Genomic DNA, 69,952 nt, shown 5'->3' with positions numbered 1-69,952 from the left:
TCTTGAGTGTTCTTGAGTTCTTCAAAGAAACTCATCCTAGGCCGCCACTAAACCACCACTCGACCACCCTCTCGATCCAAAAGTAGAAGTAGTAATAGTTAAGAAGAAATTCTGAGAGAAACCTTTCTCTTTCGAAGCTACCGAAGGCTTACCGTAGGAAGTTACTCCGTCCGACCGCCGAATACCATCCGTAAGCCGTTACTACCGCCTAGAAGAACGGTAAGGAAATCCTTACTTACTTCCTATTTACTTACTTACTCAAGTATAACGTTATTATTTTGAATTGATAAGAAGAACGGCAGAATACCTTTACTCACTTCCCTAAGTTTAAGTAGATTCGAAAGGTAGAACTTATCGTTTGTTAGAAGTATTTGTATTTTGATCTTTAAGATGATTAATGCAAATATGAATTGCTTGTATTACTTGTGGTGTGATTAAGCATAAGTGATTTCTCTCCAAAGGCGTCCGTACATGTGGCGTTGTGCTTTGAATAAAGCATAAGTGATACACTCCAAGGGCGTCCGTACATGTGGCATTATGTTATAAGTAGTGATTGAGCGTGATAAGTAATATAGAATTGGATGATCTTGTTAGAATGATTCATGCTTATTTTTGTCCTACCGCGGAGTCTTTGCATGAAACACGAGAATCGAGAAAGTAGAAACATGGCACCTAGGGTGTGATTAAAGAAAGGAAATGTTTTCCGAGGAAGGAAATATTTTGAAACTACATAATGACCGGTTTTGGGTGGCATTATGTGAGTTGTGTGTGTGCGTGTGTAAAAGTAAGATTTGTGAAAAACCCAATGAGAACCAGGAGCGGCGGAATCATTGTGGGGATACTCGGGAACCCGGAAAGGCGGAACTGAGGGTTTAGTTTTTCGAAAACCCCAAATGGGAACCCGGAGCGGCGGAACCGATGGTTTTGAATTGTGTGCGTTCCCACGGGAACCCGGAGCGGCGGAACCATGGTGAGGTATGGCTTGGTTATCCGCGGTACGGAGCCAATGCAAATGTTTTTGTGTGCCAATGGGAACCCGGGACGGCGGAACCATTGTGAGGATACTCGGGAACCCGGAACGGCGGAACCGAGGTTGGGTGTGTTAAAAACGATTTTTGAAAGGTTGATTTGTAAATGATAAGGTTGACACGGTCTACGACGAGTCGCGTAGGAGAAACATAGAAAATGTTGGACACCAACGCTGATTGATATTCGAATATGGACGTGTCATTGTTAGCTTTGTATATATGTACCATGTGGAAATCGATGTTTCAGTATAACCTGTTGTTTGTAAGTTATGGGTTAGCGGGTATGGGATTATTCTGCTGAGCTTTTGTAGCTCACGGTGTTGCCTTATTGGTGACCCTGACATATTATATCGGTGGCGACGTTGGTATAATGTGTCAGACCTTGTAGATTATCAAGATGAACAGTACATGTTGGAGGCCTTCGGAGCTGAGGAGCTAGCCAGGATGGAAGAGAAGGTGGAGCTGTAGTTAGGAACCCTAGAACACCCTTCATTTGTGTAAATATTGAACTCTTGTGGGAGTTTTGTTGTAATAACGAGCCAGACTCTATTTTGAGGTTTCAATGAAATTGTCTTTTTAACGTACCCAAAATTCGGGGCGTTACAACTTGGTATCAAAGCTTTAGGTTCAAAACCTCGGCCATGGGTAGAATGGGTAGAACCACGAGATAGTTTGACCGTTGCACTAACGTGAATTGAGTTTAAGTTTACCATCCCAAATTGGGTGGAATTCTGTCAAAACAATCTTCGGATTGAAGCAAGGCACGGAAATTGGCAGTACGGCCGAGCTGGGAATTCCCGAACAATTGGATGATGACTTAAATGAAGAATCGAATGTGGGACTTAGAAACTCAAGAGTTTTCTTTAGAGTTAATGAAACTCTGTTACTAATCGAGGATGAAACCTTTCCTTGTAGATGAACCACTTAGTTAACCTATTGGTTAGAGCTCGCCAACTCAAGGACGCCATAGAAGCTATGACAACTCAACTAGTGGAGAATCCCGACTTCAATGCTGCTATACTCGCAGAAAAACGAGATTTCATGAGGGTGCAGCAATATACCCCTATTCCCGTGGAGGAGGACCCCTGGTTTTCGAAAATGTTTCCGATCCTGTCTGCTTTCCATGAGTATTTCGATGTCTTACCCCCGATGGAGAACTTTGAGGTTGGAGTTAAGGAGGAAGAGGTCGATGGTATTAAGGACGCCAATGAGGTGACTAAGGAAGAAAACCTTGCGGATGAAGAGAATCTCGAGGAGGACGAGACCCCAAAGGATCTGTGAAGGCCAAGGATACTACTTAGGCACACCTGGAATAAATCTAGTAACCGTTGTAATCCTTCGGGATGTAGGATGTTAAGGATTAAGATCGTTTTCAACTTGTGTGAGGAAATCTCGTGTCTCTACTTGTTTTATAGTAGAACTCTATGCTTATTATTGTAATTTCTTGCTTATCTATGAAAAACCTGTTTTATTTTTAAAAAGAGTACCGTTGCATACTATTTGTTAAACTACTTTTGACCCTTAGAAGGAAGCGCCTTTTACAAAAGGGAAATCGATTCGGTAGACTAAACCTCCCCCTTTCAATTTCCACTCGTAGATGGTAAACCGACGCAGCGGAATAGGATATGAGACCGGTGACTCCTCTAACCCTAATCCCAACCCCGACCTAGCACAAATCATGCAAGCACTTGTAACCACCTTGAACGCCAACCGCCAAAACCAAAACCACGACGATGGACCCATGACCAGAACCCGAGCAATGAACGAATTCTGTAAACGTCGACCCCCGACTTTCAATGGAGATACCAACCCCATCGTGGCTGAAGCCTGGCTGAAAGAAACCAAGGTGATCCTGGACACCTTGGAGATCACCCGGAACGGAGACCGTGTGGCCTTAGCCACTTACCAGCTGAAGGGAGAAGCCCGCTACTGGTGGGAGTTAATGGAGGCCACCCATGCCATAGCCACCATGACATTTGCCGAGTTTGAAACCCTATTCCTCGACAAATACTTCCCTACTCCCCTTCGCCTAACCAAGGAGCAGGAATTTATGAACCTGAAACAAGGGACGATGACCGTGACCCAGTATGCGGCCAAATTTGAAGAGCTATCCCGTTACGCCCCAACCTTTGTGGCAACCGAAGACAGAAAGGCAAGAAGATTCGAGTGGGGGCTGACTACCGCTCGAAGGGCCGTAGTGACACATGCCTTTACCACCTATAATGGTGTGGTCCAGTGTGCTCTCCGCCTGGAAAGCGAGGAGGCTGACTTCAAAACTCGATGGAGGAAGGCAACGGGCAACGCCGGTGGACCAATCCAAACCCAAACCATCAGCGATAACCGTGGACCCTACTCCACCAATCCCTTTACCCCGTCTCAGAACAATCGACCTTGGAGAACTGCTAACTCTGAAGGTGGCGAACCAAAGAGAGGTGGTAGAGACATAGCGACAGTTCAATGTTTCAACTGCCAGGCTATGGGTCACTATAAGTGCGACTGCCCCCAACTTCAAAGAGGAGCGAATGGAAGCTTTGGAAATCAGGAAGCCCAACAACTTGGACAGACCAGTTTTGTGAAGCAAAACCTTGGAGGCCCGTCGCAGCAGCAGAATGGGCAAAACAAGGGAAATCAGCCCATGGGATTCCAGCAAGGCACTGGAGGGCGTATTTTTGCGCTGCAGACTGATGAACAAGAGCAGGATCCCTCCGTGATCCAAGGTACGCTACTATTATAGTATCTGCATACAAGCCTTGTTAGACTCTGGTGCATCGCATTCCTGCCTGCGTAACTACACTAGCACTAGAAACAGAACCCCTAAGTACGGGTATGAAAGAAACATCACCGTTTGGGGGAAGTATAGCTGTTAGTCTAGTGTGTAGAGAGTGCGAACTAGAGGTAGCCAACTTGCGCCTGATCTGCGATCTTAGAATGATCGGCATGGCAAATTTTGACGTAATCCTGTGGATGGACTGGCGATCTGCACGTCGTGCGGCCAAAGACTGCCATCAGAAGATAGTGACAGCCTATACCCTAGGAAGGACTCGTTTCCTTTTAAGGGGGATAGACAGACGGCGAGTCCAGCGACAAAAAGATCAAAGTGGCAGGATTAACTATTTGGATGGCTCTCTAGTCTCCAATTGGAGGAAGCCAATAGAATGGAAGTGGGATTTCCACACATCGTGTGCGAGTATGCTGATGTTTTCCCTGAAGAACTTCCTAGCTTATCGCCTTAAGGAGAAATAGACTTCTCTATAGAACTTTAACCGGGAATCGCACCAATCGCTATGGCGCTATATCAAATGGCCCCTGCCGAACTAATAGAGCTCAAGACCCAATTGAAGGAACTTTTGGAAACGGGTTTAATATCGTTAGGTGAGGAAGCAAGCTGATTCGACAAGGACGTGCTAAGGAAACATCAGTAGGATATGAGTCTGCATGATGATTTGGTAGAGATTTTGAGTTGGTATTTACGGTGGAGACCTTACCAAAGGCATACGACAAGGCAAGCTGTTCAACGGCAGAAGCAACTTCAACCCCATCTCGTTAAGCAAATGATGAGGCTTAATTCGATTGATGGTGACCTACTCAAATTTTTAAGGGGGATAGTCGACGATCCCGAGACTAGTATAGCGACCTAGTATAATCTGTAGTCGCGCGCCAATTTTGGGGACGAAATTGTTTTACGGGGGATAGATTGTAACGCCCCTGAATTTTGGTCAATAATTTTTTTTTTAAATATTTGAATTTTATTTGAATTACTTATTTTCTCTTGAGTGGCTATATGATTTCTTGTTAATTTTCGTCATAGCTAGATTTTGACCATTGGTTAAACTCTCGACTAGAAATCCTACTTGACCAATTTAGTTAGTTTCCAACCGACTACTTGGAGGAACCGAGCAACCAACTCACATAGTTACTAGATGAACCTTTTGAACCTTTTGCCTTTACCAATTGGTCCATAATTGTTAGGGTAATTTTGTCCATTGGACAATAAGCTTTTCATTATAATATTTGACTAAAAGTACATGTAGTCTTTTCAAAATCTTATTTTAAGTATAAAAGTACTTGTACTTCTTTTATCCATTGGTCTTTACATGCTAGGGAAATTATTATCCATTAGGTAATAGCTCAAATCTTCCAACAAAGTACAAAGTTTGTTTAAAATAATCAAGTATGGATTTCCCATGTGATTTTATGCATTAAAATATTGGGGTATATCTAAACCCTAGATTTCTAAAGTACTTTATTGATTAAACTAGTACTTGTACTCTATTATAAACTAATGGGGAGAGTCCTAGCTTTTTATTTAATTGGGGTACTTGGTACCACACCTATATTTAAATATAGGGCTTTTGTCACATGCTTTAAAGGACTTTGATTATTTTAATATAAAAGTTTCCTTTTAACTTTTGTCCATTGGACAATAAAAGTTAGGGGATTTATTATCCATTGGGTAAAAGGTTAGTCTTCCATCTAGTACAAGGATTGAATAGTCTAGTCTTTTTCCTAATTGCACATGTGATAAAGTACATGTTATTTTATTATAAAAGTACTTAGTAGCCTTTAAAGCCTAAGATTCTTAAAGTACTCTTATATTATTTTATATTGGGGTTTTGTACCCAATTGGATTAATTTATTGGGGAGTTGATCTTCCTAGAGTACATTAGTACACTAGTCTATTTGTTTAATCCAACATGTGCTTATTTATTTGTTAGTAGGAGAAATCTTAGTCTTTAAGTTTCCTTGAGACAAAGTACTAGGTACCTATTATTTTATTTGTGTTCTTAGTAGTATGTATATATAAATATAGTGTACTTGAGAGAGAGAGAGAGAGAGAGAGAGAGAGAGAGAGAGAGAGAGAGAGAGAATGCCGAGAGGGAGAGAGAGAGAGTAGCCGAGAGAGAGGGAGAGAGAGAGAGAGAAGGAAGAAAGAGGAAGATTTGATTGTACCACTCTTGATTCCCATGATCTTCCTATATCTTTCAAAATCCTTGGGAAATATTCTTCCTAGCCAAACTTAACTCCCCAATTGTACTTCTATGATTTGTTTAAAACTAAATCTTGTACCATTGTCTCCTTCTTTCCAAACAGATCTTCCTTAATCATCCTTAGTACAAAACCTAGCCATACAAGCTACCTAAATAGGCCTAAGTCTATTTTGCCTAATGACGACCTATGATGGGCCATTATGACAATCCTAGCCTTTATTAGCCTAAGATTTTGACTACAAAGCTAGACCTAGGTTATAATTACCTAGATTCACCTAGAAAGGCTAAAGATCTTATTTGGGTTTTATAGCCTTATGCCTAAAGATTTGGATTTGACAAAGCATGTCATGCTTTGATGTGAGTTGATGGAGCAAATCCATGGGAGATAGAGAGAGAGAGAGGGCTGGCCATGATGGAGGGAGAGGGAGCCAAGGTTTTGCCTATAAATAGCAAGCCATTCCAAGCATTCAACTCACACCTTCTCATTGCTCCAACTTCTCTCTAGAAAAATCTTGTTCTTTCTTTTGTTCTTCTTTGTTCTTGAGTGTTCTTGAGTTCTTCAAAGAAACTCATCCTAGGCCGCCACTAAACCGCCACTCGACCACCCTCTCGATCCAAAAGTAGTAGTAGTAATAGTCAAGAAGAAGTTTCGAGAGAAACCTTTCTCTTTCGAAGCTACTGAAGGCATACCGTAGGAAGTTACTCCGTCCGACCGCCGAATACCATCCGTAAGCCGTTACTACCGCCTAGAAGAACGGTAAGGAAATCCTTACTTACTTTCTATTTACTTACTTACTCAAGTATAACGTTGTTATTTTGAATTGATAAGAAGAACGGCAGAATACCTTTACTCACTTCCCTAAGTTTAAGTAGATTCAAAAGATAGAACTTATCGTTTGTTAGAAGTATTTGTATTTTGATCTTTAAGATGATTAATGCAAATATGAATTGCTTGTATTACTTGTGGTGTGATTAAGCATAAGTGATTTCACTCCAAAGGCGTCCGTACATGTGGCGTTGTGCTTTGAATAAAGCATAAGTGATACACTCCAAGGGCGTCCGTACATGTGGCGTTATGCTATAAGTAGTGATTGAGCGTGATAAGTAATATAGAATTAGATGATCTTGTTAGAATGATTCATGCTTATTTTTGTCCTACCGCGGAGTCTTTGCATGTAACGAAACACGAGAATCGAGAAAGTAGAAACATGGCACCTAGGGTGTGATTAAAGAAAGGAAATGTTTTCTGAGGAAGGAAATATTTTGAAACTACACAATGACCGGTTTTGGATGGCATTATGTGAGTTGTGCGTGTGCGTGTGTAAAAGTAAGATTTGTGAAAAACCCAATGAGAACCCGGAGCGGCGGAATCATTGTGGGGATACTCGGGAACCTGGAGCGGCGGAACCGAGGGTTTAGTTTTTCGAAAACCCCAAATGGGAACCCGGAGCGGCGGAACCATTGTGGGATACTCGGGAACCCGGAGCGGCGGAACCGATGGTTTTGAATTGTGTGCGTTCCCATGGGAACCCAGAGCGGCGGAACCATGGTGAGGTATGGCTTGGTTATCCGCAGTACGGAGTCAATGCAAATGTTTTTGTGTGCCAATGGGAACCCGGGATGGCTGAACCATTGTGAGGATACTCGGGAACCCGGAACGGCGGAACCGAGGTTGGGTGTGTTAAAAACGATTTTTGAAAGGTTGATTTTTAAATGATAAGGTTGACACGGTCTACGACGAGTCGCGTAGGAGAAACATAGAAAATGTTGGACACCAACGTTGATTGATATTTGAATATGGATGTGTCATTGTTAGCTTTGTATATACGTACCATGTGGAAATCGATGTTTCAGTATAACCTGTTGTTTGTAAGTTATGGGTTAGCGGGTATGGGATTATTCTGCTGAGCTTTTGTAGCTCACGGTGTTGCCTTTTTGGTGACCCTGACATATTATATCGGTGGCGACGCTGGTATAATGTGTCAGACCTTGTAGATTATCAAGATGAACAGTACATGTTGGAGGCCTTCGGAGCTGAGGAGCTAGCCAGGATGGAAGAGAAGGTGGAGCTGTAGTTAGGAACCCTAGAACACCCTTCATTTGTGTAAATATTGAACTCTTGTGGGAGTTTTGTTGTAATAACGAGTCAGATTCTGTTTTGAGGTTTCAATGAAATTGTCTTTTTAACGTACCCAAAATTCGGGGCGTTACAAAGCCAAATCCACTTGCATTGACATGAGGTTTAGGGCTGTCATTTTTTGCGCCAAGAGAGGCGCATGCCAAATGTGAACCAATACAGGATAAAAAAAAAAAAACCCTAGCCTCTCACATATAAGCTTACAGATCTCAACATTCACCGTTTTTGGCTACCAATTTCGGGATCTAATTACCAAAATTTCTAAACAAATACGGGATCTAATTACCAAAATCTCTACAAAAATACAGGATCTAATTACCAAAATCTCTACACAAATACATGTATGTAAATGGGTGGGCTGGGGTGGCGGTGGTGAAGAACAGAGAGAGAGAGAGAGAGAAAGAGAGAGAGAGAGAGAGAGAGAGAGAGAGAAGAACAGAATGAGAGAAGAATAGAGTGAGAGAAGAACAGAGAGAGAATGGCACCTGAGGCGGTGGTGCGGCAGCAGGAGTGGCAGTGTTGCGGTGGTGGCTATGGAGGTGGAGGTGGTGGGAGACGGAAATGGAGTGGCGTGGGAGACGTAAATGGGTGGGCTGGAGGATTTGGCTGGGGGATTAGGGTTTCTATTTGGATGGGTGGGGGAGTTCAAGTGTAATTTTTAGAGGGAAGGATATAATAGGAACATCAAGTATATTTAATGGATTACATGGAGAAAATTTTCTTTTTTAAAATATTAGAAATGGGCTATGTGGAGTAACGGGCTACGGGAGAAATTCGCAGCCCCCTTATTAACCTTTCTATTTACTGTTGGGAGATTATATAATACTCCTATTATTGAGGTAATTAATTTTGTTAGGACCTTGCTTTGGAAATTGACGGAACGCACCAATCGTCCATACCAACGACGTGCGGGGTCTACTCAAATTCCCATACAAATGATCCAATTCGTTCAATAATTCTAAAATAAAAAACCGAACGGAACCATGAAAAATAAACTCCATCCAATATGTTTAGGTACTTAATGCAATCTTTTTATTTTTGAAAAATTAGAAAAAGTAAAAAGATTTGATGACAAATGAGAAGATTGGATTGAGTACCTAAATATATCGGACAAAACTAATTTTGAAGATTTGATCTAATTTTGAACGAGTTCACTTGGTTTTTTATTTTAAAATTATTGAATGACTTGGATCATCTGTGTGGAGTCGTGAATGAGCCCAGTGTGCTGTGGGTAGTTTCTTTAGTTTTCCTGAAATTTATGAAAAGTGTACGCGGCTGATCCACTTCCACTCAACGGTTTACGACGTGTATGCGGCTAATTACACGGCTGATCCATTAATTTGACCTTTCTTTTTGAGAACTGTGTCATAGAGTTTACCCCTATCGGTTGAAGTAATCGGCCCAATTAATCTACCGTCCACTCCAAAATCTTACGCACACCAGACCAAACGCGTCCTCTCTCCCCTAATGATACTCCCTAATTAATTAATTAATTAAGACAACTAAGAGCATTCCCATTATAATAAATAAATGAGTGTGAATAAACAAATTTAATAATGATACTCAAAAAATATTCCATATTGTAAATAAGCAAAATTACAAGTTTTTTAACAAATAACCAAATTCCACTCATTTCATAACCAAACTTAACAATTTTTACCAATAATCAAAATTCAATAACCAAACCCAATAACTAAAAATATCTCACATTAGAATCGTCTCATCCAAACGAATAATTTGGTGTGGTCGGGCACGCGATTGGATCTTTTTTGTGATTGGACAAATGTGCATTGTGTATTATGGGGTTTTTTTTTGTTAGAGATGCAAAAATAATCAATGTAGAGACAGAAATTGTTAAATTTGATTATGAGCAAAATAAATAATCAAATGCTAACATGACATATTTTAGTTATTAATTTTGATTATGCTCTAAGAGTATCCACAATGGAAAAAGCAAAACAAAAAATTGTTAAAGTTAGCAATGTTGGATAAAAAAGTACTCACATTAGAATAACCAAACTTAGCAACCTCTTAACAACTCATCAAATTTTGAACAACTCATCAAATTTTGGCTCTTCAATAATCAAAACTAGCAATATTTTGTCAATAATAAAATTTTATCTCTCAATCAAGTACACCAATATTACACAAAAACCTTATCTCTCTCTCTCAATAATGTTTTCAACAAAATAATTTTAAAAAACTGTAACTTTCAGATTTTTTCAGAAACTTTTTTTTTTACAAAAAATAATTTTTCGAAAATTTTAAAAACTGTAAGTAAATAAAGTGTGTTTTTCAAAAAACTGTTTTTGAAATTTCAAAACTCTTTTATAAAAAACTGTTTTTTACACAAAATCTATTTTTTAAAAATTGTATTTATAGTTTTTAAAATTTAAAAACTATTTGTGTAAATACAATTCTTTCAAAATTGTTTTTACAGTTTTTAAGTGAACAAAGTGTGTGTTTTTTGAAAAACTGTTTTTTGTTTCGAAAAACTATTTTTTTTGAACTGTTTCTAACATAAACAGTTCTTTTTTTCCCCTTCAAAAACAACTTTTTCAAAAAATATGCGTGAAATGAATGGAAAAAGCTTGGAAGGCCATTGGTTTTGATTATGGGCAAAAAATAACCAATGTGAAATTTGATATTACTAATTTTAGCAACCTCTAAATGGATAATCAAAATTTAATGTGACATATTTTGATTATTCACATTTACTTATTTCACTGCTGATGATACAGTAATACTACTGCTAATAATTCCCTGGAAAATGCTACGGACCAGGCTCTCGACCCACGACCAAAAACAGGACGCTGACGTGGACTGGCCCCACGTCAGCTTAAGCCAAAAAAAAAAAAAACAAATTCCTCAATTTTTTGAATCGCCCCCAAATGAAATCCTCCTTCTCGCGCCAAATCATACCGACGCTAACACAGAGAGAGATAGAGAAAGAGAGAGGAGGAGGAGGAGGAGGCCAAACACCAGGGACACCTCCACCACACCAGCGACACCTCCACCACAAGCAACCACCATCTTCACCTTCACCTCCGGTGACCACCACCACCACCGCATCCACCTCCGGCAACCAACCCGTCGCAAAAATGGACGCACCACCTACAACCACCGAGGTCGAATCCACCACCAAGGTCTCTCTCTCTCTCTCGTCTATATATATGTGGGTTGTCGATTCAGTTCATTCTAGCTGGTTCAAACAAGAAATGAATTAGGACTTGTGTGAAATAAGGGATTTTTTGGGTTGAACCCTATCTATGTATTTTTAGTTTCACATTTTATGATTATTAGGGCTCCTTTGATCAGTGATTATTTGATGGTTTCAGTTTTTTATTTTTACATTTGAACTAATTAAGCTTATACCCTCTTATGAACTAACTAATTAAGGCAAGTGTATAAATGATACTATGTATTGATTCCATTCAGTGTCCAATGCTGCGGCACATTAAGGCAAGTGTATAAATGATGCTATGTATTGATTCCATTCAGTGTCCAATGCTGCGGCACATTTATTGGAACGATGGGCATGTTGTTGATGTGGTGTGAAAGCTTTTTTGAGGAATGGCAGTGCTAGTTTTTGTAGTTGTTTCGAAAGTTTCTATGCATTGATCTTCATGGTAGTTTTCGAACTGGATGAATGTCTGTAATTTCAGTTTTCTTTTGTTTCTTCTCAACTTCTCGTTAGAAGTTTTCCCATTCTCTTTCTCCCCCTCCCCTTCCTCGATGTCTCATTATCGAGTTTGTCATTAATAATTTTTTTTCCGTTTAAAAAAAAATGATACTAGGCATTAGTTGTACTCATTTCCTGATTGATATTTATTTGAAGCTATGCTAACATGAATTGATTATTCATATGCATATACTCCACTAGATTGACATTTCTTGATTAAAACAAAGAGATACGTTTTCATGGTATTAGAGCTTAATGTAGCACCGAGTGCGTGCTCGCACCAATTTATATTCTTGATTTCTGTTGTTTTCAAGGTTCTGGGATAGTGGCTTCTACACTTGATATTGGACATGCAATGATATTATGCGTTGCAAAGATAAGCTCATGCCATAATTTTTTATTTTTTAACATGTAGGTGATGTTTCTGTTGCCATCACCATCGTCTGTGCTATCGCTAGAGTCTATTCCGTCAGCAATGCCTCCTCGATCGTCGAATCAAGATGAGATAGATACTAATGAGGAGGAGGAGGTATGGAGTGGACACAATGAAGAAGAAGAGGAGGTATCGAGTGATTCTTCAAAAAAAGTGTATGATGAGATCGGTACTAATGAGAATGGAAAGGAGGCAACAGATAATTTTGAACTTACAGTTGAGCAACCGAAGGTTGGAATGATGTTCGACACTCCAAATGAAGCTTATTTGTATTACTCAAGATATGCTAAAGAAAATGGGTTTGGTGTGGCAAAAAAATGTCACAAAAAGAGAAGAGATGGAACCTTGAGGCATGTAACTTTTGAATGTAGTCGCGATGGAAAGGCGAAGGTGAGAACAACCAATCCGGTCAAACCACGGCCACAAACAAAAATTGAGTGTCCAGCTCGCCTTAATTTTTCTATATGCCCGGATGGAAAGTGGAGGTTAAATCGGGTTGCATTGGAGCACAATCATGAATATAGCCCGGGAAAGTCCAAGTTTTACAAAAGCAATAGGGTTCTTGATGAACATGTGAAAAGAAAGCTCATTTTGAATGACAAAGCCGGGATTCCGTTGCATAAGACTTATGATTCACTTCAGATTCAGGCGGGGGGACATGATAACCTTCCATATTATCAGAAGGATTGCCGAAATCATTTGGATACTGAGCGACGTAAATTACTTGTTGAAAGAGATGCTGAGGCGATGCATACTTATTTCATGAAGATGAAAGCCGATAATTCTGACTTCTTTTTTGCCATGGATTTGGATGATGAGGGTCGACTGAGGAATGTATTCTGGGCTGATGCAAGGAGTAGGGCAACATGCAAGGGGTTTGGTGATGTTGTGACATTTGACACAACATACTTGGTAAACAGGTATGATGTAACGCCCCGAATTTTGGGTACGTTAAGAAGACAATTTATTGATAAAATCTCTAACGCCCTGAATTTTGGGTACGTTAAGAAGACATTTTATTGATAACCTCAAAATAGAGTCTGGCTCTTATTACAACAAATACTCCTACAAGAGTTCAATATTTACAAAAATGAAGGGGGTTCTACGGTTCCTAACTACAGCTCCTCAGCTCCTCCATTCTTGCCAGCTCCTCAGCTCCAAAAGCCTCCACGGTGAATTGCTTATCCTGATTATCTACAAAATCTGACACATTATACCGGTGTCGCCACCCATATAATATGTCAGGGTCACCAAAAGGCAACACCGTGAGCTACAAAGCTCAGCAGAGTAATCCCATACCCGCTAACCCATAACTTAAAACCACAGGAAAATAATAACACATTGATTTCCACATGATACATATATACGCAGCTTAACAATGACACATCCACATTCGTTAATCAACTATCGTTGGTGTCCAAGATTTCAGAGTTTTCTCCTACGCGATTCATCGTAGACCGTGTCAACATTTTCACTTACAAAACAATCTTTCAAAAATCATTTGTTTAACTCACACAATATTGCATTGGCTCCGTACCGCGGATAACCAAGCTACACACCCAACCTCACAATGGTTCCGTTTTTCCCGGATCCCATTGGAACACACACAAAACACACTCCACACAATGGGCTACCACGTCCGGCCACATTGCGGTTTCCAAAACATTTCCTTTCAAACCAAAATTTGTTTTTAACACACCCAACCTCGGTTCCACAGCGCCGGTCTCCCGAGTATCCTCACAATGGTTCCGCCGCGCCGGGTTCCCATTGGCACACAATTGCATTGGCTCCTCTCCGCGGATAACCAAGCCATACCTCACCATGGTTCCGCCGGTCCGGGTTCCCATGGGAACGCACACAACCTCACAATGGTTCCGCTATTCCCGGATTCCCATTGGAACACACACAACCTCACAATGGTTCCGCTATTCCGGATCTCCATTGGAACACACACAACCTCACAATGGTTCCGCTTTTCCCGGATTCCCATTGGAACACACACAACCTCACAATGGTTCCGCTTTCCCGGATTCCCATTGGAACACACACAACCCCACAATGGTTCCGCTTTTCCCTGATTCCCATTGGAACACACACAACCTCACAATGGTTCCGCTATTCCGAATCTCCATTGGAACACACACACACCCAACCTCGCAATGGTTCCGCTTTTTCCGGATTCCCATTGGAACACACACACACCTCACACAATGGGCAAGTCCGGCCACATTGCGGATTCCAAAACTTTTCACTCTTTTCAAATATTTCTTTTATACACGCACATACACAACTCACATAATGCCACTCAAAACCGGTCGTTATGTTGTTTCAAAATATTTTCTCCTCGAAAAACATTTCCTTTCATTAACCACACCCTAGGTGTCATGTTTTTACTTTCTCGGTTCTTGTGTCTCGTTTACATACAAAGACTCCACGGTAGGACAAACGTAAGCAAGAATCATCCTAACAAGATCATCCAATTCCATATTACTCATCACGCTCAATTACTACTTATAGCATAACGCCACATGTACGGACGCCTTTGGAGTGTATCACTTATGCTTTATTCAAAGCACAACGCCACATGTACGGACGTCTTTGGAGTGAAATCACTTATGCTTTATCACATACCACAAGTAATACAAGCAACTCATATACGCATACTCATAACTATCTTAAAGATTAAAATACGAATACTTCTAATCAAACGATAAGTACGTAAATAAAGATAACCTACTTTATACTTAGGAAAGTGAGTAGAGGTATTCTACCTTACTTCTTGGCGGTAGTCGGCTACGGAAGGTTTAGTCGGCTACGGAAAGTACGTCGGTGGTCGGACGGAGTAACTTCCTACGGTGGTCTCCCGTAGCTTCGAAAGAGAAAGGTTTCTCTCGAAACTTCTACTTGACTATTACTACTACTACTTTTGGATCGAGAGGGTGGTCGAGTGGCAGTTTAGTGGCGGCCTAGGTTGAGTTTCTTGAAGAACTCAAGAACAACTCAAGAACAAGAAGAACAAAAGCAAGAACAAAGAAAGAACACTAATTTTCTAGAGAGAGAAGTTGCTAGGTGAAGGTGTGAGTTCAAAGGCATGGGATGGCTTGCTATTTATAGGCAAACTCTTGGGCTCTCCCTCCCTCTCATGGCCGCCCCCCCCCCCCCCCCCCTCTCTCTCTCTACCTCAAATTTTGACACATGGCATGCACTTATGGAAGATCAAAGGCTAAACCCTAGGTTTGCATGGCTAGGTTAGGCTAAATGGTAGGCTTGCATGGCTATTCTTAGTACTTTGGATGGGATTTTTGGAAGATATGTTGGAAAGGAGGAGACAAGGGTACAAGATTTAGTCTTGAACAAATCCTAAAAGTACAAATGGGAGTTAAGTTTGGTTAGGGGAAAGATTCTCCCATGGGATTGAAAGATGTAAGAAAGTCAAGTCAAGGTACAACCCATCTTCCTTTCTCCTTCCTCCTCCTCCTCCTCTCTCTCTCTCTCTCCTCTCTCTCTCTCTCGGCAATCTCTCTCTCCCTCTCCCTCTCTCTCTCTCTCCCTAGTACACTTACACACACACACACACACACATATATATATATATATAAATGCAAGAATAAGTAAGGTACAAGTACAAGATTTTCCCAAATCTAATAACCAAATAAGAATCTTAATTAAACACATGTCTCCAATAAACTAATGGGTATTGTACTCTAGGAAGATCAACTCCCCAATAAATTAATCCAATTGGGTACAAAACCCCAATACAAAATAATAAAAGGGTACTTAGGAGAATATTTAGGCTTTAAAGGCTACAAGGGCTACTAAGTACTTTCAAAATAAAATTTTGGTACTTCATCACATGGGCAATTAGGAAAAATGACTAGTTTATTAAGCCCATGTACTTGGTTGAAAGAATAAGGCCATTACCCAATAGATAATAAATCCCCTAACATTTATTGTCCAATGGTCAATAGCTACTAGGAAACTTTTTTAAAAGTACTTTTTAAAATATTTATAAATGCCTATTCAAGTACTTTGCTCAAAACCCCTTTAATATAAAGAATTGGGTTTCTATTATCCAATGGATAATAGTTTCCCTAACTTTTATTGTCCAAAGGACAAAGAATAACACCAAATTAACAAAAAGAAATAAATAAGTAATTTTCTAGGGTTGAAAAGGTTGACTAGTCACATCAACTTTATTGGAAGGTTCCCTAGTCACATCGGTACTTTATTTGGTCAAAAGACTTTATTACCCAATGGTTACTAACTTCCCTAGCGGTTATTACCCAATGGATAATAATTTCCCTTGCGGTTAATAACCATTGGACAAAAGAGTACAAGTACCATTTATTTTAAAATAAGATTTCGAATGACTACATGTACTTTTATAATAAAAAGTTTATTATCCAATGGACAAAATTTACCCTTGTGGTTATTAACCAATGGATAATGGAGGGGTGGGAGAATCCCCAATAAACAATGCATATAAGTACTAGCACATGTTTTTATAAATCATTAAAATACTATATCTTGTACTTTACCAAAATATTTAAATGGGGGGCCTATTGTCCAATGGACAAAGATTACCCTAACCATTATGGACCAATGGGCAAAGGCAAAAGGTTCAAAAGGTCCAAAAGGTTCATCTAGTAACTAGGTAAGTTGGTTCCTTGGTTCTTCCAAGTAGTCGGTTGGAAATTAACTAAATTGGTCACGTAGGGTTTTTAGTCGAAAGTTTAACCAACGACCGAAATCTAACTACGACGGAATTTAATAAGCAATCATATAGTCACACAAGAGAATAAATAAGTAATTCAAATAAAATTCAAATATTGAACGAAATTTTTATTGACCAAAATTCAGGGTCGTTACATATGACATGCCTTTTGCTCCATTTGTAGGCGTCAATCATCATGGTCAGTCAATATTATTGGGATGTGGACTCATCTCTCATGAAGATACCAAGTCATTCTCGTGGTTATTTAAGACTTGGAAGACATGCATGTGGGATTGTGCTCCCAAAGCGATTATTACCGATCAATGTATGGCTATGAAGAATGCTATAGACGAAGTATTTTCTAACACCCGACACCGGTGGTGCATATGGCACATCTTGAAAAAGGTGCCAGAAAAGTTGGGAAGTTACGATGCGTATAAATCTATTTCACGCACTTTGCACAATGTAGTTTATGATTCACTTACAAAAGAAGAATTTGAGGATGCTTGGGCGGTGTTCATCAAAAAGTACGAACTTCAAAATAATGAATGGTTACATGGGTTGTACTTGGAGAGGAATCGATGGGTGCCGGCTTTTGTAAAAGATGTATTTTGGGCGGGAATGTCATCCACACAAAGGAGTGAAAGTATGAATCATTATTTTGATGGTTACATCAATTCAAAGACAACCTTGAAACAATTTGTGGAGCAATATGAGAATGCATTGGCGAAAAAGGTGGACAATGAAAAGAATGAAGATACGAAAAGTTCACAATCTTACATTCCATGCATAATTGAAGATGAGTTGGAGAAACAGTTTCAAAGTACTTACACAAACGCGAAGGCGAAAGAGTTTCAAGATGAATTTGTCGGGAAACTTGGTTGTTCTTTACAGGAAAGAAAAGTAGGCGATGTTTGGTCGGAATATGAGGTAAAAGAGTGGATTACATTCGGAGAAGGAGAAGAGAAAGGCAGAAAACGTGTGTCATTTACCGTTGATTTTAATGGTGAGACCAATGAAGCCAATTGTAATTGTCGATTGTTTGAGTTTAGAGGTATGGTGTGTAGACATCAATTGATGGTGTTCCATGATAGGGGAGTTCAAAGACTACCTGACAAGTATGTTTTGAGAAGATGGAGAAAATATGTGAAAAGGGTCCACACTAAGATTCGAATCAACTATGCTAATTCATCAACAACAATTGAAGCACGTCGGCATGACAACATGTGCAATCTCTTTAATGAGGTTGCCGATTTGGCGGAAGATTATCAAGAGAAGTATGCTAAGGTGATGGGACGGTTACGCGAGCTAAAAGAAGAGTTGATTGAATCTTCGACTGTTTGTGGAAGTAATATGGGTTTGGGTATCTCTAATGATTCCTTTTCACTTGGAGATGGAGTTTTACCTTCCAAAGAGAGTAGGAACATCCTTGACCCGGTACCTCTTCGTCGAAAAGGAAGACCACCGTCTAAAAGAAAGCAAGGTGTTGTTGAAAAAATTTGTAACAAAAAAAAAACAACAAAAAAATAAGACATTGTCTAATGAAAAAGCGAAGGTATAACTTTTTTTTCATTTGTTGCTTGTTAATATAGACGTACATATTTTGGATGAATGCTTACTAGTTATATTCTTGTACTAATTTCAGGAGGTTGAGGATATTGCAGATGGCCATGTATTTGGGACACAAGAAAATGTCGTAAATGTAAATGTAAGAAACTTTTTTTATTGCTAAGTTCCTTCTATAATCCATTTATTAAGTTTTATGTTTTTTGTTGGGCAGAGTTACCCAAGCTACATGGGGCAATTAATGTGGTCAAACATGATGCCTTACAATATGCAACCAAATATGGCACAAGGCGGAACTATCCTCCCATTTTCTCCAACTTTATGTCCAACCGGAACAAGTTGTGACCAATTTTTCAACAACTTTCCGACTTCACAAAGCAACATGTCAAGTTTACTCAATACTCATGTTTGGAGAGGACAATCAAATATTATGGGTACTCAAGTTTGGGGAGGAGGACAATCAAGTTATTTGGAAAGTCAAGGACAGGGTTGGGGAGGAGCACAACAAAGTGCTACAGAAATGATGAATGCAAGAGATAATGGTGGACAATAGAAAACCTATTTGTGTATCTTGGTGTGTCTTTATTTTGATGAGTATCCTGGGTGTCTCTTTTTTTTGGTGTTACAGCTTAGGGTGGGAGTATGTAGTACGTAGTTGTTGCAGGGGTTAAGAGAGTAAGATTGTTGGATGGTGATGTGATCAAAAAATATGTTCAATCAGTCATTGGTTGCTGCTTCTACATGCTACTCTTAGTTTGATTATGTTGTTGCTAGTTGTAGTGAAGGGAACACATGATTGAAATTAAAAGATTACAGCTTTGGTTCTTCCATATTTTGTTTAATGAAAAAGGTGCCACGTTCAATGTTGGTAGTAATTTTGTATGCATTTTAGTTTTTAGTTTCTGAAAATTAAATTTTCTATCATTTTAGTTTTGAGTTTCAATGTTGGTAACACTTCATGATTAGGTGCTCGAAATTGTGTTTATGGAGTGCAAAAATTGAGTTTCAGTTTTGAGTTTCTAGAGTGATAGAAATTGAGTTTCTGGAATGTTCTTGTGTCGTGTCCATTTCCGTGTCGGACACGGCTCCGTGTCCAAGAGCGTGTCCAAGAGCAGAGACTTTAGTTTTGTTTGCAACAATTGCTAAATTAACAAAAAGAACTTGTTAAGTTAAGACCACTTCAGTTCTTGTTAAGATCAATTGCTATATGCAACATCAAGGAGCAACCTTGTGGAAGCAATGTTATAACTTGCGGACACAAGCTAGGTAGGTCCTGGAATAATTTGGGCAGCACCTCCCCTATTTTTGGACCTAACCCGACGTCTCGCGTCTTATTCAGGGCATTACATTTATCACATAGTCTTCTGGATATAAAAACCATTATAAGGGCATTACATTTATCCTCTCCCTTAAGCTGCAAGCAAAATAAAAGAAAAAGAACTACTGCTACCACCCTCACTATTATCCTCCTTGTCTTCTTCATCATCCTCCTACCACCCTCACTATCATTCTCCAACGAACTATTGGATGCGATAATTACAATTGAAATAGATACAAAATCTGAAGATATATATATCACTAAAGGTCTTCAAGCATATCCCGAGTAAGAACTTCAGCAATCCATAGCAGTAGCATCCAAATCAAAGCAGCATCAAGGGAGAGCATAGAATCCATAAGCTTAACATAACAGAACCAAACTGGCAGCACAAGCACGAAAAATCCATAAGCTTCACGCGGTTTCCAACATAGACAATCCAGAAGCATAGAGCATATAATCCACAGCACCAGGCAGAAAAAGAAAGAGATTGCAGCAAAAATAGTAGCATCGAATCCATAGCAGTAGCAAGAGCGGAGAGAACCAAGAGGTGTTTCTTTCAAGATTGTGATGTCTTGGAATTGCTATATGCTTCCCTGCAATAATAAATGGGCCCAATGAAGAAGTTTCCTTTCAATAGATAATAAAGCATAATGTCAACGAATACAAACTTTTCCTCTTGTTTCTTCTTTTTTCCTTTTTTTTTTGAGGGAGACAGAATAATAGTGCTGCATGAACAACCATTGACGCAATTTATACACAACACTCAGTAGCATATTCAAGGAAAAAAACTAACTTGCTTTGTGACAGAAAAGGCCAAGCATGAAACAAACTAGCAGTAATTGGTCAAAAGTTTGAGATTTGGGTACGATTAAATAGCTCATTGGGATGTCTTTGGGAACCATTGGAAACCTGCATGTCACCTACAAAACATTATTCTTGCACCATATTATGCTTTGCAAAGATTGATTTTCCTAACTTTCAATTGATGCAAGAATTTAAAACTCATGTATTGAGTTTCGAGGGAAGTGGAACAAGTTGGCAACATTAATTAGTGATGATTGAAAGCATTTCAAAAGGAAAACTTCCCTTCTGCAACCAAATTAACCAGTAAGAAAAGCACTCCACTGTCTCCACAAGTTTTTTTTTTCTTTTCAGAGCAGTACCTGCAATATTCAGATAAAAAACAACCAATTTCAAATATTCAAGCTACAAAATTCTAATCGCGTGGTATTTCATGGGAATCAACAATATTGAATGTTATCAATCAGTTCGACAAGCATGGTTTAAAAGCCAAAACCCAACTGAATACAATGATGATGACCAAACCAAAATTTTGCACCTAGAGCCATCAAGGACCATTCACTTCTGACTGTTGAGATGCATATAAGGAAGCAAAAATCTTATAGTTAGGGTTTGAAACAAAAAAATCCCCAATTTAACAAGCCCTAATTTTTTTGGTTTGAACAAGATATAGTTACATGAAAGGCCGTAGTCGACTGAAATTGTAGGTGTCAACGACAACCCACGCACAGAGAGAGAGAGAGAGAGAGAGAGAGAGAGAGAGAGACCTTGGTAGTAGGTAATGGCGTCGGTGCTGGGCTCAAGCGATTTTCGCCGCTGGTGTGGTCGCCGGATCGAAGATGGAGGTGAGGCTGGTGGTCGCCGGTGGTGCAAGTGGGTCTGGTGGTGCAAGTGAGGCTGGCGATCGGGCTCCTCAGTCCTCGTCCTCTCTCTCTTTCGCTCTCTGTTCTCAAGCTCAAGGAGTGGCCAGGTCTAATTTCAATTTGGGGGCGATTCAAAAAAATTGAGGAATTTGTTTTTTTTTTTTTGGCTTAAGCTGACGTGAGGCAGTCCACGTCAGCGTCCTGTTTTTGGTCGTGGGTCGAGAGCCTGGTCCGTAGCATTTTCCTAATTCCCTCTAAACATTTATCTGTGCACGCAAAATCCCCCCACCCTCCCTCAAATTTCCTACAGATACCCCCCCCCCCCCCCCCCTCTCTCTCTCTCTAGATCTCTCATATCCTCTCTCAAATCCCTTCTCCAAACCAATAACCTATGGCTTCCTCCTCCCCAGCAATCCTCCCAATCTCAAACCCCCAAACCACCACCACCACCACCACCAACGCCTCCACCGCCCCCATCGCCACCCCAGCCTTCCGCGCCTTCCTCTCCAACATCACCGACACCGTCCGCCACGGCTTCTCCCAGCGCCGCCCCTGGTACGAACTCGTCGACCGCTCCGCTTTCTCCAAGCCCGACTCCCTCTCCGACGCCACCCACCGCATCCGCAGGAACTACTCCTACTTCCGCGTCAACTACCTCTCCTGTCTCGCCGCCGTCCTCGCCGTCTCCCTCCTCACCAACCCCTTCGCCCTCTTAGCCCTCCTCACCCTCCTCGCCGCCTGGATCTACCTCTACCTATTCCGCCCCTCCGATTCCCCCCTCGTCATTCTCGGCCGCTCCTTCTCCGACACCGAAACCCTAGGCCTCCTTATCCTCTCCAGCGTCGTCGTGGTCTTCCTCACCAGCGTCGGATCCGTACTCATCTCCGCCCTCATGGTTGGAATAGCTATAATTTGCGCTCACGGCGCTTTTAGGGCTCCCGAGGACCTGTTCCTCGACGAGCCGGAAGGTGCTCCTGCCGCCGGATTCCTCTCCTTCCTCTCCGGTCCTGCTGCCTCGAACGCTTCCGCCGTCGCGGCGCGCGGTTAAGAGCTGGGTTGTTTGGGTAAATTCGTAGTCGTATTTGATTGATCCGTTAATGCTGCGGACACATGTGTATGTGCACAGATCTGGACACAGATGTGTTTGGAACCGTACGAAGTGTGTGGGTTCTATACACCGTGCGGGATCCATGGGCATCGGGCGGTTTTGTATACATCTATGTTTGAATCTGTGCACATTCATCCGTGTCTGGCATTACTTTTAATTGATGCATATGTTTTGGTAGGGACTATGATTGAAATTGAAATAATTCGGGATACGTGTAGGTTGGGTATATGGTTTTTCTCTTAGGACGATGCTTTTATCAGTTTATGTTTTGGTAATGGATTACTGAATTTCTTCTTCACTTTGATGTACTGTACTTGAAATAGGGGAAAGTGAGAATCGATGCTGAATTGTTCGTTCGTTTTCCCAAACCCCCCCCATGATGTATCTCATCTTAAAATTTACTGTAGATCTGATTTGCTTTCGTCATTTAGTCCTAATTTAATTGCTCATAATTTGAATAACCTGAGTCACCTCTGCTGAATAGTACATAGGGTTTCCGTTTGCTTAATCTTTTTACCACAGTTGGGCTTCTGCTTCTTAAAATAAGGCCATATTTTTACCCAATAAATAATCCTAGGATACGTACCGCATGGGGGTACACATAGATATTGTAGGGTATGCCATTGTGTCAAGGGATTTCTACACAATAAAAATATGGGGTGTGATACATATTGTTTTTCGAAGGAGACGATACAAATCCTAAAACACGTATCCTGTGTCGTAGTTTATTAACAACTATGCTCCAGTATATTATGACATTGGGGTTTTGAGTCTTGACCTTCTGGTTTTGGCTGATGATGATAACATAGTTTTAGTAAGCCTAGGAATGATGGTTGGAATATGTTTGCTAGTGTACAGCTTGCCTATTTTACGGTATAGTAGTATAGAGTGATATGTTAAGATGGATTAAAGGTGACCGGTGAGACAATAAACGGCAAGGTCCAGTGTTTTAAATGGCGAAAGGCGCACCGAGGTGCAACGATCCCTTGGGGCTTTAGCGCAAGGCGTGGCGCGCGCTTTATTGACGCGAAGCGCAAAAAAAAGCGCGCTTTATTGACGCGAAGTGCAAAAAAAAAAAAAAAAATTCTACGCAAGGCAAATTTTATTAGAACAAGTTTTCAACACAAATAAACACTTGTAAAACTTTCAAATGTCATAAAACATAACATGTCAATGGTTAAACGAAAGTACCAAACACTAAACATAACATATCATCCATGAAAAGCTAACATAATAATGTTTAGCCTTAGAGACATAACAAAAGGATTAAAGACAATAAAATCTAGAGGCATGCATAGGCATTACTAGATTTTTCAGATGTCATCTACAAATAACAAGTACAAATAAATACAACAAACTGAATAAATACTTTAAACAAAACTGGAAACAAAAAAAAAAAAAAAACAGGTGAAAAAAAAAAGCAAAGGGGGGTTCTACTACTGGAAAAAAAAAAGAAAAAAGAAAAGGGGGGTTGTGACTGGAAAAAAGAAAAGAAAAGGGGGGTCCTTGACAATCGGTGAAAATAGAAAGAAAATGAGGAAGAAGAAGGTGAGAGGAGGAGGAGGAGGAGGAAGCAAACGTGAGAGGGTGAGAGGAGGAGGAAGAGGAGGAGGAGGAGGAAGAAGAAGTTGTTACTTGGAGTCGACAATCAGAGAGGGAGAGGGAGACCAGAGAAGAAGAAGCTGGGTCTGATTGTCCGAGACTTTGAATCGTCGAAGAGGTTGTTGCTCGATCTGGTTTGTCGATCGAATAGGGCTGCCATCGATTTAAAGGAAGAAATTATTCAGTGCATCGCGAACATAAGACTGATTTTTACCGCACAGCAAAAAGCGCGTGCCTCAGCGCCTTGCGCTATAGCGCGTGCCTCAGCGCCTTTCTTGCGCCTTTGTGTTCTGCGCTATAGCCCATAGTTCCGAAGCGCAATCCTTGCGCTGCTCTGCGCCTCGCGCTATTTTTAAATCACTGGCAAGGTCTAAATGGATTGTACTTATATAGGAGAAAGAGGCAACTGATGCTGAATTATATGGCCTTCACTGTGGCCAATGAGCGGGTATATGTTGTTTTTACTGACTAGCTTTTCATATGCGATAATGTCTCTCTTACTTATCAAAAATAAATAAATAAATGCGATAATTTCTCTTAAAACGAGTGGCGTAATAGCTGCAGATACGGAGTGATGAGATTATTTTTCAGTATCCAGTTTATCACTGCCATAGCAGAATAGTTGAGCGTAGTATGCTGAGATCACGAGATGTTATTGTTGTTGAGAGACAGCGGATGGAAAGGGTTGGAGTGGAATCTTCAGAAATTATAAGTGGCTCATTGGCTTTGATGGTCTTGCTATATGGAGCTAGCAGAGATTAAAGTCTATTGTACAAGGTTGCCAAACTTGACATAGAATCCAAAATTTAGTGAAATCAACTTGTACTTGTGGCATATGGTTTATACATTTATGGTTGAAAATAAAATGGACTCTTGAATTAGGATGTGACTTGACTACCAAAACCTGAATGGCATGAGGAAACCTTCCCCCCTCCAACCTGAACGGTGTATCTTCTCTAAGGCATTGTAGTTTTACCATCTGGTTATGTGCTTTGAACTCTGGAGAAAGGCTTGCGTAGGTTTTTACTAGATGCACAATTTTTTAACATCTGGGATTCATCATCTTGTTGCTGGTAATGAGATGGTTTTAGTATACGGAGTCGATGGTAATTGGATTATTTTTGGCCAGTCAATATCGTAATTCTTTGATGTATTTTTGTTGAGCGACAATGGATGGAAAGGTCTACATTGGAATCCTGAAGAAATTAAGAGGCTGCTCAGATTTGGGTGCAAAGTGGCTCATTGGCTTTGATGGTCTTGTGACTCTTGTCATATGGAGGAGAGATCAAAGTCCATTTTACGAGGTTGCCAAAGTTGATGACATTGAATCCAAAGTTTTTCCGTTCAAAAAAAAAAAAAAAAAGAATCCAAAGTTTGTAAACTCAACTTGTACCTGTGGTTTATGGTTTCAACTTCTGAAGTCGACAAAAATAATATGGATTCTTGTATTAGTTTTGAGTAACATATAACCTGAATAGTAGACCGTTGTAGTTCTCTAATGCAGATAGTAACTGAACAGTTAGTATCATCTCTAGCTCATTGTGGTTCTAAAATCTGGTTATGTGCTTTGGAGATGGCCTTTCTATGCATTGTAGTTCTACAATCTGGCTATGTGTTTTGGATATAGGCTTGGGAAGGTTTTGTATTAGATGTGCGATTAAAGTTATCAACAGCTGGATTCATCATTCTAGTACACGTTTTGTAGTTTGTGCAGGGTTTGTTTAGTATGGTGATGATACCTAACTGCAGACTCAGGTTGTTGGTATCTCATTTGATTTCTGACCGTCCAACTTAAAGACCTTTTCATAGTTGTGATGTGCATAAGTTGACGCAGACATCATGAGTTATCATTATGTTCTTTTGCATTTATCCTGTACTAGTTTTTCCTCACCTGTTTTATTTTTTATGGTGGCCAATTCATTTACTATGTTGGAACTGCAGTGCTATCATTCATGGAAAACTTTACTGGGAAATCATTTTATTCAAATGGGAATAACTCTTCTTGAGCTTTATTTATTTATTTATGATGATTACTCTTTATATACAAATGGGTTGTTAAACAAAGATGGTTTACATCTGTTTTTGTATCTCTCTCTTCTTGAGTTTCTTAATTTGGACTAGATAGGGCAATTCAAATCTGAGCAAATTAGAACTATTGATTACACCTATCTATGGTCCAAATTTGGACGGTACTGTCTAGAGTTAAGTTTAAAACTTGGACCAGAGAAAATTAGAATCCTAAAACAAATGATAAAGCGACACCTCAAATTTGAATAACTGTATGCCTTTTATCCGAACCCAACTACTGAATAAGTGCCATCCAAAAAATCAAAACAACTATTGAATAAGGAGTTTGTATTTTCTTTTTATTCTCTAAATTATGCTCATTTTTTTCTACTTAGTTCCTAAATTATCAATTTGACGATTTCATTTTCTTAACTATCATATTGTTATTTACTTAGTTCAATAAATAACGGAAATTAAAAATTTTGACGAAAAATGTCAGGTAAGGCTTTATTTGGGACCCTGTAGAGCATAATTGATTATGGAAGCATTAAATATAAAAATTAATTATGACCTTTTATGATAAAATGATCAGAAAAATAAGATTTTTGTATCGGTTCAAATAGATTGAAAATTAGAGCACTTAATTTTTTTACAATATTCATATATTAGAATTTTACGTGACATTTTATAAAGACTAATACATGCATATATATATATATATGTATATTAAAAAGACTGAGTTCTTTATATAGAATTTAGACTGTTTATATATTAAAAATATGGTTAAACATTAAGCTCTCTAATTTTTAATTGGTGTGAACAGGCGTGAAGATGCTAAAAGGTTATAATTAATTTTTGTTTTAAAGCTTTTATAATCTGTTCTAAAAGGTCCAAAATAAAATGCAGATATTTAAATATGATAGCCCTAGAGATAAAAATAAATCATGACTCTTTAGAATAATATGATCATAAAAATAAGATTTTCACACCGTTCCAAATGGATTGAAAATTCGAGCACTTAATTTTTTTAGAAGGTTTATATACTAAAATACTAAAAAATATGGTTAAAAAGTTAAGTACTCTAATTTTCAATCTATTGAAACTGGGGCGAAAGTTTTATTTTTTTGATCATTTTATCTTAAAGAGTCAAAATTAATTTTTTACCTCTAAAATTCTCATAATCAACTATCTGCTTTACAGGTTTCTAAACAGGTCTTATATGACATTTTCCGTCCAAATTCCTAACTTCCGATATCTATTGGACTAAGTAAGTAACGGTATGATAGTTGAGGTGATGAAATCATCAAATTGATAATTTAGGGATTAAGTAAAAAAAATTGCATAGTTTAGGTGATAAAAAGGAAAAAAAAAACCTTGAATAAACCAAGCCAAACAATTCCTGATTTCAGTTCACGCTCTTTTTATTTATTTTTTAGTTTTTGGATGCAACGCTGCATGTGGTTTGATTCTAGTGTTTTATCACACTGTTACATTTTCTTTTTGATTTTGAAAACTTTGTTGTCTCTAGATTTTTTAACTCAAACTTTCTGCCAAAAAATATTCAAAGTCGATGCAATATATACCATATTCGACAAACTTGGCTGAAACAAAATTAGAGTACGAGGTTCGTAATGATGCTTTGTACTTTCTCTCTTTTTAACTTCTGCTTAATAAATTTTCTTTGCTGTTCAAAAAAATAAATAAATTAGAGTATGAGAAATTCATTTCTTCATCTTCAAAAAATTTACATTTCACAAAACCAACGGGTCTAAATGTTCTTTTAATATATACTCAGTAGAATGGGTACCTTGTAAAGGGTTCTGCGCGCGACATTGTTGAATGTGGTGTAGTGTACTTCGGTGGGCTCTATCCATTTATCTAAGTTGTTATGATTGGAAAGGTGGGCTCCATCAAAATTTTTAAGTCTTAATGTATTAATCATTGGCAAAAAAAATCATGTTAGTCGAACGTTTAGTAAGAATAGATCCATCCAATCTTATTTGTGTAAAGAAAAATGAACAGTTGGATCATAAGAAATACGAGTTGTTCAGATGAATATCAATATTAGGTCAACCTTATTTTTTGGTACAAAATAAGTTACATATCGAGACTATATACGGAGTAATAAAGATTTAAATTCACAAAAAGAAATGAAATAGGTATATTCCTTTACGTGGGTCCACTCTCTCTTCCAAATTGACATTATTGTTAATATACCCCAGGTGGTGGTGTTGTCAAAACGAGAAGCACCGACGGAGTCAAAGACAGTAACGGTCATTTTTGTAAATGCCAAAACCCATGTGATTTCTTTATTGGAACCCCCTCCTGCAATCTTTGGCGCCGTCTATGCCGCAGCGAAGAAATACTCTAGTAACAAGCTCGATGCGATTCCCCACCATGCATAGTGCCTTAATAATGTAGCCGTTGGGGAACTACGTCCCTATCAATCAATCAACCAAAGCTAAAAGAAAAAAAAAGAAGAAGAAGAAGAAAGGACCTTGATTTCAACCCAACCCCAACAGTTATAACTACTGTAGTATAACATGCATTCTGCACAAAAATAAACAAAACTAGCCGTTACGATTACCATTATCCCAAAACGAAGCCCCCTTCTTATACTATCCTCAACCCCTTTACCTCCTCTCTCTCTCTCTCTCTCTCTCTCTCTCTCTCTCTCTCTCTCTCTCTCTCTCTCTCTCTCTCTCTCTCTACTTTTTCCATACTCCTATGCCAGGCTTTCCATTCTGAAAAAGCACAATCGAGACCAGTGGTGTTCTTCCTAAATCATCTGGTTTTAGTTTTCTCATATACTTAGTTTATTGTAGTGTCCATAAGCATATCAGTAGTATTTAGCTAATGAATCAATTGGGCAAAAACCCATTTCATTACATGCATTTCATTCTAGAAAGTACCAGCATTTCTAGTTGTGTTTTCCTTCTGCTCCTGTTTTCCGCTTTCGGTTTTGTTTCAGGGCAAGATGGGGACGGAGTGGTCATGACGCAATCAGATTTCCAAGCCCTCAAAGCCATCGAACAAGACTTGATCGATCCGAGACGAGTTTTGAAGAGCTGGAATGGTTCTATCAACGGATCTTGCTCTGGTGAATGGGTCGGCATCACTTGTTTAAAAGGGGAAGTCGTTTCCATCAGCCTTCCGTGGAAAGGATTGGGTGGGAAAATCTCCGAGAAAATCGGACAACTTCAATCCCTTCGAAGACTAAGCCTCCACGACAATTATCTCACCGGTCCGATTCCTGATTCCCTTGGATTACTCCCCTATCTCAGAGCGGTTTATCTCTTCAACAACCGGCTTTCCGGCTCGATCCCTCTTTCCATTGCCCAATCCTCTGGTCTCCAGACTCTACATCTCAGCAACAATAAACTCAGCGGCACAATCCCACCTACTCTTTCAAACTCCACCAGAATTTACAGACTCAATCTCAGCTTCAACTCGTTATCGGGTTCCATACCGGGTAGTCTCACTCAATCCCCTTCGCTAACCTTTCTATCTCTCCAATACAATAACCTCTCTGGTTCTGTTCCAGATTCATGGGGTGGACAAGGGGGTAAAGTATATCAACTTCAAGTCTTGACCCTTGATCACAACCACCTCAATGGTTCTATTCCGGAAACTATTGGGAACATCTCTGGAATCACCCAACTTGATTTTTCCTACAACAATTTTACTGGGCTAATCCCAATTTCACTATCCAATTTACACAACCTCACTTATTTCAATGTCTCCTACAATAACCTTTCCGGCACTGTTCCGACCCTCCTTTCCGAAAAATTCAATTCGAGCTCTTTCGTGGGTAATTTGCAGCTGTGTGGGTATAGTAGTTCCTCCCCATGCCCTTCTTCTCCCCCACCACAAGTTTCTCCATCCCCTTCACCGGAGGGCTTACAACATAGCCATCGAAAATTAAGCACAAAAGACATAATTCTCGTAGCAGCTGGAGCTCTTTCACTGGTTTTACTCCTACTGTGCTTTCTTTTGCTTTGTTGTTTGATCAGGAAAAGGGCTAAAAAAGCAAAGAATGGCAAGAACACTGGGCGGGTTGAGAAGGCAGTCCCTGCAAGTGGGGGCGAAGTTGAATCTGGAGGTGAGGTTGGGGGTAAGTTAGTCCATTTCGACGGGCCATTTGTGTTTGCAGCTGACGATTTGCTCTGTGCAACCGCGGAGATAATGGGGAAGAGTACTTACGGGACGATATACAAGGCGACTTTGGAAGATGGGAATCAGGTGGCGGTGAAAAGGCTGAGGGAGAAGGTGGCAAAAGGACAGAAGGAGTTTGAAACTGAAGTGGTTGCCATTGGAAAGATTAGGCATATGAATGTGTTAGCCCTTAGAGCATATTACTTGGGACCTAAAGGAGAGAAGCTTCTTGTCTTTGATTATATGCCTAATGGGAGTCTTGCATCCTTCCTCCATGGTAAGCAATCTAGACCTAAAATTCTTTTCTTGAATGATTACTGATATATTTCATAATCGCGATGCACTTGGTAGTTGAAATAGTTCGGTTGTATATATGTGTTGAACACTTGTGAGTTGGACAGAAAAATGAAAACCAAGAGGTTGACAATAAGAGTTGTTTCCATGGCAATGAACATCAGTTAAACATTTGGAAACTCCTTATGCTTGATTGTCTGACATTATAGGAGCCGTTTGGAACAATGACACTGTCAAAAACTAGAATTTTTTTTCTTTCTTAAGGATTAGAGTTCTGATGTACAATCTGGAGTACTTAAATTGCAGTCAATCGGCCTGATTTTCCAATTCTTGACGAAATCCAAAGTCTGACACGGTGGTACTGCAAGAAGTAAAACTTTTTTAATGAAGGGTCCTGTAACTAGGTTACTTCATGCATAGTTCCTTAAACCATTATATAAGCTGTTTTATTTTCATACTTTTATACTATTGAAGCAACATTCAAGTCTAATACGCCTGTGATTTTTTGTATGCAGCCAGAGGCCCTGAAACAGTTGTAAATTGGCCAACAAGGATGAACATAGCAATGGGCATCACAAGAGGACTGTGCTATCTTCACAACGAGGAGAATATAATCCATGGGAATCTAACATCAAGCAACTTGCTTCTCGACGAACAAACAAACCCCAAGATCTCAGACGTTGGCCTCTCCCGGCTCATGACTAGCGCTGCCAACGCCAACGTGATTGCAACTGCAGGCACACAGGGCTACCGTGCACCCGAGCTCTCAAAGCTCAAAAACGCCAACACAAAGTCCGATATCTACAGCCTGGGAGTGATCATACTAGAGCTCCTAACAGGGAAATCCCCCGGTGAGGCAACAACAGATGGTGTTGACTTGCCTCAGTGGGTGGCATCGATTGTGAAAGAGGAGTGGACTAATGAAGTGTTTGATGTGGAGCTTATGAGAGACGATGCGTTCAATTCAGGGGATGAGTTGCTTAATACGTTGAAGTTAGCTTTGCACTGTGTCGACCCTACTCCATCAGCTCGGCCTGAAGCTCAGCAAGTTCTTCAGCAGCTGGAGGAGATTAAGCCCGAGATGGCTGCAGTTTTAGTTGATGATGGTGACAAAGCTGCTGGAGGAGATTAAAGTATTTCTTACAAGACGGGATTGCAACATTATTAGTACACACATAGAAGGAATGGTTTAAGCTATTTTTGGGATTTTTTCCATTGTATTTCATTAATTCATTGAATGTGTATACAGGGCTATATCAGTTTATTTCATTTGGTTTGTTCATCTAGGATTGTAATACATTCTTTTTGTACGTACTCCTATCAAAACAAAATAAATGAATCACTTATTTGGCGGAATTTCCATGGCATTAACTTATTTTCTTTTCTTTTCTTCTTGTAATTTGCATAAGCTCATTTTTATGAAAAGTAGACATTGGATGTCGATTCTCAAATGCCAATGGTGCAATTCGCAATAGAATGCCCCTCACAGGTCGTACCTCAATGTTCACTTGTATGAGCAATTCAGTAGAGTATTCATTGCAAAAAAATTAATATTACCACACAATGTTAGTCTAAGAGCATCTCCATTAGAATTTACTAGATCATATTACCACACAATGTGTGAGTATTAATACTTGTATTTAGCCATTCTGATGAAACACGTTGAAAGAATCATATTTTGGAAGGGTGACGTCCTGCGGTCGTATCATAAACTTTGAGAAAAAATCGTGACCTTGAAATCGAAAGCTTGTCCTGTAAGATTGTGCCAATGGTGAGGATCAGATTCTTCTTTACTTCAGAGTTGATGCCGCCCATTGATACTATCTCTGCAAAAGCAGCTGGTTCTTTGTTTCCACCAAATGATATTTGCACTGAACCTTTTAGTACCACCATCACATACTGCAATTAAATTGTTATAGTCTATAAGCTAGCGTCTGCAATATAATGTTGAAGCATATATGTCCATCTCTTGCCCTTCCTATTATGCGATATTCAGGGAAGATATGCAAAAAAAAAATGGAAAAAAAGAAACAAAATTCATTGGCGTAATGGATCTCTAGCCAACGAATGCGTTTGTGAAGTCTTGGGTGATGTTTAACTCACATTTAACAAAGGATTCAACTAGATCTCTTGTTTCGTGTGCCTCTCTCTCTCTCTCTCTCTCTCTCTCTCTCTCTCTCTCTCTCACTCACTCACTCACTAGAACAGTCTCTCTCAGTGTGTGGCATTTGGGGACTGGGAGGGTTAGTTCCCTCCTGCTCCTCCCCAATCACCTCTCTTGCCTTCCCCTATCACCCATGGCAAACGCTACAACTTTTTACGAAGATGAAGACGGCTTGGTGGAGCTCCTGAGGCTAGAGATGCGGATAGAGCAGTTCTTTCCTCACTTTTTGTTGTTTTCTTTCCTCCCTGTGTGGAGGTTTTCTTTTGTATTTTCTGTTATGATAAAACCTCTTGTGGTGTTGTTTTACTTCCTCCCTAGCTCGTGATCTATCCTTTTTGGTGGCTTCCTCCTCACAGCATGGAGGCCGTCATGTCTCTATTGAGAGCCTCTAAAAAAATAATTCGAATCATTCATTAATTTTAAAGTATTTTTTTGAGTGGACTTGAATAACATCTCAATAAAAAAAATTAAATCTCTTAGTGTTTGTTCCAATTATCTAATTTTCCTTCAAAAATCAGGATTCTATATACTCAATGACAAATTTAGAAAATTAAATTCAATAATTATAATTATCTGATTGCACTGATTTTTCACAAGTAACTCAAAGATATTATGTTAAAGCTAATGAATGACTCAAATCATGCATGTAGGACTCCCACACAGCCATCGATACCCTAGCGATACCCTTGCGAGTGGTACCCATAGTCCAGTTCGATGTGCTTTATCGGTGATATTGTATTGGTGATGGACTGTAATTAGGCTTCGTGACTTTTCTGTTACAACAAAGGGGCAACTTTCATTTACTATTTTATTTTTCACTATTTTTTTTAATCTAATGGCCAGAATGAAGCTTTTACTTAACTTTCTATTTATATTTAAGTAGGTACACATGAGTGCTCCATATCAATTCTTGTTTAATTATATGCATAAATTTATGAGTTATGGTTAGATGTCTTTAAAACCTATAAGATCAAATTAGACTCTAACAAGGGTACGGGAAAAAAGTGGTACCATACGAATTGCCAGGAGTTAGAATGGACTTCAATATTTTCAAAGGGCAAAATACGATACGACATGACACAATTTGCTAATGACAAGAAAGACATTTAGTATGAAAAATAAAAGGATTAATGTACTCATCTACAATACTGACGGACACAAGCAGGTGCATGCTACGGTAGACACGACTCTTGAACTTTTTAAATAATCTCATTTTTTCCATGTACGTACGTTTTGACACTTATGATTAAATTAGTGTTCTCGGCCTTTTAAAATCTTGAAAACAATTATGAGTTTTTTTTATTATATCCCCTAAATTGTACATCATTTTTTTCCTTTTTCGTCCTCGAATTAAAAAAATCGTTTACTTCGTCCTCCAACATTGTAACCTATTAAGTCTAATTCCTAACGTCTGTTAATTAACAACAAATCAAAAGAAAAAAAAAAACTCAAAATTTTTTTGGGTCCTTTACGGGTCCTACAAAGATGATTCAAATTGCAAATTCTTAAAATATTTTTTTATGGCTTTCTGAAAAAATATTAACACAATTTGATATCAGTAAAGGCTGTTTCAGAAGGCGCAATAGCCGGATTGAACTAATTTTTTTCAGGAACCCATATTTTTTTTTTTAAGAATAACTTGCTGTTTGAATTATTTTTGTAGAACCCGTAATGGGTCCCTCAAAAAGAAAAAAAAATCATTAATACCCATTAAATGGGCAAGAAATTATTATTATTTTTATATTTGTGTGGACCACTACGGGTCCTGCAAAAATGATTTAAACAGTAAATTATTCTTAAAATGTTATCTTATGGGTTCCTGATTTGAAGAGAAGTAGAAAAATAGGACTTCGGGTTGGTGCTGTGCAGCACTGTGTTGCACATCTCCGAGCCGTCGGATCATGCATCCAACGGCACGATCCGACGGCTCGAATTTTATCTCGGCAACCAACGATCGAGAGACGTTCATTACTGAGATGAGATCCGAGCTGTCAGATGCACGATCCAGCAGCTCAGAGATGCACAACACGGTGCTGCGTACATCACTTCACAGCACCATCTCCAAATTCGTATAATTTAGGGGGATATAAACGAAAAAAACTCAATAATTTATTTAGGACCTTCAACTTTAATTTTTTTACCATCAAAATAATTATGAACAACTGTGTGAGTGGGCCATAAGAAACGGGACATGAACTTACCCCATATTTCTTCTTTTATTGTTGACGGTTTGCTTTCAACTTTATTGATTAGCACTTCTAAGACAAAAGGTGGTGGCACTGGCACGCACCTTAATCGGCTAGTTGTTTTATTATACAGTATTTGGCATTATTGTTTTTCTTTTGTTCTGTCCCTCACCTCCCCTAGCTTGTGACAAAAAAAAAAAAAACTAAAAATCCCCCTCACTGAAGTAGTTGGAAGATTAAATTCTAAAGTCGTTCAATTTAATTATTTATTCTTGAGAATAATTTATTTTTATGGTTAGTGAAACATTTTTCACAAATCTCTTGCTCAAAATATTTGACCATTTGGATTTATATTGACATGAGAAATCTAAAAAGTAAAAAATATAGGGTGAAGTTCAAAACTATATACATTCAATCCTTCTCAAGATGGAGGCAGTGGAATTAATATCAGAGAGAGATATTTGTGTACACAAATGTGTACTTGTTGGCCACGTATTTTTGTGAGATAAATGGGGTGTAATTAAAATAAGAATTCATGCATTTTCTGGTTGGTTCCAAATTCTATGATTCATGTGGTAGACATTTTTATGGTTGATCGAATTTGTTACGTAGCATTTTGGATCATTTGTCACCGACTCTCTACATTATAAGTTTGCATATTATTCTAGCTATGGGTGAATGGGTAAGTTGTATATGTTACAAATTGTTATAGATCAACGCTATTTCAATACATTTCGATGTTAGTTATCAATTATTCTGATTAATTGCGAAAATATTGGTTAAAGAGAGTACCCCTCCCCCAGTGGAAAACACCTGATAAAAATGAAATTAAATGCTTAATTCACTTCTATGGATGTTAGTATAAATGAATGGTTTTGTTGAAAATAGAATGTAGCACGGATTAAACCCTAGCTACGTAACATCTATTTTTTGTTTAGATCTTTCTTTGTATAACTACAATTCCTAACGCGTAAAATTTCGTATCATTTCTATTTCTATTTTACTACATGGCCATTAATTTGAAATCCACCATCATTGATAAAGCTCCCAATCTCAATGCGCCACCTGCAATCCACATGCTTATTGGATCGATCGAGGCCATTGACTAGGTGCTTATTTTGTCAATATGCCAGAGAGAGAGAGAGAGAGAGAGAGAGAGAGAGAGACTTACAGTTTCTGGCTTTCCAATGATAGTAGCAACAGCTTTTGTGGCTTCAGAGAAGATTGAATCAGTGTCAACCCCGTCCAAGCTCACGTTTGTAGAGATGTCAAGACAAGGCATCTTCTCTCTCTCTGTCTCTCTCTCTCTGTCTCTCTGTCTCTCTCGCTCTAAGTTGATGAACCAGTAAAGTAGGCAACTTGTTGCTTGTTTTGGAATTAGGATCTCATCAATTCCCTAAATATAAAGCTGACAATGACAATGCACTCACCAGTTACCTCCCCTGACGATGACAACACTATATAGTGGAGTATGTATAAAGTAGGCAACTTGTTGCTTGTTCTGTAAATTTCACTTACCTCCTTTCATGTTTTTAAAATTGCATACATACCCTCTGCTTTAGTTTTCAGCTACAAATTTTTGCCTTGCCGTTAGAAGACTGTTACTAGGTAACGGAAATTGCTTACATTAGCTATTAAATCCATATCATTACCAATTTTACCCCTTTAGAATGATGGTATGACATGATGTCCTTCCAGACTCAATTTAAAAGACATTTATGTTCCTACTCAAAACTCTTTAAAAGAGATCAAGTTGTTATTATATATGTATACTAGCGAATGAACCCGTGTCTTCGCAATACGTTCTGGGCACTACTAATTAAATTACCCTTCTAACCAATCCGATAACGAACCCAACTTTTTTAGGAAAAGATTTTGTAAATAAGCTTCAAACATATATCAAATCAAATTCAAGCAAGTGAATTTAAAAAAAAGAAATACTACTAGTTACAACTACTAACAAAAACAAAGCTACCTAAGTTTTGCAAAAAAATAATGATCACAACCTAAGCCAATTAAACTCGATCAACCATGTGGCTTCTACCTTGACGTCTATGCAATAGGAAACCTATCTCAGTTTAATTTTTTAGCCGCAGCAACCCACAACAAAAATATAACCCTGCCTCAAATGTTTCTTCAGTCCATTAAACTGCCTACATTCAAACTTAAAACTTATTTAGTCTAATTACACAATCAACCCAACATTATTCTTCCATGTTAAACAATCACTTGCAGAGGAAGAATTCCCGATTTAACCCAACTTAGAATTGAATAAGGCTAACTGATGCCAAAAATAAGTGGCCCAAAAATAATACATACTCACGTATACACATTCAAATTAGATTAACTTTATTGAGCAAAACAAAATATAATTTATTCGAGTTTAGATGAATTTTTGAAATCAAAGTAGTATAGACTAAACAATAATTTTTTTATTAGAAAGAAGTTTGAAAAAGAAAAATGAAAAATTTAATTATTCGCATAAAAAAATATTATATTTTTTTCTTCAAAAAATGGGATGTTACACTTTCAACCTTAGGATGTTACACTATCAACCTCCATAACTTTCGCAAAATGTGCATAGAGCAGTTTTAACATTCAATCAATTAAGCTATATACAAAAAACTTGCATATTTCATAAATGCTAACTAAGAGTGAATCCTAATAACAAATGAGCATGTGCCTGAAGACACTTATTCAAAAGCATTGACCAACAGCCCGGACTCATTAAATTTTTAAAAATTCTAGCACCACACAATCACTCACACACCCACCCAACGTAGGATCATCAAAATTTAGTGCATTGAATTCCAAAAAAATCATGCAATTTTAAGTTAGGGAATACAAATCAAAGAAATTGACTACAGTACAATTGCATGTGCTAAGGCTCACACCAACCTAAACCAACTACTCTATTTTATTATTGACATAAGCTATCTAACAAAGGACCCAATAGCTCCATCTCAAAGATCATTGGTACCTGAAAAAAATAAAAAATCACACTCATGTTAAGATGAGAGGCAAAATATGGTTTCTTTTATACTTTATTTCATGGAAGAATTGCCATAGTCAAAGAATGCAAATCAATCTTGTGTATTTGATGTATATTATAGAAAGCCGGAGGGGCCATATTACTTTTGAGGCTAATACTCGTGTGTTTTAGAGAGAAATCATATAATCAACTTAGGTGAATAAAGGAAGCTTGCATTCAGAAATCATGTTTTCATCCTTCATGAGCACATTATACTTTCTGTTCTATGTTAAATGGGACATGAGGTCTAATAATCTATGCATTGTAAAACCAAAAGCAGAACTAACAATTGGTGGATTAACATAAGAGGTCATGGACGTGCTTAAGACATAGATGGTTATGTAGTGGGAGCTAATAATGGAAAGCTATTTTTCATGCTACTCCAGTAGTTCCCAAGTCCAAATGCACATCAAGTCTTAACATAGGATACATTTTCGATTTTAACCAGATAAATGCTAATGTCACGTGTTGGACACTCTGGGGATGTGCAGCACGTCGAGGACACTTGAGACAAATATGGGGCGTGCCCATTAAATTTTAATGTTTGTAATCGTGGGACACGCTGACACGCAGGGGACACGACAGGCTGATTTTATAATTTTTTTGATATTTATCGAGTAAAATATTTTTACTCCCGCAGCAATGGGACACAAAAGTAATATGTACATTTGCGTATGCATATAGGCATATAAAATCAGCCGATAATGCACATGGCTAGGAGTCTTATCCTAATTAATTAGTGACTAAATATAAGTTTGCATAACTAAAAAAAGAAGTAGAAAATTTTCGTGTACCTAGCTATGTTCGTGTTCCTTGTAAAAAAGCATTTAACAAAGAGTCGAATATGTTATAAGAAGAACTGATAATTACGGAACAATAGGGAACAAAATCATGATCGGTGGTGTAGCACAGAAAGGAAACTTTGATCAGGACACCACAAACACTGAGTAATATCTGGTAAAACGGATCTACTCAAATCAAACCACTAAAGGGACATCTGATAAGAACACAAAATTACACATAACAAAACAAAAGAGAGGAAACAGAAAATGAAAGAAAAGAGAAAATAAAGCATAGGAAGAGATGGTCCTTCGGCCGGGGAAGTGAACATCACATTAGATTCTTATGGGTGAGCAAAGTCAAACGCACCATCATGAACTCCCATTTTGAACCCAAAGTCATACACACCTAATGAATTCCCATTTTGAAAGGAAATTAACAAATTCCCCTTATAAAATCCATTTTAACAGAAGTATACCCAATAATGATTAACTTCGGGAGTTTGCGTAGATGCAAACAACCAAACACAGAATGCAATAGCAATCAGCACTGGGTGTGTGTGCGTGTGTGAGCAAGTAAAAACAATCATCCTCAAATCTGAAGTGTCTCTTCGCCAATTCTAGAGCATGAAACATGGACAAAAAAACAGAAGCCACACATAATGCAAAAACTCAATGAATCCGAAAGCCGCATTTAGCAAAACTTTCAGGACCCAGATCGAAGATAGAAATAATGACTTCAATTAAGCTCAATTAGCTTACCAGATATAAAACTTTGCTACAGAAAAATGAGTACAGTTTGAAAAAAGCATACATTTCTCCTAGTCTTTAGTCTTGTATGGCCAACAAATTCCCTTTACCAAATAGTTCTCCTTTGGTAAAATTCCCAGTCTTGGAAACAACTAATACTTGTCAATTCCTCTTCATTTGCCTTTTGCCGGCCTCACCATCTTGGAAACTCGCAAGGAAATCGCCACTTATCTACCGTAACCTCATCAACTAAATACTTGCTCTACAAAATCCACAACAAATTCCACAAAGTGATTCAAAACCCACAAATCATCAATCCAAAGAAACTACACTTGCTTTACAAACCCACAACAAATTTCGCAAAAAGTATTCAAAGGTAATAATAAAGAATGAAGAGGGCATCCTAATTATGCTTGCAAAAAATACAAATCTCAACTAAAGGAAAATAATAGAGGGTATTCCATAATTGAAGGATTAAGCTTCACAAACCCAATATAATTGAATGATTTGATCGCTTTTTTACTGAACTTGATCAAAGGTTTACAAACTCAACAAAAAAAGCCCTAATATTGAAAAATTGAATGATTTGATCAAAGCTTTTTACTAGCTTGGGGATTTTTTTAGAATCGTTGAATTAAGTGAAGCTGCCACCGATTGGAGTGGAAGATGATAATGGCAGATGGCTCCGATGACGATTCAGAAGAGTTTGTAGCAGCGGCGCTACTTCCAACCGGATCATCATGAAACTCCATCGAAGTTGAAATCGCTGAAAATGAAGTTGCAGTCACTGCTGGAGTCGCCTGATACTTTTGAGATGGGTTGAGACTAGGGGTGTTATTCGGTCGGTTCGGTTCGGTTCGGTTCGGGGTGAATTTACCGCACCCCGATCGGGTTCGGGGTACATCATCCGGAGACCGATCCCGACCGTTTTAATTTCGGTTCGGTTCGGTTCGGGGTGAGTTCGGGGCAGTCGGGGACTTCGGTCCACCCCGAATGGGCCTAATGGGCCATTTGGACCCATTTAAAAAACCTAAGTTTCTAATGACTGTTTGGCCTTTTTCCACCCTCATTTGGGTCATTTTAGGCTATTTTCACCAATTTTATTTGAGCTACTTTTGGGCAATTTTTTCACCTAGTTTTGGGCCTTTTTTATATGGGCAATTTTTTCCAAATCAAACAGTTTACATAAGAGAAAATTTACAGTGGAAAAAAGAAACCCTCCAACGTTTTACAAATTTGTAAAGGGAAAAAAAAAATAGAGCCACCTACTAACTGAACCACATATTCACAGAACCACATACTAACATTTTACCTATTCACATACATGAGAATGAAAATTTTCCCAATCAAATAGTCCACCTACTAACAGATCAGGAAAGAAAAGAAAAAACAAAGTTCAAAGAGTTCCCAAATAGTCCATACAGTAGCTTAAAGCCTTCAACCAGAAGCAACAACTTAGTACCAGTTAAACCTAAAATAGTCCTCAATAAAACAGTTAATACCAACTGCCCCCCCTTAGTAAAACAGATAATACAGTCATCCAAAATTCCAAATGCCCAGATAAACAGTTCAGGAGAAAAAAAAAAGTCCAGAGAATTTCCAAAATGCTGAGATTGTCACCCTTCCATATAGCTACTTAAAGCCTTCAACCCTTGCAAAAAGTTGTTCCACAGCCCTACATTGTCACAGAGTCACAAAGCAACAAAATTAAGTCACTAAAAAACTACTCAATGACAAATTCCAACAAAAAATATGTAAACATTACAGATTTGTGTACCCATGATAGAACTCTTCAATCCAAGCACCAACCCCTTAGTCCTTGTCACTTGATTCCAAGACAACTAAACATATAAAGAAAAAAACAAAGAAAACATACAAGTAAGACATTCAACATAAAACATATTTAAGAACCATAAAATAATTGTCAATAAAAACTAAAAGTAAAAGTAGTACCCGAATCTAATGCCTCCAATTCATCAAGTTGCATGTTCTCTTATATTGATCTTGGTTGGTTTCCTAATCCATTGTTGTGTGCAAATTAGTGCTTCCACGGTCTTCGAAGAGAGAGAACTTCGATAAGGATCAATGACACATCCACCCGTGCTAAAAGCAGACTCGGAGGCAACCGTGGACACGGGAATTGCTAGCACATCTCGTACCATTTGAGAGACAATTGAATACTTTGAAGAGTTTAACTTCCACCAACGAAGTACATCAAAGTTGTCACAATCATCCTCACTAGTTTCCGCAAGATACTTTTTCAATTCCATTTTGCTTGCCATGTTGCCCTCTTTTTGTTTGTGCATTTTAAATTGTGATTTCAAAGATTTATGATTACCAATGTTCGTTTCAAGTCCATCCAAATCTACGGTGTCCGATGATTCCCCAACCTCTTTGTTACGCACATTCACGCTACCATTATGCTTCTCATACCATCCAAATAAACGGGTGATTTCACTTTTTAGCTTATCCATGAACTCACCAACTATTGCCTTATCATAACCCAAGGTATTTTGCAAGCAATACTCAAAAAATGCAACTTTGCATCGAGGATCAAGAACAACCGCAAACATCATCATTTGATTAATCTTATCAAAATTACCTCAATACTTGTCAAACTTGGTACGCATACTCATTGCCAAATCATACAAATCACTATCCTCGTTTTCACTCAACTTCATAATGTCTTGTTGAATCAACACCATTTCATCAAAAAAAACATTGCAAGTGACGTGCAAAGAACCCGAAAATTTCAAAGTTGCACCGTAAAACACTCGAAGAAACTTTATGTACAACTTAATCTTCTCCCAATCCCTTAAACTTAGAGGACCAACGTACTCCTTCCGCCCTTCCCCCCGCCACCCCCCCCTCCCTTTTTTTCTTTCTCTTCTCAATTTCAATTACCCTATTTATACCCTTAAAACTATCAACATCATTGAAATCCTCGTCCATCTCCTCCTCTCTTACATTTAATTTAAAGCTCGGGTCATCACACAATCGATCAAAGGCCTTTTGATAAGTTAAAGCTCTCTCCAACATGAAATATGTATAGTTCCACCGAGTAGACACATCCAAACAAGGTTTAAGCCTACATACAATTTTCTCCTTCTCAACACATGACCAAAACTCCGCCATTCTAGATGGAGAAGACCTCACATATCTCACCATATTGCGCACCCTTGCAATCGGGACATCAATCTCTTGCAATCCCTCACGTACAATTAGATTTAAGATGTGTGCCGAACATCTCACATGCAAGAACTCGTGATTTCAAATGGTGGTCTTCCTATCCTTGGTCTTTCTCTCCAAGTATTTAATCAAAAGATTATTTGAGGATGCATTATCAACCGTAACGGTTAGAAACTTGTCAATTCCCCAATCCAATAAGCATTCTTCAACCATCCTACCAAGAGTATCACCTTTGTGATTAGGAACAACACAAAAATTCAGAATTTTCTTTTGGTACCTCCAATTCTCATCAATAAAATGACCCGTAAGACACATGTAATTCAGATTTTGGACCGAAGTCCAAGTGTCCGTTGTAAGACAAACCCTTTGATGCTTGAGTGTATGTTTCAATGTTTTTTTCTCCTCTTCATACATGACCATGATTTGTTTTGCCATCGCAAGCCTACGAGGAGGATTCCACATTGGTTGAACAACACTAATAAAATCTTTGAATCCTTCACCTTCAACAAATGAAAAAGACAACTCATCAATTATTATCATCCTCGCTAGTGCCCTTTTACAAGCGTCAGCACTAAAGGCCACAGGAACAAGGCTTGCACTTGTTTCACCATTGTGTTCTTTCTTTTGAAAACTAAGGAGCTTTTGCCTAGAACCCATAAATTTCTTACTTGGTGGATATTTGGTACACTGATACGCTAGATGATGAGTTAGTGATTTAGTACCATTTAACTTCGAGTGACAAGCATAATCTGTCCCACACCAATTGCATGCAACCCTAGGTTTTGGATGACCTTCTGGTGTAAGAAGTGTAAAATGTTTCCAACGTGGAACCCTTTTTTTTTCAGACCAACAACCTTCTTTCTTTCAGACTCGTTATTAATTTCAGGCATGAGCTCATCATTTAGTTTAGCATTTTGAGGGATATCAAACTCAACACCTTCATCCATATCATTAATCTAACACAACAGAAAATTAAAAACAACATAATCACAATCTGATTTTCTTGTTGTTCGTGCACTAATCTAATTTTCAATCCATCAACTCAAAATTAGGTAGTATGTAAATTCCAAACACTAAATCCATTAAACTCATGCACTATATTCAACAAAGATCTTATTTTCAAGCCAATATAGGATTTTGAGATTGAATACCTCATGCTCATGGTCAGACATTTCGCCGGCATTGTCGATTCTGATAGCGATTTCCCCCCTTCCTCACGCTAGCCTCTCTGCATACACATAAACAAGACAGAGATAAACCACATTCAGTTACACACAGACTACACAGTAATCAAGCAAAAAAAAAAAAAAAACAGTAAGGAATTATTTTACTAAAAAAAATGACATATACACTACAAATGGAATCATTATTTGTCAACGTAGGTAAATGGCCAGTCTCTTAGAAGGCCAAGGAATTGTTTTACTATAATGTTAACTTGTTTTTTTTTGGAAAATGGAAGGAATTATTCCTTAAAGAACTACAATGTACAAATGCCCTGTTTGTTTTTTAGTACTGGTAAAAGGAAGGAATAATCAAAAGAAAGAAAGAAAGCTGATTTTTATGCCCAATCTCTCTTTTCTTTTTCCTCTACGTTTTTGTTTGTCATCTTTTGAAGTAGGCAATAGAGCAAGAAAAAAAATTCACAATCTACACCCTTAAAAACTAAACCACAGAAACTGAAAATAAAACTCAAAAAAGGGAAAAGAAATCAAGCAACCATTTTCATATGCACATCATTTTTGGATACGGAACCCTTTGACACAACACAAGCATCGAGTATTTTTGAATCAGTTCCCATTCCACTCCTCTTGAAAAAATTTCAAAATTCAAACTTCCAAAAAAAATACAACGCCATTACACACACACACACCCATAGATAGAGAGAGAATAGATCTGAGGGCGGCGGCAGAATGGAGAGTAAAATCCACTTACCGATGTGGTGGCGGATTGGGGATCGATTGCGGTGCCGATGTTGATAATCAGGGAGGGTGGACAAGGCGGCGGCGTACGTGGTGGGGGCGACGGAGGTGAGGACGGCGCTGGTGGAGGACGGCGGTGCAGATCGTGGAGGATTCGTGGAGTAACAGAGAGAAGGGAGACTAGGCGAGAACTGAGGGGAAAATGGAAATAGGGAATGGCTGCGTGTCTGGAGGAGTGGGGAGAGTAAAAGACAGATAGGGTAGGGTTTAGGAGTGGACGGTCAAGATTAAAACACCAAATGGATTGACGGTCAAGATTAAAATGATTTATATAAATATATATAATATATGATTCGGTCGGTTAGGTCCAATTTCGGTTCGGTTGGTTCGGTGCGTAATCGGTTCGGTGCGTATAAATTTTAGGAAAACCGAGACCGAACCGAACCTAGGTCGGTTCAGTTCGGGGTGGACCGAACCGCCAAAAACTGTCCCTGGATCGACCGAAGACCGAACATATCGGTCGGTTTTTTTGGGTTTTTTCGGTCCGGTCGGGTTCGTAACACCCCTAGTTGAGACTGCCTTGTAGAGAGGAGGGATGTCGAAGGAGATTTGAAATTTGAACACATCTGTTTTGAAATTGCAATATTGAGGCCTCTTTTGAAGGCTGACATACAGGGGAATTAGCCATCCACAGCTGAAATTTGGTATCGAAAACTTAATTAATTGTGTCAAATTACCATGTTAGGAGTCATAATCTTGTTTCTTTTCTTTGTTTTAAATTTTGATTTACATTCTAAAATTCAAAAATAGAAAAGATATATATAAATCTACGGAGCCATATATTATTTCAGTTTTTATTTACCTTTGATTTTTCTTACATAATTTGAAAATAAGAAATGAGAATAAGATTTTAAATAGTAATTTTAGTTGTTTCTTTCTATTTATCTTTGATTTCCCTTCTAAAATTTGAAAATAAGGAAATATCAAAATAATATCTACCATATAAGGAGCCATATATTATTTACTTTTTTATTTACCTTTGATTTTTCTTATAAAATTCAAAAATAAGAAATGAGAATAAGGCTCCGTTTCGAAACAAAAAAAAAAAAGCCCTTATTTTTTAAGAAGGGAATTTCAAGCTCAAATATTATGGGCTTATTGAAATCTAAAAATATACAATATGGATCTTTTTTGGAAGATCTCGATGAGATCTTTCATACGATGCAAAAAAAATTAAAAAATTATTTTTCATTTACGTTATTTTTAAGTTTGAAAATGTGAAATAAGCTGCTTATTTTTTATGAAGGTTTCTGGAACAGGGGCTAAGATTTTAAACAGTAATTTTAGATGTTTTCTTTCTATTTATCTATGGTTTCCCTTCTAAAATTTGGAAATATCAAAATAAGATTAGGAAACAGTAATTTTAGGTTTCCTTTCATCCTTCTCCCAAATATTCAACTTGCCAAATATATCTCTAGCCCACTACCCGTAAATCTTAGCCGTCGAAAAAATATGTACCAATCCAACGGTCCAACAAATAAACAACCCTCCCATATTATATAGATACATATATATTTATTTATTTATATGAGTCCGGATCTCCTAAGGGATCCCGCACGGTGCTACAGTGCGGGACTCCCATTTTTCGAGAAAATTTTGATGATTCGAGCCGCTCAAAGTAATCAGAACGTGATTTTAAGGGTAGCCGCGAGAAATCAGTAAAAAAAATGATCAGAAAGGGCTTGATCCGAACAAATTTTTATTGAACGGTTCAGTAAAAAATTGCTCGGATCAAGCCCTTCCCGATCATTTTTTTTGCTGATATCTCGCGGGTACCCTTAAAATCATGTTCTGCACACTTTGAGCGGCTTGGATCATCAAAATTTAAAACTTGCTTTTCAGCATTGCAATCAATTCTCAACAAAAATTGTTGATTTAATAGATCATCTTGAAACTTATTTATACATTTAATAATAGAAAGAATTTCTTTCTTTATTGTGCTATAATTAGCTTGTGCATTTTTGAAAAGTCCAGAAGTGAACCTCACCAATTCTTCTTTGCCAGTATTTGGATTATATTGTTTTAGGATGCCACCATATCCAATATTTGATGCATCCATTTCTACAGTTTTCTTCCATTCTGGATTAGCGATAGCCAAACATGGTAATTGTTTAGCTTTCAATTTAATATTTTGGATAGCTCTTGTATGGTTCTCTGTCCAATGAGAAGAATTCTTCTTAAGTCTTTCATATAAGAGAGCTGAATCCTGGGCTAACTCCTTACAGTAGTCTCCTATATAGTTGAGACTTCCAAGAAACCTTTGCAATTGAGTTTTGTCCCTTATTTCATCTGAAAATTTGGAAGCAAATTCTATACTTCTATCAATTGGGATAATTTTCCCCTGATGAATATTGTGTCCTAAAAACCAAACCTTAGTCTGGAATAATTTCATCTTTGGCGCAGACACCACCAAACCATTTCTTTTAATAACATATTTAAAAATTCTAAGATGTTTTATGTGTTGATCGATGTTTTGTGAGAAAATCAAAACATCATCAATATAACAAATTGCAAATTCTGCATAGGGATAAAAAATATCATTCATGATATTCTGAAATTCTGAAAGTGCATTCTTCAGTCCAAATGGCATTACATTCCATTCATAATGACCGAATGGAACTATAAATGCTGTCTTGTAACAATCAGATTTTTTAATTTGAATATGCCAATAACCAGATTTCAAATCAAATTTAGAGAAAATGACTGCTTTATTAAGTCTATCCAGTAAATCTTTTTTATTAGGGATGGGATATCTTATCCACATTAAAACGTCATTTAGGAGTTTATAATTAATAACTAACCTAGGAACACCCCTCTCCTTTTCAGCATTTTTGTTAGAATAAAAGGTTGTGCAACTCCAAGGAGAGTAACTCTTCCTGATTAATTGTTTTTTAAGTAGATTGTCAATTTCATTTTGACACATTTTTAAATATTCTTGTTTCATTTGAGAAGGCCTGGCCTTAGTAGGAATTTTTCTTTCATCAAAGTCCTTCTCATAAGGAAGTGAAACAATATATTTCTTTCTATCCCAGAAGGCATTAGGGATATCACTACAGATTTCTTTATGTAAATCTTCTTCAATTTAAGAAATTTTCTCCTTCATTACAGGCTTTTGTAATGTTTCCTCAATACTCATTATTCTAATTTCTTTTTGAAGAAAATTTATTTGTTTATCCTTATTGGAAATTTTCCTCATAATATCATTGATTTCCTTGTATACATGAGGAGAAACAAATTCAAAGAAGATTTCCTGCCCATCAACATGAGCAGTAATTCCAGCAATACTGGTTTGCATTGGCATCAACATTGCTGCATCGGCATCAACATCGCTTTCACTTAAGGAGGTGGTGCAATCTGAAGAAGTTTTCAAATCACTGGAAACTACAGAAACATATGATCCTGGAATCTCAGGATGAACAATTTAAGAATGATCCGTGGGAAATAAAGTCCTGCTATTTGGATACAATGAGTTATCCAGTTCCAGAAGGAAAATATAGATATATCTATGAGGCAATGCTCTCAGAATCTAGATCGGTGGAATTCCGCCACACCTACGATAGCAAGATTGGACAAAAAAGTCCAATAAGCTATAGCAAGGCCGTAATTAAGATGGTCATACCAATGCACAAATGGGGAATACACCCACAACAATCTAAAACTTTGTCAATAAAAGCAGAAAATGGAGTTCCAGTTCATTATAATTACTGGGATTACATTGAAGCCAGGACAAAGGCATTCTACTACCAAAATCAGCGGAGGAAACACTCATGGTTTCTTAAAATTTGTCCAAATCTTGTTGGACAGCATGAATTGCCAAATTGGTTTTATATATGGTGTCTAAATTTGGCCCTCGATCAGATTATCTTATTCCTGAAATTCAGAAGGAATTAGAATTCTTTACCAATCACCATCCTCAATTGTAGGAGACCAATACTTTAGAGGGAGAATCATTCCTTTTTATAATAATGACTTTTGGTATCCCATGGATTTGGAAATGGAATGTTCAATTTGGAAGTAATAATTTTGGACTTCTCGTTTTACAAAGAACTTTCCAATACAGATGGTGGAAAGGTATTAATCTCGATCAGACTTTTGCAAAAATAAAGGCTGCAACCCAAGAATTAAAATTACAATTGAAAAGAAAGGAGCAGAGTTCTAAAAAGAATCATTTCTTGGAGATCTCAGCCTAAATCAAGGCAAAAAATCCATCCTTAACAGACGATGAATTGGTAATCAAGACCATGGATTATATGAAGAATCAATTCCTGCAATCTGTCCAAGCAACACAGATGGCTGATGATGAGTCCAAGACATCAGCAAAAAGCAATGAAGAAGACAATAATCCTTTCACATGCTTAGCAGGGGAATCTCAAGACCCATATGAAGATGATGGAACTACACCGGCACTAACTTTAGGTGATTTTTGGGATAGCATGACCGAAATGATGGCGGAACAACTGTCCTCACGAAAAGGAAAAGAGAAAAACCAATAATGCCAACCAACTTTCGGTGAAAGCTACTCAATTATAGAGTAAAAATAAAGACAACTCAATTATGGAGTGGATTTGAAGACACTCAATTATAGGGTGGTTTTGAAGGCACTCTACTTTCGGTGAAGATATTTGTGACGATGGGGCCCAGAGTGTACCCGACAAGAATCTTCATTTCAATTTGAGTATATTTGGTAGAGTCCTCTATATAAAGGACGCGTGTGGTTTAGGAAAATCAGGTTTTGGATTGCCCTCTCTCTCTCTCTCTCTCTAAAATCCAAGCACTCTGATTTTCTCCTCTCCTCTCTTGTATATTGGCTTCGGCCTTAATAATAATAAGGTCAGTCTTCTTTAGATCCTTTGTACTGTTGTTCTTTAAATTCTTTCCTTTCAGTACTTTACTTGGTATCAGAGCCAGTGATGGCTTAATATAATCAGTTAGTGCAAATATATATTATTCTAACATGGAGATGCCTTTCAATTAAAAATTAATTAAACTAAAAATTTAAATGTAAGAAAACATTTTAGATAGTGGGACGTCACACAAGTTGCGTTCGGATTTGTCCAGCCATGAGGACCCGGGAAGGGTAATTTGGCCTTGCTCCGGTAAATCGTTGACAGACGTGCTATCCAAAATGTTGTCTTTCATTAAAAAAAAAAAACCACTGGCAAATTCATGAAAGAATAATCTATATGAGCACTAACACAATTATATCTTAATGAGAAGATTATTTAGATATGATAATGATAGAATTAAAAACACTGAATTAGTGGAATATGCCAATGTGCAAGAACAATTAAACCACTGGACTATACCTCAAGTATGCCCTTGTACTATATATGGGCATGGTATGTTTGAATTTCGAAGTAGCATGACAATAAAAACCATGAAAAGAACAGAAAGCTTAGAGCTTAATGATAAGGTAATAAACCTTATGGATCATAGTGATCTAATTGCTCACATGCGAAATTATAAATACGTTCATATTGGTTTAGTGCAAATAGCTCTCAAACCATTAACTTTGTTAGGAATGGATACTTGCCTTCAAGTAACACTTAGGGATGGCAGGTGTAATAATTGGAGATCCTCAATAATGGGAGCAATAGAGACCAGTTTATGTCATGGTCCTGTTTATTTTAATGCTTATCCAAATCTTACCCTATCGCTGACAGATAGAAATTTAGGTGAGGTTTTAAACTACAGGATTCAGACCAGAGGATATGATTTCCTACCTGGATCTGAAGTAATAGCAGTAGTTTATAGAATTTACTACAAGATAATGAATACTATTAACCCAATGGTGCGTCAATTGAGACCTGCAGACCAGACTATCCTGGTAGAAACTAATAGGTTAACATCAAATATTGCAACCAATAGGTTGATAAATTGGGAGGAAATTACATTCCCAGAAAACTGGGTGATAAATAATGCGGTTCCACCCAGGCCTATAGTTAATCAAATTGAACAAATAGTTCAAGACAGTGATGGAACTGTCTCTTTAAATTTTAGAAATTCTTAACCAGAAAGATTCCTTAGAAGCAGAAGTTCTAGGAATAGCTTTTCTGCAACACAATTACCATATAGGGTTAGTGTTCCTACTACTAGTAGACACTCAACATCTGAAATTCCTGAATCACATCATCCAATAGAAGATATTAATCTGGCAGGAATTAGAATATCCCAGAATCAAATTCCTCATGGAGTTTATAATAATACGCCAAACACTGTAGAATCACCTACTGCTAGTGAAATGAATTTTACTATTAATGACCATAATAATAGATCCTGAAATCAGAAAAGAAATTAATAAGGAATTCTACTAACCTAAATAAAAAGAATTTAGGGAATGGTATTTCTCAAAATATGATGAGAATCAATTACAGAATTTTAAAAAAGAATTCTAGAATTGGATAGAATATACAAGGAATATCATCCCTTTTACTCAATGGTTTTATGGAAAGTATTACACAGAATTGGATAAATCCATAAATGTAATCCAGAATTATCATAGAAATTGGAGGTCTATGAATGGAACAATAATTACTGCACTTCATCCTCCAACAACTCCTCTATCTTTAGAGAGCAGTTCAGATTCTGAACCTTCTTTGGAAACTGTTGTGTTTGTTAAACCTACAAATGTAGATGTAAATGGTAAAATCCATAAGCAGAATAATTATACCAACTTATTTCTTAATACAGTTGGAGACCAATTAGTCCGAATGGAAGGACAAATAGCTCAAATAAGTGAACAGATTGTGAATCTAGAACACAAGGGCACGGTGAAAGTAGATGAGATATCTCCTTCAAATATCCGACCACCCGTTCCTATTACTGGATTTAATTTAAATAATCCAAACAAAAATATTGAATTAGTCAAAGAATTACAAAAAAGACTACAAGGCCTTTCATTGAATGTCATAGCTAAAGAAATAGAGTCTAACGATATGAATGATCAGGAAATACTAGAATTGGAGAATTCTTTTATCCAATCCCAGACTGATACTATCAATAAAATTCAATGTCTTAGAAATAAGGCGTGTCATGTTTCTAACTTTCTCGATTTTTGTGTCACATTTTCATGCATAGACTCCGCTGTAGGACTTTTCACATACGTAATCATTCATTAAAATCTTGAAACTAAACTAGCAAGATCATCCATCTCTATATTACTAAGCATGCTCAAATCACAACTTAAAGCATAACGCCTCATGTACGGACGCCTTTGGAGTGAAAATCACTTATGCTTTACAACAAGACAAGTAATACAAACAATTCATAATACATGCTCATAACCATCTAAAGATCAAAATACAAATACTTCTATCAACGATAAAATCTTATCTTTTGAAAAATCGTTCTTTCTTCCTTTGTGGGAAATTCAAAACAACACATGTTTATTGAAGTAAAAGTCGATTATTTCAACATGTTCATACTTTCATTAGCGAAAATAAGTTATTAACTATCATGCATTTCAACATTTTAAGCAATAGATAACCTTATATACGGAGAATCTACTTATACTTCCAACATACGGTTATACATTATACTTGGAGTTTAGTGGACGAGGGACTCTACGTATACTTAGAGACAGAGTCTATGGGACTCTACCTTTCTTCTTGGCGGTAGTTGACGACTACAGAAAGTAAGTTGGTGTTTGGGCGGAGTAACTTCTTATGGTGAGCTTCTGGGAGCTTCGAAAGAGAAACGTTTCTCTCGAAACTAGTTTGTGACTAAAACTACTCAACTTTATGGATCGAAGGGTGGTTTTAGGATGAGTTTCTTGAAGAACTTAGGAAGAACTCCAAGAACAAGCAAGAACAACAAGAACAAGGTAAGAATGCTAGAATTTCTTAAAGAGAAGTTGGAGGATGAAGGTGTGAGTTGAATGCTTGGACAATGGTCCTATTTATAGCAAAACTTGGCCCTCTCTCTCCCTCTCATGGCCGGCCTCCCCCTCTCTCCTTTATCCCATGGATTTTGCTCCATTGACTTGTCACTTCAAGCCTTTAATCAAGATCCTATCCTTCCCTCACTTGTCAATCCAACTTTAGGCTATAAAATAGGTGATCATGAAGGGTTTTATGGCTTGTCTTGTCCTAGGTTGGGCTAACTTTCAAGGAAGAACAAATGATGGCTAGGATTGTACTTAGGAAGACTAGAATGGGTTGTCAAGTTGTCAAATAGGCTTAAGGCTATAAAGGGTAGCTTGTGGGAGTGAACAAAGTCACATGCACACACCACACTCTCTCCCTCTCTCTCTCTTTCTCCTTCGGCCCCTCTTTCTCTCTCTCTCGGCCCATCTCTCTCTCTCTCTCTCTCTCTCTCTCTCTCTCTCTCTTGTACTACATATATATATCTACATATATGGTTATCTATGGGTAAAAATAAATAGTTTTAGGTCTAGGTAGTCTTAAGTCTATTTCGAAGAGAAAAAGTCATGGAGAGTTTTCAAGTGACTACTCAATGGAAGGAAAATGATTAAGATTTTCCTAGAAAGTGTACTTATGGAAGCATAGGCTCATATAGGCATGCTAACATAGCTTATGAAGTACATATATACATGTATATAAGTGTGTGTGTGTGTGTGTGTGTGTGTGTGTGTGTGTCTATATATATATATATATATATATGCATCTAAGAAAGTAACTCCAGGATAATTAAACTTAGGGCTATACCTCAGGCTTGCATGCATGACTTGTCTTGTCAAGGTTATGCACACGTTGGTAAGTCACATGTCCATTATTCAAGGGATAAAAATTCCCCTAGCATTTATGGACCAATGGTTAAAGAAGTAATGATGGTAAGTAAGGCTTTGAATGAATAGTCATGGGTGAAATGATTACTCTAATGGCCTAATGGTCCAATTAGGATTAGGAGGGGTTCATAAGGCTCAAAGATGGTTATAAAGGTCCATCTAGGGTTAGGAAAATGTAACTAGGTGAATTGGTAGTCCGGTTTCTCCAACTAATCGGTTGGAAACTAACTCTACCTGCCATGTAGGACTTCTAGCCAAGAGATAAATTTTTAAAGGGCTAAAATCTAATTATAACGGATTTTTAGAAATTAAAAAAAAGAATTTTAAAAGTAATACCAAGTAAATAAAATAAAATTCAAATATTTGACGAAATTTTTATCTACCGAAAATCAGGGTTGTTACATTATTATTATTATTCATTTATCCAAAAAAAAAACTATTTATTATTTCATTATTTATTTAGAATCTTGTGTTTGACGGATTCCTAATCTTAAAATAATGGGTTGCCCCAAGCGTAGGGTGGAGACCGACGTAACACAATATCCGGTAAGTCCGGAGTCGAATCCACATAGACAGTGATGTGTGCTGACTAAAAACTCAAATTTTACTAATTTAACAGGCTCTTAGGTAGCCACCCCTTGTCGTTTTGATTGAGATTAACTAAAACTTACGGAAACAACTGTTCTTTTCAAATAATTTAAAGGAAGGTATAGCCGTAGAGTTCATAACACTCGCAACCGATCCAGACTCATCTGCTCCAATCGGTATTCTTTAAAACGTTTGATTTTAGATTGAAAAAGATACCCCGCAAGATGCAAACCCTTATGGTAGCTATTTATCCATGCGCAGCGGAGAATGAGTTTTGCACCCCCATTCTCTCGTTCACATGGGCTCCGACAATGCTCAGGTTCGTCTACGGGAATTATTTTACCAATCTAAAATTATTTTTTTAAACATTCTTTATTTCAAAATAAGAGCAGAACGCATCCAATCAGGCCATGGTGTGCTTATCACCCTGCGACCCTACTCCGGCGACTACTCACTCATCATTAAGCAATAAACAAAAGAAACCCTAATTTAAAACATGCTTCTATTACGCAAGATGAAAAACAAACAAGAAATATCAACTAATTGAATATCAAAGAACAACTTTAATTAAGAACAAAAATTAAAATGAATTACTGGAGTGCAAGCAATTGAACAAAACTTAAAAACTAAACAATATTGAATCTCGGTAGTCGATAGCCCCGTTCTTCGTTTATACCGTCCGCGTGATATACACAGCCGAGAGCGCAACCTTTTATTTTCTTTGTTGTGCGTTCGTGGGGATCAGTCAGCAAAAGCCCTCGCCTCCTTTTTATATTCCTTGTCGTGTAAAACCTTTTTAGACAAGAAGTCCTAGTATTGGCCCATTGATAATCTTAATCAGATTACATCTCAGCCTCCATGTTTCCTTTGGGGAAAATGACGGTCCATGACGTGTTTTGATAATTAATAATGGCCAAAGATAAGTTAAGAACATTTGTTAATACTGAAAATGCCATTGACGGGTATTAATTATCAAAACACGTCATTGACCGTCATTTTCCCTTTGCTTTGTGTCGACAAGCCATATTCCAATTCTCCAAAATCAGCCCAACATCGTTGGCCCATGATAATTTCCAGCCACACCCACGTGCAAAGGTTAGCAGGAATTTAATCCAATGCTTCCCTCTTTATTTTATCTATCTCTTGATTAATTTCATCGGCGCCGGTTTTGCTTGACACAAAATAAAATTCAACTTGGCACTTTAGCTCCAAATATTATTCATTGGCTCCATGAGTTTTGAAACATATATAACAAGTATCAAACCCCAATTAACATACTAGACGGACATAACAAGTCTAAGTTAGGGAGCGCAAATAGACATATTTACGCACCTATCATCCTGTAGAGCAGAAACTTAATTATGAATGCCTTAAAGACAAAAATAAATTATGACCTTTTAGACAAAATGATCAAAAAAATAAGATCTTCGCACCGGTCCAAACAGATTAAAAATTGGAGCACTTAATTTTTTTAGATTGTTTTCCTATAGTAAAAAATATGGTTAAAAAATTAAGCAGTCCTATTTTTAATTTTTTTAAACCGGTGCAAAAATTTTATTTTTCCGATCATCTTATCGTAAAGGGTCATAATTAATTTTTATCTCTAAAGCTCTTATAATCAAATTTCTGCTCTAAAGGGTCCCAGATAAAGAACAGATACTTAATTATGAAGCCCCAGAAATTAACTATAACCATTTAGAATAACTAGAAATTGCTCGTGCCTGAAGGCACAGTGCAGTACGTTTTTGAACATGATTAAAATGAATTATCGAGGAGTGTGTAATTTTCTTTCTTGGTTGAGGAGCGTGTAATTTTGGCTAAAACGAAATAGTTAAAACAAAAGTTACAAACACCGACAGGTTCAACACCAAAGAAATGAACATAGCATAGACGGGAATCAAAATGCACATTCCCTTTCTCTACTTTGAAAGGAGAAACAAATCTTCTATATCTAATTAACCGAAAAGAAAAAAAAAAACAATGTCCAACCCCAATCATTTCAGGAAGGAAAAAAATTGTTAAAAGAAAAGAGTACATTACGAAAGAAAGTTATTTGGTGTGGCTGCAAATAGAAATTAAAATCAATGCCTTCACAAAGGGAGACAAAGCAAAGCCCCCCCCCCCACTTCGACATGAAGAGAAAGCTAAGGTCCTTCAACCTCCATCTCTACGTAAACTTGTTACTGAGAACAATGCCTGAATCAAACGCCAATAAATAAGTAGTCAGACGTCTAAGGCAACATACTTGAAGATCCCAAAAAAAGGTGAGAGACTTTACTAAAAAAGGTGAGATAGTTTACAAAAGTAAATGACTGCAACAAATGAAATTACCTTACCAAGCTTGTAGAGGCATCCAAATATACCATCGATGGCTCTCCAGATATATAAACCATCATTCACACATAATCTAAAACCAGTGCACCACACAATCAGTTGATTGGCAGTAAAAAACCTTCGATCATTGCATTGATTTCCTCGCAGAAGCTAACTTCTCTCCAATATTGTCACTCATTAGGAAGATGGTAAAAAATTACAAAAACTATAGCGTTACTCAGGCAACCTGAACTTAAAGTCTCCTAATCCGGAAGGGATTTTATAGATTACATTTGCATCTAATTTGTCAACACCATATAAATACCCAAAACCTAGCTTTCCAATCAAAAGCCTAACTTGAATACAATATTTTTTTTAAAGTTATATTAGATCCAAGATCGGAGTAGCCAAAATGCAAAGTATTTACCAAAATTCAATTCAATATTGAAGAATTCATTATTCAATATGATTTCAAGTGACCTTAGTTAGGCGTGAGCAAACAAATTGTGCCTAACAGTATATAAACATAACATCGTAGGTCGGAATCTCAATGAATGTGACATTATAGAATATACAAACGTAACATCATAGCTCGGTAATCCACTCGAATGTGCATAGAGAAACTCTTATACATAGAAGAAGATACAGGAATAAAAAAATAAGATCCATTACCGTATTATAGGTTTAGCGGCTATTGTTTCATGGCATTAAACTGATCGTACTCTTTGCACTTTCAAACCTCAAAGGTCTTGATTTTGCTTTAGCTAGCCATCAACTATTGAGAAGACAACCACCTATTTAGACTTCCCACATAATCTACAGTTAGCATGGTGTGTTCGCCATGGATTGCCAACTGCCAAAAAAGGTGACATTTTTTAAAGGAGGATTCCAACAAAATGAGTTTGCAAATTAAAATGATGGAAAGATATATTAAAAATACCTACAGTAATACATTACACACACAAAAAACGAAAGAGATATAAAACATTGGCCTTCTCTCTTACCGAACAATTAATTGTATTTCAAACTTGTTGGCTACTAAATGCATATATGGTTGGGCAATTGGGATTGTAGCAAGAAACCCAAAAAAATAGGCATTACGCTAACTCCATTAGTATGACTTTATCTTACCCATGCCTACGACACTTCCACAAAAATTACCTCTATGATTGCTCGGAGTGTGATAAACCCTTGCCGGAAAACAAACTTAGTAGCATGGCTAGGCACTTACGACAACTATGATTCCATTAAAAGGTTCTTTTGCTGCAATTTCACAATTTACATCTCCTTTGACAAAAAAAGATTAGTTCCTAATCCTTGGAATCGAAAACTGATCAAATTATAATATGAACCCCAACTAAATGAATCCTAATCTAGCAGAGCAACAATCATAATCTACAAGCTACTCACTTGTCTGCAAGGTAGAGCAACAACAGCAACGCAGAACCACTAACTGTTGTGAATGGCAAGGTGGGGTCACAACCCCCTTCCCATCCACGATAGTTAGCTCACTTCTCCTAGCAATCCCCTTCACAGTTAAACTGATTGGCTCATCTAGCATTAGCGAAAACCATTAAGATCGCACTCATCACGACACTGACATTTCTTCAAGAGATACAAAAGTCTCTAAGAGATGCGAAGGTATTTAAGAGGTCAAAAACTTCAAAAATATTCAATCCCCAACCAACATCTTGCCAAAATCAAAAAATGATGAGTAATGAGTTTTTAGTTAATGGACAGTCAACAGTGTAAATCTTCGAGCAAACAATATTCAAACCTCCAACTCCTTCATCCCACCAAATCTTCCTATTCAATAAAGGAGCAACTTCCTACACAAATGGAGAGCAACCAAGGAAAAAATTGATATAGCGCAACCACACAACAGGAGAGACTGGCCTGTTGAGGAAACAAAATAGGAAAAGGTAGCTCAAAGAATAACTAAGAACTCATCTCAAGATTCATTAACCCATCTCAAGAGATTGGCCAGTTCAAATCAACATTGTGTCTCAAAAGTCTCTTATTTTTTGATTTTAGCTAAGAACCCATCTCAAGATTCATTGATCCGTGTATTCTAAAACCAACCGAAGTCTCATTGTTCCCTTTTCAAAAACCAAAAAGTTACCCTATGCAAAATTCTAAGAATGAACTATTTAGCTTTCGTGGATGGCAAGGTGGTGTCACAGCTGTAGGGGGACAAATTCAAGTAGTGCTCTGAACAGCACTGGAATGCAGCGGCTTCACGTGCCTCTTGAACGTAACCCTAATTTGTCAAAGAAACCCTTGTCCTGCAAAACAGACAAGGAGTGAGTGCACCTTTGCCTCTCGTGGCAAAGGCCCTCCGATGCCTTTGTTAGTATTTCGTACTAGCGATCAAACCCTAATTATTAGTAGGAAAGCAATAAGAATGCAGTGTATTGCGTACCTCTTTCCTCTAGGTTTACCTCATATTTATAGATTTATGGATGCTTGCTGCCCAAGTATCCATATTGCCCTAAGTTTCCTACCTCGTATAGGAAAACTAGGATCTCTTGGATTCTCGTTCCCTTATCAGTTTATTTCCTTTAATCCTTGTAGGACTCTTTCCATAACAAGCCGAACATCCCATACTCGTTGGGTATCTTTCTTAGATCCTATATTCTTGGGATCTCATCCCGTAACGGAATACCAGTGATTCTGGACACTTCTAGAATGTTCCCTCTAATAGGACTTCTCTCTTTGTTCGGCCATCTCATGGCCGAACAGACGGCCTGGACCAGTTACTTCACATGTAACTGGTCCTAAGGAAACAATTTGGACCATATCCTTTCTAAGGAGCTCTCCTCCTGTTCGGCTCTCTCTTGCCGAACAAGTTTCTTGAACAGTGGCATCTCATGTCATTTTCCTTGTATTTGGTCCAATAACGTCTCGTGTTATTGCACCGAGAATCGTACAACCTCTCTGGACCATTGACTTCTCATATCACTGGTCCATAGCGCGTTGACCTTTTCTTTGACCGTGCTCGGGCTCATTTTGTACCTGTTCGGGAATACCTCCCTACAATTGCTCCCCAGCTTTGCTCGTTTATATTTTACTCAAATGACGAGTAAAGCTCTTTTACCGAGCAAATTCATTTTGTTCCTGCAATGTTTCATCACGTTGCTAAGAAAAAATCATCTTTTCTTGTGGCCGTCACAGGCTTTTAGCCCTAACCTTTACACGTGTCGATCATCGTATTGCTTTTACATTAAATACGAACAGACGTGTTTATTGGAAAACGGAACGCTCAAACGGCGTCTGGGGTGACGTTTCACGTACATCACCAACCTTTAGGGTATTTTTGGATTTTCGTCCCATTTTCAAAAATCTCAATCTCTCTCTTAGATTCCCTTAGCAGAAAGAGGCGATTTCAAGGTTTACCCGCCATTGAAGCTCTGTTCATCATTTCAAGACCTCCTCCTCTCTGCTCTTAGGGATTCAATCGACTATTTTTCGTAAGTCATCATTCCTCTCCTTACTGCTCTATTTCTCTTGGTGGATTGTTCACAATCTTTCGTTAGGGTTTCATCGTCCCCTTTCTTTATACTTCAAAGAACCCCAAAAGCTTTTCTGGTAATGGGGAGATTTCGTAGACATTGTAATACTCCTCAAACCATGGCTAGTTTCAGATCTCGATATGGGATTCCTGACAACGTAGCTACTGTTTTGGCTCCTGAGGATGCCATTCGTGAAAGCTTCGATTTTGACACCCTTCACATTCCAGTAGTAGCCGTCGTTGAAGGCGGAGTTAGGTTTCCCTTAGCCCCTCTGCTCCGCCAAGTCTTAGCGTATTACAGGCTTTCGCCAATGCAGGTTTCTGCTAATTTCTTCCGAGTAGTTATGGGCATAAATACCCTAAACCAAATGTTAGGGACTTCTCTAGGCCTGTACGATATTCACCATCCATACAATATTTCCAGAACTGGGGACGCCCTCACTTATTATCTAAAAAGTAGGGATTCTAGAAAAAAGCTAGTCCTTGAACTCCCTGACTCTGCTCGAGGGGATGATGATGACTTTCTGATCGTTACGGGCAACTTCGAACCCAGAGATGAGGACGACCAAGTGATTGGTTTTCATGCCCCTCACGTATTCGGGAGCCCACGTTAGTGCTTTCCCCTAATTTCATATGTTTTGTCCTTTTTCATAGGAAGAGCTTTCTCGTGCTTCTAATTACTCGTGCTTTGTTTCAGCATCAAATATCAACCGTGGTTATAACATCATAACCCCACAAGTTCACGTAGCTGATATCAGACGAGCACTTGCATTCAACGGCGAAGGGACATACCTTGCAGGCCGAGCAAGAGCAGCTCAAGTACTTCTCAGCTACAAAGCTTCATATGGTGGGTTTATTGATCGGCGAACCCGAGCAGCTGATAACCCTGCAGTAGCTGGTCCTTCAAGACCAGTTCCCGAACAAGAAGAAAGGCGTTCTCGGACACCTCCGATCTCTGACGAACCAATCCCTCTTGCTGAGGAAACTTCCAGTCCCACATCCAATTCGTCTTCCAGAGATCATACCCTTTCACCTCCAGAGATGAACCGGCCAATTGATTTAGGCAGCCTCCTCACCATTCCTGGTCGGAGTCGTGGTACTGTTCGGGGCCAAGGTGTTCAAGGTCGTGGTCGTCGCCCCCAGACTCAAACAGATGCTCCCCCAGGATTTTCTCTTGAAGAGATTGAAGCCCTTCACCGTGAAAAACGTCAACGAGTGGAGGAAACTCAAGAAAGACCCCCCAACATCCTCCTCATCACCTGCTCCAGCATGGGCTCCCTCTTTCTCTCATGGGAACCAAGCTATCACTGCTCGGGACACTGTTGAGACTGAAGGGACTGCACTTGCATTGTCCCAGGCTTTTCTTTTGCCTGGGGATATGTGCAAAGAAGTCGCAATGTCGCCAGATAACCTCCTTAGCTCTTTCATGTCCCATAACGCCAAGGTAAAGTTTCTTTTTGTTACCATAGCGTATATAGCGTTTGATATGTATGTTAATCACAGCTGTTGCTTGATCGTTCCAGGTGATGCAAAAAATGGTGGCCATGGCTCAAAAACTCAGCCAATCTGAGCCCCAACGTGCCAAACTGGTCGGTGAGAACAACAAACTTCAACGCACCATCATCAGGCTTGAGAGAGAAAGAAACCAAGCTTTGGGAGAAGCTGATGGACTTAAAGGACAACTGAAGGGAGCTGAGGGTAGCTTACATCAAACTCTGAAAGAATTGAAAGCGAGCCAGACGGAAGCCAAAGCTGCTTTAGAGAAGGGGTATAATGAAGGAATCAAGGTTGCCACTGAAAGCTACACAGGCCAAATGCCTGGGATACAAGACCAAGTCTGGGTGGCCTCTTGGACAGCTTGCCTTGCCAAAGCTGAGATTCCTGAATCATCTCCTCTCTGGACCAACATTGAACTACCCAGTGCTGCTAGTCAAGAGGAAGATATTGCAGAGGAGATAAATGATGAGCATGTGGTGAGCGTGTCTGCTGAGCAACCTGTTTCTGAAGTGGAGCCTCAAATTGATATGACCAACCCTGGCCAAAAGGAAGTCAGTGATGGTCAACTTGGAGATGAAAATACCACAGATGATGTGATTGCACCAGTAGCTCCTGTAATTGCTCCTACAACTGTGCAAGATCTCACTGAAGATGAATGAGCTCTGTCTTTCTTTACATCTGTTTTTGAATTATTCCTGTCAAGAGACCTGTTCCACATGTTTCTATCATGGGTGTTTTGAAATGTTTAAGTATTTCGTACTTATGTAAGTTTTTCCTACTTAAATCGTTTAAAGTTTCACGTACTTTATGCATATATTCATATGCTTCCAAGTTTGTGCATATTTTCGTATGCTGTGGACTGTTTGTGCATATACTCGTATGCTTTTATGCATGTATTCGTATGCATCGCAAGGGTTTAAGTTTCTCGTACTTGAATATTTCGTGGCTTTTAAATTCCATACAAGTGTTTTCATACTTTAAGTTTCACGTACTTAAAACTTCACACAAGTGTTTCGTACTTGCGTTCTCACAAGTGTTTCGAACTTGTGTTTAAGTGTCACGTACTTAAATGGTGTTTAAGTGTCACGTACTTAAATGGATATCCTATACCCTGCTCCCCAATACGAATGAGGGAAATTAATTTCATATTTCGTATTTAAAACAAATACCAAGAAAACAGCAGGTATACTTTAAAAAAGGTAACTTCATTCATAAACTGTAAAACTCAAGAGGGCGTTACTCGTACCCCTTGTAAAAATAAAAAAACTAGAACACAAGAGAGTTTTATTCGTAACTCCCACACAATCACGATGTGCATAAAGAAAAATTATTCATATAAAAAACTTTCTCAGATTATGGACATTCCAAGGTCTTGGCACTGGGTTCCCATCCAAGTCTGCCAATCGATAAGCCCCAATGCCCGCGATTTCTGTAACTCGATATGGGCCTTCCCAATTTGCCCCTAGCTTTCCCTCATTAGCCACTTTAGTATTGCCGAGCACTTTTCGTAGCACAAGGTCTCCAACACCAAACTCTCGTGGGTGTACATTCTTGTTATAACTTTTGATGAGCTGCTCTTGGTATGAGGCCAAGTGCACCAAGGCCCGTTCTCGTCGTTCCTCGGCAAAGTCTAACTCAATCTCCAAGGCTCTGTCATTTCCTCCACTTTCAACCAAAGTGGTCCTGTTGGTTGGCAGACCTATTTCTAATGGAATAACAGCCTCTGTTCCATATGCTAATGAATAGGGGGTCTCTCCCGTAGACCTCCTAGGCGTTGTTCGGTATGCCCATAGAACCAATGGCAATTCATCGGGCCATTTCCCCTTTGCTTTATCCAAACGTTTCTTAATCCCATCAAGGATTGTTTTGTTTGAAGCCTCTGCTTGTCCGTTGCTTTGAGGGTAGGCTGGAGTCGAATAATAATTTCTTATCTCATACTGGGCACAGAAAGTTTTGAATTTCTTCTGAAATTGCGACCCATTGTCTGTAATCAACGAATAAGGTACCCCAAAGCGAGTTATGATGCTTTTCCAAACGAACCTTTCTATCATAGGTTCAGTGATCTTGGCCAATGGCTCAGCCTCAATCCACTTAGTAAAGTAATCTGTTGCAACTAGCAGGAATTTTCGATTCCCAGTTGCCTTGTGTAGTGGACCCACTATGTCCATTCCCCATTGAGCAAACGGCCAGGGACTTGTCAGTGGCACTAGGTCCTCGGCTGGTGTTCGAATCATTGGTGAAAATTTCTGACACTTCTCACAAATTTTTACGTACACCTTAGCATCTTCTTGCATGTACGGCCACCAATACCCTTGGGTGATTGCTCGGTGGGCTATGGACCGACCACCAGCATGGCTTCCACATGTCCCCTCGTGAATTTCGTGGAGGAACTTTTGCACCAACTCAGGATGCACACAAAGCAAGTAGGGTCCTGTAAAAGACTTCCTATATAGTTTTCCCTCTGGGGATAACCAGAACCGAGCAGATTTGGTCCTGATTTTATGTGCCTCCTTTTTGTCCAAAGGGAGTATTTCATCTCGTAAAAACTCCACTATTGGGTCCATCCAACTTGGTCCTTGGTTCACGTCCAAGACCATCTCCACACTTCTTCCAATGCTCGGCTCAGTCAGATACTCCACGGCTATTTTTCTTTTAAACTCAGATGGTACAGCTGCGGCTAACCATGCCAATGAATCTGCATGAGCATTCTTTCCAGAACTTATCTGCTCAATATACACCCTTTCGAAGGTATCGAGCAGATCTCTGGTCACCTGTACATATGCCGCCATCTTCTCGCTCCGGGTTTCATATTGCCCGGACAGTTGATGGACTATGAGCTGTGAATCAGAATATACCCTAACACGTTCAGCTTTTAGGGTTTTTGCACTTCTCAAACCAGCTAAGAGTGCCTCATACTCTGCCACGTTATTTGATGCATTGAACCCTAGCCGAACAGATAATTCCAACATTGACCCTTCAGGGGGTAAAAGCATAACTCCAATTCCTGAACCGGTGTTGCAAGCTGACCCATCAACAAACAGCTTCCATTCTAAGGGATCTTGTTCGGCTAATGCCTGTTTCTTCGTTACAGGAGGCTTTGCTTCATACTCCTTTCTCGTAGGAGGCAAAGGTGCAACCGCCGGTGAGAATTCTGCCACAAAATCTGCCAACACCTGGCCTTTGATTGCTGTGCGCGGCTGATAGTCGATGTCATATTGGCTCAACTCAACGGACCAAGTCGAGATCCTTCCCGAGAAATCTGCCTTTCGGAGCAGTGATTTTAATGGGAACTCAGTGTAAACCACAACTTTATGGCTCTGGAAATAATGTGGCAATTTTCTAGTTGCTGTCCTTAACGCTAGGACCAATTTCTCGAGGGGCAAATACCTTGTTTCGGCATCTAATAATGTTTTGCTCACATAATAAACTGGGATTTGCTCGGATCCCTTATTTCTTAAAAGTACTGCACTCACAGCATGCTCAGAAACAGCTAAGTATAAAACTAGAGGCTCACCTGTTTCTGGAGTCAAAAGAAGGGGAGGAGAGGCCAAATATCCCTTTAGATCCTGGAAGGTTTGTTCACATTCTGCTCCCCATTCGAACCCTTCCCTTTTCTTCAACAGCTGAAAGAAAGGTCTGCACTTGTCACTTGATCGGCTAATAAATCGATTAAGAGCTGCTGCCATCCCAGTTAATCGTTGGACTTCTTTCGTTGTCCGAGGACTTTCCAAATTTTGTAAGGCCTTTATCTGGTCGGGATTCGCCTCTATTCCCCTTAGAGTTACAAGATGGCCCAAAAACTTTCCAGAGCCGACTCCAAACGCACACTTCGAGGCGTTGAGCTTCAACTTGTATTTCCTCAAAATCTCAAAAGCTTCTCTCAAATCTGCAATATGGCCTTGCCCAGATTTACTTTTTACCACCATGTCATCTATGTAAACCTCCATAGTTTTGCCGAGCAATTTTCTGAACATGATGGTTGCCAGTCTCTGATACGTTGCCCCTGCATTCTTCAATCCAAAAGGCATGACATTATAACAGTACAACCCTCGTGGTGTAATAAAAGACGTCTTCTCCTAATCTGGCCCAAACATTGCAATTTGATGGTATCCTCGATATGCATCGAGAAAACTCATCCGTCCATATCCCGCTGTTGCATCAACCAACTGGTCAATCCTTGGAAGAGGAAAACTATCCTTAGGGCACGCCTTGTTTAAATCTGTGAAGTCAACACATACGCGCCATTTTCCGTTCTTTTTCTTGACGACAACAGTATTGGATAGCCATTCTGGATAATAAACTTCCCTTATTGCCTTGGCTTCCAACAAATGATCCACTTCTTCAATTACAGCGTCAACGTGCTGTACGGCTGCCCTTCGTTTCTTTTGAATGACCGGTTTATGCTGTGGATCTATATTCAAATGATGGCAGATAACATCTGCATTCACCCCAGGCATCTCCTCTGGTGTCCAAGCAAATACATCGACATAAGTTTTCAAAAAACTAATCAGTTCATTCTCTTCCTCTTCTGGCAGTGATTCCCCAATTAAAAAATACCTATCCGGATCAGTCTCGTTGATCAGTGTTTTCTTCAAATCCTCAACTACCCTCTCGGTTGGGTCTTTTCCAATATCCTCAATGGTCGGCTGATCCGGAATTTCCACAGTATTAACATGGTGGGCATTATGGACTCTTTTTATGATGGATACCAAACATTGTTGAGCTATCTTTTGGTTACCTTTGATGTGCTCAATCTCATTAGACCCTGGGAACTTTACCATCTGATGGAAAGTTGAAGAGACTGCCCTCATCTTGTGCAACCATGTTCTCCCTATAATCACGTTATAGGAAGACGGTAAATCCACCACTAAGAAGTCGGTTCGTAGCACCACTGTCCCAGCCCAAACAGGCAGAGTTACCTTGCCTAACGGCCAAACTGCTCCTGCTCCAAATCCGACCAATGGAGTTACTGATTGTACCAAATCTTTTTGTGTGAGCCCTAGTTTCTTGAACGCATCATAGTATAGCACTTCGGTGCAACTCCCTGAATCCACCAGGATTCTCTCCATATCATATTCCCCAACTCGTAGGGTTATGACCAAAGCATCATTGTGAGGTACCTGGACTCCTCCCAGATCTTCATCCGTAAAAACTATGCCCTCGTTGCTTGCCCCTTCGTTGCGCCCTCTTTTCTTCCCCAACTGCATTACATGTTGGTCATGTTTCACTTGTCTCTGAAGCAATCTCACCTCATTTCTCGTATAAGGTTCGGCGAATCCATGTATCATATGGATTACCCCTTTTGGATTCTGTTCGTAATCTAATTCCATTGCCTTGTCTTTATCCTTGGAATCTTCTTGGATAAATTCTTTGAGGTAACCTCGTGAGACCAAATCATCAAGATGTCGTTTAAACATCTCACAGTCCTCAGTCATGTGACCCCAATCCTTATGGTAACTGCAGTGCTGATTCGTAGCACGTTTTGCATCTTTATTCCCACCAAGAGTTGGGGGCCATTTGAAATAAGGTTGATTCTTTATTCGATAAAGAATCCTGTAAATGGGCTCTTTCCAAACCGTGTTTATGGAAAAGAATGACTTGGGATCCGGGGCTTGTTTATCTTTGTACTGCTCTTTCTTCGCCTGCCCATAATCTTTTCTTTCACGATAAGTTTTGGGCTCTGGCTTGTCAGCTTTCTTTATAGGTCCCTTAACTTGCTCGGCGGCCAACTTACCATCCTCTCGAAGGATGTCATCCTCGTTCCTGGCGTGCTGCTCAATTCTCTCCATCAATTTTGCCAATGTCTGCACGGGACTCATGTTTAGAGACTTACGCAGTTCCCCCCGAACAGGTAAGCCTGTTTTGAACGTGGCTATTGCGTATTCTTCACTACATCCTTCAATCTCGTTGAAGGTTTCCCAGTACTTCTTTGCATAAGTCCTGATCGGCTCGTCCTCTCCTTGTTTCATAAAAGAAAGACTCTCAAAGGTTTTGGGAGCTTTCCTGCTCGTCAAAAACCGTGCAGTGAATTCCTCGGCCAATTGCACCCATGTTCGGATGGAGCGTGAGCCCAATCTGTGGAACCAGGACAAAGCAACCTTCCCTAAACTCGACGGGAACATTTTGCACATGATTGCATCATCTCCTTCATGCATAAACATCGCTTGCTGGTAATGCTGTATATGGGCCACGGGATCAGCATCTGTCTCGTAGAGGATGAATGTTCCATGTTTTACCCTGGTCGGCAATCTTGCCTCCTGTAATTTTTTGGCAAAAGGGGAGGATGCTATATTCTGAAGTGCTTTCCGTGCTGCTTCCCGTGCAGTCATGGCTTCATCCTCTGGTCCTTTCTTGGATCTAATTCTTTCCCAATCGGAATCAGGTCTCTCGTACCTGTCCCTATGATGTTTCCTACTCCCTTCCTCCTCGGGGGTAGAGCTTCGACCTCTGCTTCTCCTTTTTCTCGGAGATACCCTCCTTTGCTCGGGTGTTCGGTTCTTGCTCCTTCCTTTTCGTGGAGAAGCTTTATGTCGCCTTGGGGTCAGACTTCTGCTTCTGCTCCTCCTTCCTCGTGAAGGAGCCTTTTGGTACTGTACCAAAGCGTATTCACTGCCTCTAGGATTTCTTCGAGATAGTCCAGAGTCCTCCGGATGTTCTCTGATTCTCTCTAGTTCTCTGATTTCATGTTCTCGTTTTTTGATCAAACGAGCATACTCCTCAATTTTTTGTCTCTTCTTATCAAGAATGTCTTCGCCATGGTATACACTTCTGGAGTGTGCAATCGATTCATCCCCTCGATGGGATTTAGTCCTTCTCGTGGACTTCGATGCCGTCTCTCCATCTCTATTTTTGGAGTTGCCGTGGATAGTAAGGGGGTGGCCCTTACTCGTGGTCCTCTTGTGTCCTCCTTCGGGCTTTCTCGGAGCCCCGGGTGGAGACTTATCCCCTCCTCCAATTAACACATCCTTTGGGTCGTGTGGCATTGCTGGATCTATTTCCACCATGGTCGTATTTCAAAGGGAACTCTTTCGTTTCCCACAGACGGCGCCAATTGTAGGGGGACAAATTCAAGTAGTGCTCTGAACAGCACTGGAATGCAGCGGCTTCACGTGCCTCTTGAACGTAACCCTAATTTGTCAAAGAAACCCTTGTCCTGCAAAACAGACAAGGAGTGAGTGCACATTTGCCTCTCGTGGCAAAGGCCCTCCGATGCCTTTGTTAGTATTTCGTACTAGCGATCAAACCCTAATTATCAGTAGGAAAGCAATAAGAATGCAGTGTATTGCGTACCTCTTTCCTCTAGGTTTACCTCATATTTATAGATTTATGGATGCTTGCTGCCCAAGTATCCATATTGCCCTAAGTTTCCTACCTCGTATAGGAAAACTAGGATCTCTTGGATTCTCGTTCCCTTATCAGTTTATTTCCTTTAATCCTTGTAGGACTCTTTCCATAACAAGCCGAACATCCCATACTCGTTGGGTATCTTTCTTAGATCCTATATTCTTGGGATCTCATCCCGTAACGGAATACCAGTGATTCTGGACACTTCTAGAATGTTCCCTCTAATAGGACTTCTCTCTTTGTTCGGCCATCTCATGGCCGAACAGACGGCCTGGACCAGTTACTTCACAAGTAACTGGTCCTAAGGAAACAATTTGGACCATATCCTTTCTAAGGAGCTCTCCTCCTGTTCGGCTCTCTCTTGCCGAACAAGTTTCTTGAACAGTGGCATCTCATGTCATTTTCCTTGTATTTGGTCCAATAACGTCTCGTGTTATTGCACCGAGAATCGTACAACCTCTCTGGACCATTGACTTCTCATATCACTGGTCCATAGCGCGTTGACCTTTTCTTTGACCATGCTCGGGCTCATTTTGTACCTGTTCGGGAATACCTCCCTACAACAGCCCATTTTCCATCCATGATAGTTAGCTCACTTCTCCTAGCAATCCCCTACGCAGTTAAACTGATTGGCTCATCCAACATTAGCGAAAACCATTAAGATCGCACTCATCATGACACTGACATTTCTTCAAGAGATACAAAAGTCTCTCTGAGATGCAAGGGTATTTAATAGGTCAAAAACTTCAAAAATATTCAATTCCTAACCAACATCTTGCCAAAATCAAAAAATTATGAGTAATGAGTTTTTAGTTAATGGACAGTCAACAGTGTACCACTTGGAGCAAACAACATTCAAACCTCCACCTCCTTCATCCCACCCAATCTTCCTATTCAATAAAGGGGCAACTTCCTGCACAATCAGAGCAACCAAGGAAAAAATTGATATAGTTCAACCACACAACAGGAGAGTCTGGCCTGTTGAGGAAACAAAATTGGAAAAGGTAGCTCAAAGAATAACTAGGAAGCCATCTCAAGATTCATTAACCCATCTCAAGAGACTGGCCTGTTCGAATCAACATTGTGTCTCAAAAGTCTCTTATTTTTTGCTTGTAGCTAAGAACCCATCTCAAGATTCATTGACCCATGTATTCTAAAACCAACCGAAGTCTCATTGTT

At 38.9% G+C, this 69,952-nt stretch overlaps 4 protein-coding genes and 3 long non-coding RNA genes across 7 annotated transcripts in view; 3 read left to right on the top strand and 4 right to left on the bottom strand.

Annotated features, from left to right (window-relative positions):
• Positions 1–11,044: 11,044 nt before the first annotated feature.
• On the top strand, positions 11,045–19,208 carry LOC131323798 (protein FAR1-RELATED SEQUENCE 6-like). The gene is made up of 5 exons (XM_058355638.1): positions 11,045–11,299; positions 12,251–13,188; positions 17,129–18,537; positions 18,628–18,690; positions 18,763–19,208. The coding sequence occupies exons 1-3, from the start codon at positions 11,045–11,047 to the stop codon at positions 18,510–18,512; spliced, it is 2,577 nt and encodes an 858-aa protein (XP_058211621.1). The 3' UTR covers positions 18,513–18,537; positions 18,628–18,690; positions 18,763–19,208.
• A 2,577-nt stretch (positions 19,209–21,785) lies between these two features.
• LOC131321699 (PRA1 family protein B4-like) lies at positions 21,786–23,006 on the top strand. The gene has a single exon (XM_058352591.1). The coding sequence runs from the start codon at positions 21,922–21,924 to the stop codon at positions 22,576–22,578; it is 657 nt and encodes a 218-aa protein (XP_058208574.1). The 5' UTR covers positions 21,786–21,921; the 3' UTR covers positions 22,579–23,006.
• A 5,701-nt stretch (positions 23,007–28,707) lies between these two features.
• On the top strand, positions 28,708–32,052 carry LOC131321698 (probable leucine-rich repeat receptor-like protein kinase IMK3). The gene is made up of 2 exons (XM_058352590.1): positions 28,708–30,679; positions 31,212–32,052. The coding sequence occupies exons 1-2, from the start codon at positions 29,104–29,106 to the stop codon at positions 31,826–31,828; spliced, it is 2,193 nt and encodes a 730-aa protein (XP_058208573.1). The 5' UTR covers positions 28,708–29,103; the 3' UTR covers positions 31,829–32,052.
• Positions 32,053–32,262: 210 nt separating this feature from the next.
• Positions 32,263–36,476, bottom strand: LOC131321700 (uncharacterized). Its single transcript, XM_058352593.1, has 2 exons — positions 36,218–36,476; positions 32,263–32,595 (listed from the first exon to the last, which is right to left on the bottom strand). Exons 1-2 carry the CDS (start codon positions 36,326–36,328, stop codon positions 32,368–32,370), a joined length of 339 nt encoding a protein of 112 aa, XP_058208576.1. The 5' UTR covers positions 36,329–36,476; the 3' UTR covers positions 32,263–32,367.
• Positions 36,477–37,632: 1,156 nt separating this feature from the next.
• On the bottom strand, positions 37,633–40,427 carry LOC131322704 (uncharacterized). Its single transcript, XR_009198925.1, has 3 exons — positions 40,211–40,427; positions 39,717–39,868; positions 37,633–38,026 (listed from the first exon to the last, which is right to left on the bottom strand). It is a non-coding gene; the product is annotated as an uncharacterized LOC131322704 (long non-coding RNA).
• An 80-nt stretch (positions 40,428–40,507) lies between these two features.
• LOC131322387 (uncharacterized) lies at positions 40,508–45,091 on the bottom strand. The gene is made up of 4 exons (XR_009198822.1): positions 44,728–45,091; positions 43,947–44,023; positions 41,384–41,447; positions 40,508–41,281 (listed from the first exon to the last, which is right to left on the bottom strand). It is a non-coding gene; the product is annotated as an uncharacterized LOC131322387 (long non-coding RNA).
• A 24,261-nt stretch (positions 45,092–69,352) lies between these two features.
• The window catches only part of LOC131322694 (uncharacterized), a 1,495-nt gene continuing 895 nt past the window's right edge, over positions 69,353–69,952 (bottom strand). The window contains exons 2-3 of the long non-coding RNA XR_009198921.1: positions 69,610–69,682; positions 69,353–69,485 (exon numbers count right to left, since the gene is read on the bottom strand). This is a non-coding gene — a long non-coding RNA (uncharacterized LOC131322694). The remainder of the gene's footprint in view (positions 69,486–69,609; positions 69,683–69,952) is intronic.

Source organism: Rhododendron vialii, chromosome 4a (assembly GCF_030253575.1).
Source record: "Rhododendron vialii isolate Sample 1 chromosome 4a, ASM3025357v1".
NCBI lineage: Eukaryota > Viridiplantae > Streptophyta > Magnoliopsida > Ericales > Ericaceae > Rhododendron > Rhododendron vialii.
The sequence above is the reverse complement of the archived record's forward strand: the minus strand, read 5'-3'. Positions and strand labels throughout refer to the sequence as shown.

Coding starts and splice junctions, on each gene's coding strand:
- LOC131321699 (XM_058352591.1), top strand. CDS start 21,922: ATGGCTTCCTCCTCCCCAGCAATCCTCCCAATCTCAAACCCCCAAACC.
- LOC131321700 (XM_058352593.1), bottom strand. CDS start 36,328: ATGCCTTGTCTTGACATCTCTACAAACGTGAGCTTGGACGGGGTTGAC. Junction 32,596..36,217: donor TCATTGGAAAGCCAGAAACT/GTAAGTCTCTCT, acceptor ATTTAATTGCAG/TATGTGATGGTGGTACTAAA.
- LOC131321698 (XM_058352590.1), top strand. CDS start 29,104: ATGAATCAATTGGGCAAAAACCCATTTCATTACATGCATTTCATTCTA. Junction 30,680..31,211: donor TCTTGCATCCTTCCTCCATG/GTAAGCAATCTA, acceptor TTTTGTATGCAG/CCAGAGGCCCTGAAACAGTT.
- LOC131323798 (XM_058355638.1), top strand. CDS start 11,045: ATGAAATCCTCCTTCTCGCGCCAAATCATACCGACGCTAACACAGAGA. Junction 11,300..12,250: donor AGGTCGAATCCACCACCAAG/GTCTCTCTCTCT, acceptor TTTAACATGTAG/GTGATGTTTCTGTTGCCATC. Junction 13,189..17,128: donor ACAACATACTTGGTAAACAG/GTATGATGTAAC, acceptor ACCAAAATTCAG/GGTCGTTACATATGACATGC.